This window comes from Amblyomma mixtum, chromosome 3 (genome assembly GCF_055824585.1).
Source record: "Amblyomma mixtum isolate Tamu chromosome 3, ASM5582458v1, whole genome shotgun sequence".
Classification (NCBI taxonomy): Eukaryota; Metazoa; Arthropoda; class Arachnida; order Ixodida; family Ixodidae; genus Amblyomma; species Amblyomma mixtum.
The window spans coordinates 88,610,879-88,682,967 of record NC_143014.1 but is presented as its reverse complement, the minus strand read 5'-3'; the positions used below and the strand labels follow the sequence as shown (position 1 = coordinate 88,682,967).

At 47.0% G+C, this 72,089-nt stretch overlaps 1 protein-coding gene and 1 pseudogene across 1 annotated transcript; one reads left to right on the top strand and one right to left on the bottom strand.

Moving 5' to 3' along the window:
• The first annotated feature begins 20,571 nt into the window (after nt 1–20,571).
• On the top strand, nt 20,572–21,108 carry LOC149350861 (uncharacterized; annotated as a pseudogene).
• A 569-nt stretch (nt 21,109–21,677) lies between these two features.
• On the bottom strand, nt 21,678–48,136 carry LOC149350860 (uncharacterized). Its single transcript, XM_089575572.1, has 3 exons — nt 47,981–48,136; nt 22,798–23,000; nt 21,678–22,167 (listed from the first exon to the last, which is right to left on the bottom strand). Exons 1-3 carry the CDS (start codon nt 48,134–48,136, stop codon nt 21,678–21,680), a joined length of 849 nt encoding a protein of 282 aa, XP_089431698.1.
• Nucleotides 48,137–72,089: the final 23,953 nt, after the last annotated feature.

Here is a 72,089-nt window from a genome sequence, read left to right as displayed (position 1 = left end):
AATGGTTGGTTTATGGGGTTTAACGTCCCAAAGCGACTAAGGCTATGAGAGACGCCGTAGTGGAGGGCTCCGGAAATTTCGACCACCTGGGGTTCTTTAACGTGCACTGACATCGCACAGTACACGGGCCTCGAATTTCTCCTCCAAAGAAATTCAGCCGCCGCGGCCGGGATCGAACCCGCGTCTTTCGGGACAGCAGCCGAGCACCATAGCTACTGAGCCACCGCGGCGGCTCCGTGCTTCTAATAGTAATGTCGCTTTGTAAACATGCCTTGCATTTAGGTCTACAGCATGAGCTTACTGTCGGCGGGAATTTCTTATCCAGCCTAGCGTGTATTAGGATATCTTTGAGGTTTGTGCTGCGTCTGTATGTTACCGTTAGTGTGTCGGGAAGTATTTGCTCGAGATGGTCGTTTCCAGTTAAAATATAGTGGTACTTCCGCATAATGTTGTTTATGTTCGAAAGGGCGTTCAAGTATTTCGTTATAAGTGCAGGAGGAAGCTCACTGTCAGCTTTCGTTCGTTTTTGGAGTACCTCGCCTCGTTTTAGATTGGTTGCTCGCTAGAAAGCATTAGTAAAGGGATATTGAGGCGGTTTTCGAATCAGCCAATTTTTTAGGGTTTTGAACTATTGCCATTGCTGATCACGCCTGTGAAATTATTTTTTTCGATGTTGGCTAAAACAGTGCCGCAATCACCAATTGAAAACATGATGTTTAAATCTCCTGCGTCATGCGCGTGCGCAGGAGAGAAGAACAGCGGAGAGGGAAACCTCGTCCATGTCGGCCAACGTGACGTCATGTTGAGGATCCGGGGATACTTCGGCGCACCCAAGCGAGCTTTCAGCGCGCGCTGTTTCTCGTGCTGCATACGTTGTTCTTCGTACTGCGTGCGTTGTGACGTACAAAGTGTGTCAGTCGACCTTTAAAATCATGTTCAACACGAGGTATTAAGGCGGAAGCCTTTAATGTCTCATCGTTGTAAGTAGCAGTTGTCGACAGAAAATGTCACGCTTCTCAATTGGTGGAAACGGTCGTGACGTCACAGTGCGCGAATTTCAAACGGGGCCAATTGCAATTTGGCTAGTAACCATACAACCAATTGAAGGGATCGTATAGTGATGCTCCAAGTAAGTGGTACTGAGCTTAGTTAATTGCTTAATTACCCACTTAGCCTAATTAGCTTTACTAGTCAGGCCATATAAATAAATAAAAGCGATTAAGAAATTGGTCGAGCTCAGGAATCGAACCCCGGTCTTCGGCGTGAGAGACGAGCACTCTATCCACTCCGCCATGCCAGCTCGATGGTTTGGAATGAACAAAGGCGCATCTAGTGAATACGGTGTCTTCACTCACTCTCATCCTCCTCCATTCCCCTCCGGCGAGGTTTAGGTGTCCACCGACAAATGAGAGACAGATACATTTCCTTTACTCAAAAACCAATTTACCGACGAGCGAGGCGTAGAACCGAATGGGCGATGGCGTTCTATGGACTCCTTGGCAGCGTTGCAAGACGCTGTCGCGTTCCACTCTTAGGGGCGAAGCTTAACATCTTAACCACACACATCAGTGACCACACTTTAGGTGAAAAAAGTGCCCCCCCCTGAATTTTGACGGGTGTCCACCGAGATATGTGAGACAGTTACTGCGTAATTTCCTTTCCTCAAATACAATTTTCATTTTCTTCATTACGGCTCCTCTTTATCTATATTCTTTCACTCCCACCTCCCTTCCTCTACGGTGCGGTTCAGGTGTCCACCGAGATGACAGAGAATTACTGCGCCATTTCCTTTCCTCAAAAAGCGTTGCGTTCAAAGGGCAAGGCATCGCGCCGAACGCGTGGTGGCGTTCCGTGGACTCCCTGGCAGCGCTACAACACGCTGTCGCGTTCCACTCCTAAAGGCGAAGCTTAAGCATCATTAATTAGCAGTTAATTAGTATTCAGGCATTAATCAGTAATTAACCATTCATTAGTGATTTGTCATCACTTAGTAATTAGTACTCAAATATATGTGACGCCACCAGTGCCACAGAAACAGCGAAGGTGGTGCGGAAAACGCTTCCGCCTCTACCCACTTTAGACAGTCAAAGTGCCCCCTGAATTTTTACTCTGCGTTCGTGTCCACGAACAACCACGGCCGCGACTGTGTTGTCTTCTACTGTTTTCCGCCATAAGCTCGCAACGCAAGCGCTCGCTGCTATGACGAAGAATTCAAGCCGACCAAAGCAAGCGTACTCTGCTCGAAGCACTTTCGTAAGTGCGGCTACATGCATGGCTTGTCCCTAATGTGATCTCTGGAAATTTCTGTCGAAAAGGCGCGGCTGAACCATGACACAGTCCCTTCGATTTTCTCGCGCATGAGAGGAGTGCCACCATTCCGAAGAAGCGCCTCTTCTATAAATACAAACATGTTCAGTTAGTCCCTGCAGAAACCTTATAGAGGCTGAAGCATATGTCGCTCTCCTGAGCTTAGGCAATGACCAGACCACCTGAGGCGTGCTCAGCAAGGTTTGGTTAGTGATTTTATACTCGGTTCGACGTGTCCAAGCAAGCAAGCAAAGCAAAGCACAATAAAGCAAAGCAAGCAAGCATCGATGCTCTTCATATACGGCCCTCTCGTTTAATCATAGCTAAGCGATTAAAATGAAAGCGTTCGACGTTCCGATTTCGGATACAAATTTCAAAGAGAAATGAATGCCAGTTAAGTTTTTGTAAAAAAAAAAAGCACAATGTTTTGCAACCTTATTCATCAAGTTGTGGCAGTGGGCGAGTTGCAGCTAGCTTGGCATTTAAACACACATATAGAGTGCCACCACTTCATTCCACCTAAAGTGCAAATCTAGGAAGGGCGAACGGTTCTGAGGAATAGAGAGAGAGAGAGAAAAAAAACGCTTTTTGAGGAAGCGATTAATATTTTCTGGCATCTGCTAAACGCGCCACGAGTGAAGCAGCAGCCTTGTGCGCGTATTTGGCTTGGTTTCGAGTCTATCTCGTGGTCACATGCCTCGCAGTGCTTGGCCACTGCGCTTCGCTCATTTTGACATCAACTTTGTGCTGCTTCATCGTTTCCTTGAAATACTTTCTTGCCCCAACCTACAACGCCGGGTACTGAGAACAGGATTTTTTCTACACAGCGCTTTGGGCCTTTTCTTTAGGAAGACGCTCTTTTGGGCGAGCCAGGAGGCGTCCGGTGGTGGCAATTGACTTGAGTATTGTTGGCACCCCTTCCTTTTCGAGAATACGAGCCGAAGTTGTACTGACTAGCACCTTTTACGCATGGTCTGCATACGCATCCTTCACGCTGGCGTATGCTTGTGCGAGGCGTAGAATTTTTTGCTTCTGTCTTTTTTGGTTTCAGGTGATACTTGGAATGAACAAACTGTAGTATACTTTTCTTTGCAGGTCAGTAAAAAATAGTCGCCATATTCGCTTTTACAACACCACGGAAAGCTGCGATCTGCACTCAACGCAGCGCCGGATCCGCATCGGCAGCTTCTCCAGTCCTCAAAGTGTCGTCACGACCTCTCGTGACCAATCACGGGCGGCGGCGCGCCGCACGGAGAGCCCCGCGGCACAGGCCGCACATTTCTGCTAAAAAAAGGCAATTCGCGCTTGTTTTTGCCTTATTTGGATGCGATATTCCAGTATACAGCATGAAAAACTGTAGGGCGCCGCTGCCAGCCTGATTTTCAAAAAAAGTGCTTCAGTCTCCCTTTAAGGAACTTCTGCGGATGGTTCCTAAGCTTCTAAGACCTGCATGCCAGGTGACAGGGGGAGCTGGGAGTATCTGTTGCCGTAGCAGCCGGCGTCATCGCTTCGGCGGACTTGGTTGCTTCGAAGAGTGCCAGTTTTTTTTTTTTTTTTCAATCTTTACCTTGCCATCTATTTCTATGCACTTCTTTCTGCTTCCACGTAGCAGTAATAGCGGCCCAGTTGGATCCAGGCCGTGCACTTTGCTCCTTTTTCTTTCCTCGATCTCAGCAGCAGCAGCAGTAGCCAGGTGACAGGAGCTACTACGCGATCGGCTTCGGCGTCGGCGCAAACGGCCTACGCGCGCTGTTTCCACTATCCATACGGGCACCTAAAAGACGTGGGTTCGAATTCCCCTCAAAGAGGGTGAAAATCGCCTTTAAATGAGAGGGTTACTGGTCCAAGCGCACCCAAAAATGACCGGGGAAGGATTGAGGAGGCGGAATGTAACAGTGTAAAAAGAAATATACCTAGCGAATGGAGAGGACACAAAACAAGTTCCGGAGCCACGCTTTCTTTCTCGAGCTTAGACGCTAGCCGGACGCGTATACGCCGAAAGCGCGGTACCCTAAGGATGCACTTCTGCGCTCTAATACCCGCCATCTCCACATTGCACGCCTCATGAAAATGTTATTGGGAGCTTATGGCGTCTGCAAACATTTCCGTGAAGAACATCATTAATTAATTGGAATTTAAGAAAGCCAACAGTCACTGAAACGAAGGAAAGTGTTGAGAATATTCGTATTCTTTTTTATATTTGTGGTGTTTATCGATGGGAAATTAATACTGTAATGATTTTATGGCTGAGAGATAATTGATTAGAAAATAGAAGAAAAGACAACCACATCCCACCGGTGGAGTGTGGTTGTTTTCTATTCTACTTTCGAACCTTTCAGCCATGAAATCGTTGCAGCATTAAATGCCCATGGATTAACACCACAAAAAAAAAAACAGGGGGGGGAGGAGAGGAACATTCCTCTATGATTTCCTTGGTTTCGATGAGTGCTGACTTTCTTAATTCTTATGTCATACCGAACTCTCATTTCCATACCGTTGTCGCTTCAGTGACCTAATTGGGTATCGTGAGGCTCAAAGCTGTAAGATTATACATAAAAGTACTTTGCAGGACAGGATCACGAATCGCCGGATGCATTAAAGATGGTTTATGGGGGTTAACGTCCCAAAGCGACTCAGGCTATGAGGGACGCCGTAGTGAAGGGCTCCGGAAATTTCGACCTTCTGGGGTTCTTTAGCATGCACTGACATCGCACAGTACACGGGACTCTAGAATTTCACCTCCATCGAACTCCAGCGGCGTCGCACGAAAACATTAAAGAAAGCAGCAGCGCAGCGAAGCATGACAGACAAAAACAGCCCGAAATTTCAGCGCTGCTGTTAGACGGTTTGTGCCCGTCAGTGTTTCTCCGGCTTGGTCTTTTTTGTTCACCGAAAAATAAAAAAGGTGACAAAACAGAGCCTTTCGTTCGAACGAAAGTTTCTTTCCATGGCGCAAAATATAAAATCTAGGTGGTCTAAAACTTCATGTGGCCGACATCAGCACCCATGTCGACAAGGACTGACATCACAAGGAATTTATTTTCACTGTTCGTCAGAATCGTTGTATTTGATTTTGCACAGTTCCTGTTTATAATGCGCACAGCTCCGTGCGGGCTTATCCAATACTATCAACAAATAAAAATTTAGTCTAAGGCTAATCTTAATTCGCGGCCTAGATTGGATTCTGTTACACTTAATCTTACCAATTCTACCAGTGTGCTCAACAGCGGCATTTTAAAGGGCAGCTGCAGCACTTTTCTGAGAATTTCGGGATATTCAAGGATTCAAATCTATATAGGCTGTAGGTAAAGCATGGCAAGTGTTTTTGCACTAGCGTTTAAAATAGTAACGTTATCGACGATTGAATTTTGCGCTTCTCCTCAGTGCACCAGAGGAGTGCAGGAAAATTCAGCGTGATGTCACGGAAGGTATGATTTCAAATTACCGCTGTCGTGCGCCACACCCTGCCCTGACGCTTTAGACGCTGCCAAACAACTCTCGGCAGGGTTCGCCTTCGGTGACGTTGGTTTTTTCCTTCAAAGCAGGCGTTTGTGCGTTGGAAATGTACCCCTACCTTCGATGACGTCATCATGCACCCCCCACTTGGCGCTGTGCGCTGCAGAGAAGCTTGAAGGGCGTCCGGATTTTAATCGGAGATTACTTGACTATTTCAAGTGCTAGCCCAAAAAGACTTTGTCTTTGTCTTTATTTCATTTCATTTTCTCACAACAGAGAAAAAAGGAGCAGGAGCTAAAGGCTCACAGCCTGACAGAGGCTCCTGCCCCAAGTAGCACAATTTGGCATTTCAGTGCACACTTAATAAAAAGAAAAGATAGACAGGGAAACAGCTCTCATTTACATAAACACATTTGAGCATATAAATACTTCAACATATAAAAGTGAACATATAAATATGGAATTAGACAACACTTAGTAGAATTTAAGGTAAAAAGAAACGCTAAATGCACATCTCGGCACTCTGCAAAACTCATGTAATTGCAAACACACACACACACATAGATTACAGACACATAGCACACCGTACTCTGATAATATATATACACCTTGATTACACCGAAAATTAATGAATACAAACAATGTCTTATTGAAGGAAAGAAATGGTTTTTTTTTAACAAATACGATTTGACATATTTCTTAAACTCCGGTTTTTGGAATTTGATTTCTTCTCCTATGAAATTCAGCAAATAAGGAACTTGGAAATGTAAGATCTGTCTGCCATAATTGGTCCTAGTGAGCGGTATTCTTCTTGTGTGTTTACGTAAGGTGTATTTTGATTCTTGGAGGTTTGCTTCAGAGAGGTACAATTTATTGTTTTTTATGTATTGTAATAACTTGAAATAATATATTTGCGCAGCTGGAAGCATTTCATGTTTAATAAATAGCTTGTCTGTTGGAAGATCACATAGTTTTCCTTGATAATTTTCAAATATTCGCAACACCTTTTTTTTGGAGGATCGTTAGTTTGTTATAGTTATGAGCTGTAGTAGTACCCCACACTAGACTACAATATAATAACTTGGAGAGGAAAAGAGAGGAATACAATGTTTTCTTCAACCACAAAGGAATGAGATTACCAATTTTATACATACAGCCCACGGTTTTTCCTAACTCTGCAGCTAATTTATTCACATGCGTGTTCCAGGACATATCATTTTGAAACCATACGCCTAAGAACTTTTGAACTGTCACCTCATGCAGTCGCGTGTTGCGAAATAATATTACAATATTTGCAAAAGACGGTTTATTTATAGGTTTAAATATCACATATTTGGTTTTACTTACATTTAACTGTAACTTATTTGTGTCCAACCAGTAAGAGAGGTTTTCTAAGTAATCATTTACTGTTTTTTCTAAGTGAGGCAGTGACGCATTTGAAAAGAATAGGTTTTTGTTATCTTCATACATGACTATTCGAGGTGAAGAAGGTATTAATGGAAGATCATTGATGTACAGATTAAATAACAAAGGCCCCAGTATCGACCCTTGAGGAATACCATTTAAAATTACTGATCGTGGCGAGGACAGTTTATTGAAAGACACATATTGATACCGTTTGGTCAAGTAGCTCTCTAAGAATTTGTGCGCATTCCCCCGTATTCCATACCTCTGCAGTTTACATAAAAGAATGTCATGATTAACGGAGTCAAATGCTTTACGAAGGTCTAGAAATAAGCCTATTGTGTATAAACGATTTTCGATGTTCTTTATTATTTCTTGCTTAACGTTGAGTAGTGCGAGTTCACATGATTTGTTCTTCTGGAAACCGTACTGAGCATCGCTCATTATACTGTATTTATCTATGAAGCTTATTAATCTTAAATTTATGATAGTTTCGAACACTTTTGAAAAAATTGGAAGGACAGATATGGGCCTGAAGTTATTTACTGAGTTATCATTCCCACCTTTATGAATAGGACATACTCTAGCTATCTTAAGGCTTTCGGGAAATATTCCCGTATCAAGCATACAGTTGATAATGTGAGTTAAAACTGGTGAAATAATGTCGGATACATGTTTGATGGGGACAGCTTTTATATCATCAAAACCAGAGGCAGAATCATTCTTTAGTTTATCAATAATTTTGCTGACTTCATGAGGAGAGGTAGGGGACAATATAAGCGAGTTTACCACGCTTTCACTTGGCGGGACAGTAGAAAGAGTATGCTGATGGAGACTGCAAACGTAATTTCCACAACTGATAAAATGTTCATTCAGCGCTACCAATGAATCTTTAACATTCAGACTATGATCATTTTGAGTAACACTCAATGTGTGTTCCTGCCCATTTTTACCAGTTAAGTTTCTCACTTCATGCCAAATTTTTCTGGGATCATTAAAAATACGCGTAAATAGTTCCTCATAGTATTTAAGTTTGGCCGTTTTTATTTCCGTATTAACGTTATTGCGAAATTTCTTGTACCGAACAAGTTCACTCGCATCGCGACTCTTTATAAATGAATGGAACATTTTATTCCTCTCTTGTATTTTCCTGTACAGTGTGACATTTATCCATGGTTTCCTTACTTTTTTATGCTGGCTAGCCGTTGTTTGCACAGGGAAAGCTCTTTCGTAGCACGTAATAAAATAACTAAAAAATTTATTGTAAGCATCATTTGGGTTTGACTCATTTATTACCGATACCCAATTGACATTTTCAATAAGGATGCGAAAATGTTCCAGTGAACTTGAATTTATGCGGCGGTAATAATAAACATCCCTTCTACTTATGCTATTATGGTGCGGTATGAAGAAAAAATTGGTAAATGGTCACTAATGTCTACAGACATAACACCGGCTGACGAGTTTGGGGGATCTACATTTGTGATACACAAGTCTATCAGAGTGGAACTATGCTGGGTGTTACGTGTGGGTATAGTGATAGCGTTTGAACATGCGTTAGAGTTTATTAAGAGGTTAAGCTGCCTTGAACACGTGTCGTCGATCAACATATCTATATTCATGTCACCTAGAATTGCAAACGATTTGCCGGAGTTATTCAGATACGTCAACAGGTCCTCAAGAAAAGAAAAGAACTGGATTTTGCTCCCGCATGGCGGTCTGTACAACACTGCGGCTAAGGCACCGTTTAAGCGAAGTAGGAGGCATTCTACATTCTGATTTATCAGGGAAAATTCAGGGATGACTTCGTGTTTTATAGTCTTTCTTACATATGCTGCCACGCCACCACCACGGTTTATGGCTCTGTTTCTTACGTGGCATTCATAATCTTTAACCTGCATGGGACTATCGCGTTCGGTTAGCCATGTCTCCGAAAAGAACAATATGTCAAAGCGAGATCTAGTGTGTACAATTAAATCATGTATGCAGTCTTGTTTGTTTCTCATACTACGAGCGTTTATGTGTATCATAGAAAGAAACCTATTAAAGTCTGAGTAAGTCTGATTAAATGTTCTGTAATCATAATAGCAACACTGAAAGTTGTTTACAGAGTCCATTTTCCTTAGTCATCCATGCCGCTTGTGTTCAAGTCATCTAACCTGTCATTTGATCTAGGTCTGCAGTACAGGCAATGTGGACAATAGTCGACGTGTCATCTTGTCGAGCTAGCACTTTTCCTCCAACTGTCCACACATACTTCCATCCTATGTCCTTCTTCTTTTTCTTAGCAGCCCCTAACAGTTGTTTTGCCTTCCTTATCAGATGTTCGTTGACATAGATATCTCCTGTTTCATCAAACCCAAGTGTTTTTGCGTCAATTTTTGTTTTCCGTGCTTTGGCGAGAAAGGCATTCCTCTTGGTGCGTTGCACAAAGCGGACAATGAGGTTTGTCTCGTTACGTCTAGAAGTAGGGACTTTGTGGCAGACATCAATATCCTTGTCATCGATTTCTTCTTTCAGAAGTTCACCAATTTTCTTTACTGTTTTCACTGGTTCCGCATAAAAAGGAATACCTTTGACTTCCAAATAATTGGACCGCTGATAGCGCTCAAGTTCCTCAATTTTTTCTGTCAGTTCAGCATTTTCAGCTTTAAGAGCCCTGTTCTCTTTTAAGACTTGCTGGATTTCTTGTCTTAGGTTCTTAATGTCTGCAATCTCTTGTTTCAATGTCTTGATTTCATCCAATGCTTCTTTTATCTCTTCAAGTTCCTCAAACAGCTCAGTGCGAAGATCTTCAATAGCCTTTTTAGCCATGGCTAATACACTTCACGCGACATGCACAGCGTTTACAAGCATGAAATTTCACTTTCTTTCGGCAGCAGTGCACAAAGAGATAAACAGAAATACGATATTGATTTCCCTTACCTGCAAAAGCAGATTCGTTTAGTTGCGTTCTCGAGGTGCACTGCTGCCGAAATGCGGGTAGCGCTCGCCGTCCAGCCGTTTATGTAGCCCACATAATCTCTGGAAACGCCCCCCACGTGGTCGCGTTGGTATCAGCTGTATCAGCAGGTCAACGAATTGCAGAAACCGAAATGACGACGTCGTCTTGCGGCCGCTGCCTCGCTCCTTTCCTTCAGCTGGTTTCTTTCGTCGCCGTGGCCTGGCCCAGGATTCTGGAGATGGCTGCAAAAGCAGATTAGTTTAGTTGCGTTCTCGAGGTGCACTGCTGCCGTGCATTTGCATGCTTTACCTGCAAATTTCACACATTCGACCCTCTTAAGCTCGTTGATTTCTAAAACCTATGCAGTTTCCCTTTAATGTCCATGGCCTTCCTTGGTATTATCGCGATGTTCCTGGAAACCCTCTAGACTTGCTGCCTCCTGAAAAAAAAACGCACAGAAACATAGCATACAGTTGGTAAAATTGACTCGTTTTTTAAAATTTTGGCAAAGGAAGAGGCTCCTGAACATTCAAAAACCTTATTCAGAGGATCTGTGTTTAGCGCGTCACTGATGTAAATAGTACATGTGATCTAATAACAAGCGCCTCCCCAATAAACTCACGCGAACTCACTACGATGAGTTCGCACAGCGGCTTTCGTATATCTCTGAAGAGGAAACTATATATAAAAGTTGTAACTGCGGGTGATCATCTCGGAGGAAACAACATGGAGGCCAACGAAAAAGCTGGAAATTAAAATAAGGAAAACAATGGCAAGCGAAATGCCGGTGTCAAGTTAAGACACAGATAGAAAGGAGAGTGGGTTAGGGGCAAGCACTAGTTAATACTCTAAGCTGAAATCTAAGCTGAGAGCCAGGACAGCCTTAGACTTCGATCAACCAAATGATCAGGCAGGTTTTCGGAAAGGATACTGGACGTTAGATCAAATGTTTAGGGGAATCCCCCAAGGTGGAGTAAATTTGTAATAAGGGAGTAATTACTCATTGGCATCCACCCAAGCGCAGCCATACGGCTACAAAGGAAAGGTATACAGCTTTCTCAGAAGCTTCGTAGTTAAAGAAAAATTCGTCGTATCATATTTACACTATCAATCAGATGCTAGAGAAACGCGCAGAATATAACCCACCCCTATATATAGTCTTCATTGATTAAGAGAAAGCATTTGACACAGTGGAAACCTCAGCACTCATGCAGGCATTGCGGAATCAGATTTCAGAAGTCTTATGTGTAAATACTGCAAGATATCTGCAGGTTGTTCAAAGTTAGACTTTACTGATTTAAAAAAAAAAATGCGAAAAGCCGTACGCTAATGCCGTTTTTGCTCCTTGCTGATGCGGGCAGGCGGACACAAATTGGGGTAATTACTGTCTGCATAAAATCAGTAATTAGCTAAAAATCATTAACTTTTTATTGCCTAAGTTAGCGTGCATATTTATATTGAGAACTTCGAGGCATTTGCTTTTCAAGGCTATTCCATTTCGTACAATTTTAGTAACACGCCTGTGCCCTGAGATACGCATGTCTAAAATTTCGTCCCAGTTCGTCTAATTACACATGCGAGACCGTGACTCTAGGCGTGTAGCACATCCTTCGTGTGACGCAACCGCTGCGTATGACACTCTGCCTTGCTAGAGTGTGCAGTGAGCGGCGACGCAGATGACTTTTTGCTTCCGGCAGCGTTTTCCTTCTTGGAGCGCGAAACCAATGAATAACGAAAAGTCATCCGCGTCGCCGGTCGCCCTTGCAAGGCAGAGTGCGATACGCAAAAGCTGCGTCACAAGAGGGAGGTGCTTCCCGCCGAGAGCCGCTGTCTCACATGCGTAATTAGACGAACTGGGACGAAATTTTAGATGTGCGTATCTCAGGGCACAGGCGTGTTACTAAAATTGTACAAAATGGAATAGCCCTGAAAATCAATTGCCTCCAAGTTATCAATACAAATATGCATGCTTAGATCAGGCAAAAAAGTTAATTAATGATTTTTAGCTAATTACTGAATTTATGCGGAAAATTATTACCCCAATTTGTGTCCGCCTGGCCACGTTAATAAGGAACAAAAGCGGCATTAGCGTACGGTGTTTCGCATTATTTTTTTAAATCAGTAAAGTCTGACTTTGAACACCCTGTATAATGACTGCACAGCTACCATAGTCCTTGACAAAGTCAGCAATAAAATCGCAATCAGAAAGTGTATCAGGCAGGGAGACACGATCTCGCCAATGCTATTCACAGCCTGTTATAAGAGGTGGTCCGAGGCCTAAATTGGGAACAGTTGGGGGAAAAGAGTTAATGGAGAATAGCTTAGAAGTAATCTGCGATTCCCTGATGATACTGCTTTGCTAAATCACTCATGGAATGAACTGCAACGCAGGATCAATGAGTTAGACAGGCAGAGCGGAACAGTAGGTCTTAAAATTAACATGCAGAAAACCAAACTAATGTTCAATAGTCTCGCCAGGGAACTGCAGTGAAGAAGAGAAGTGAAGAGAGCGGAAGCGGGCACAGTGGCTGAGAGAAAAAACGCGAATAAGAATAAGAATGCGGTGAAGCGCATATCGAAGGTTTTCTCAGATCATGAGTAGAAGTTTACCAATATCCCTCAAGAGAAAAGTATACAACCGCTGTATCTTACCGGTACTCACCTGTGGGGCAGAAACGTGGAGGCCAACGAAAAGGGTTCAGCTTAAGTTAAGGACAACGCAGCGAGCTATGGAAAGAAAAATGATAGGTGTAACGTTAAGAGAGCGGAAGCGGGCAGAGTGGCTGAGGGAAAAAACGCGTGTTGATGACATCCTAGTCGAAATCAAGAGGAAGAAATAGGCTTGCGCAGGACACGTAATGCGAAGGCAAGAAGGCAAGCTTAAGTGTCTCTTGCAGTTTTTATGTGGACCTTACTGATAGGTGTGATGGCCTAGGAATTGGACGGTGCGTATAAAAAACTGATATTTGTCCGGCCGTCACAGGTCCATAATTCCCAATCTCGAGAGCACGTGGTCCGGCCGTTAGTTGTGTTCCAGCGCGGTTTTTTCGGGTGAAGAATCTTCACGGCTTTGTGAGCTCAGGAGGTGACGTGGGACTCAATACGGATTGGCTGCAGGATGCGTGCCGCTAGACGATGGATGTTTTGGGAAATTTCTGGGGTGCGACTGACGCTTCGTAGTAGCCGTGTGTGATGTGAAGGGCGTCGGTACGAATGACAATGTGGACCCTAGGTAGCATGGGAAAAGCGGCCACAGAGCAAAGTGCCTTTTGAACCGCAAGCTTCTCCACATACGAGGAGGCAGGATGTTCTTGGAGGCGAAACCTGGACGTTTTGTTCAAGGCAGGCTTGCAACGGCCTCAGTGTCCCTTTCACCCCTCCTGGAAAGAAAAAAAGAACCTTTATTTTGGGGAACACATATGACTAGGTTTTGTTGCCGAAACGATTATGAGCTTACATATTTTGGTCATGACTAATGGAATCATCAAGACCTTTTGAAGAACAGGTCGGCTTGATATAGCTTGCATCAGTTTACAGAAAGGAAGGACATGCATGCTTCCAAACCAGAACATTGCGACATGAAGTTTTTCCCCCGCACTTTTCTGTCCCAAACGGTGCGGTTAAACGATGAGCAAAGCACGCCTTATGGACCTCAGCTCCGAGAGAGGTGGCTCAGCCAGGAAAATGTACTCCCCACTCTTCCCTCACGGCCAGGGAGCAACACCCATGGCGCCGTCTGTAAACGCGGACCACACCTACCCCGTCTCTGTTTTCTCACTATCGACCTATCTCACCTTCCTGCCCTCTGTCCAACGCAGAAAAGGCAAACCTGACTCATATCCTCCTGGCCTGTCCGGCTTCGCCACCACCCGGCGAGCCGGTGCCACTCCAAACATAGGAGGACCGGGCGGCCTCACGACGCTTCACGGATTCAGCAAGACAGAAGATCGTCGCCAGCCGCGCTGCCAACGTCATGGACCTTTTAGGCATGGACGTTGGAGCGTGGTGGGGTCGTGCGGGGACCCAGGGGTCCTCGGAGGCCCGAATTCCTCTGAAAAATAATGTTTTTCTCTCTCGCTCAGTCAGACGTTTGGCAATTTTTTTATCCAGATTGTTCGCATCTGGTGCATAACGAGCAGGAGCCACGTATGTAACAAGCGCGTAAAAGCGCATGTGCACGAAAGAGGGAAAGGGGCGCCGTAGTGGGGAGCTCCGACATAATTTCGGCCAACTGCGGGTCTTTAACGTGCACTGACCTCGTACATCGAAACGCACTCGCCTATAGAGCCGGAGTTCCCAGGTTCGAGCCCGGCCGAGGCGGCCGCATTTCGATGCAGGCCAAACGCAAAGGCGCCCGTGTGCTGTTCGACGCCAGAGCACTTTAAAGATCCCCAGGTGGTCTCAATTTTTCCGGAGGGTAGCTCTTTCTTTCTACTTTCATTCCCATCTACCTCCATTTCCCTTTCCTTACGGTGTGTTTCGAGTGTCCACCAAGGTGTGAGACAATTACTGCGCCATCTCCTTTCCTCAAAAACCAACCAAACAACACAGCGAAAGTACCCCAAAACCTCGCAATAAGCGCTAGAAATTTCATGTCGTATTTGAAGATATCGAAAAAAATTGGAGGACTTTTAAAGGGCCACTGACCAGGGGTCTAGACATTTTTAACAAACAAGCCCAGCGCATAGATGAGGCATCAAAGATAACCTCTACAAAACACTAGAGTCATGCGCGCCCGAAAAAGCTGTAATAATTCAAAACAAAGCCCATTCGCTCTTTCCTTCGAGAAGCAAACATCTTCATCTTCTACTCTGTCTCCCGAGCCCTCAAAATGAGTCTTGAAAACCTTCGCGAAAGGCACTCTATCGGTGCGTCATTCCGACTGACGGGCGAAAGTTGGGCGTAGATTGTACGTCGCGTTGACTGCTCGTTGCCCACACGCTTTCCGTAGCGTCTTCCGTTTTCGCACACGTATACACGCCCCCAAAAAACAAGGTTTTTCAAGGTGCCAGTTCATGTATGCTTCAGCGTGCTCTGTGCATGTGCCGTATGGTGTGTCGTAGAGCATTTTCCTCGCTCGCGCACTAGACTGCTCCGCGCACACATTGCTTCTTGCTCGTCCATCTTATCTACCCCGCCGTTGTCTTGGTTTTTCTCTGCTCCATTGAAAAACACAAACTTAAAAAAGTCACAAATTAACAGGACGTACAGAGAAGCGTGTCCAGAAATGCCGGACGATTCCCAGATTGATTGTAAAACATTTTATTCGCCGGAAAGAGCTTGGCAAGAGGTCGCGTTAAGGGGTAGAGAGTACGCAACCCTCGACGACTTTGTCAGCCCACTCCACCGCCAAAACTTGCGTTCTGGGGTTAGAGCTAGCCAGCATGGTCTCCCACCACTCGAGAGAAGGAGCAGTAACTAGATCACCCGGAGGAGGCTCATTTTGCAGTCCCACAGGATGTGATCATAGGTGGCTCGTTGGCCACAGTGTTTACAATTTGGGTTGTAAAGATCTGGATAAATGTGCGCGAGGAGTGATGGGGTGCGTATCGATCTCGTCTGTAGATGACGCCACGTAACCTCTTGTTCTTGAGTCAGGCTTTTGTCCGGAGTGGGGAAAATTCTCCTCTCTAGTTTAAAATGATTGGTGAGATCATGATATGTGATCATAGAGTCCTTCGTGAAATTCAGGGAGCCAGACTCATCCACTGCCCGGTCGACGAAACCTCGGGCTTTATTGTGGGCTGCCTCGTTCCCCGGATTCCCCGAATGGGCTGTGACCCATATCAATTCGGAATAATTTGGTGAGAATTTGGTTGCGTTAAGGATTCTTAGGGAGGTGTTTGTAATTCGCCCTTTTGCGAAATTATTGATACCCATTTTGGAATCGCTGAGGATGATGCTCGCTTGGGTATGCGCTAGGGCGAGGGCTATAGCCGCCTCTTCTGCCGTTTCAGAGGATTTCGTTTTGATTGTTGCTGAGACGATGTGGTCACCATTCTCGTTCACAGCCACAATAGACCCTTTACAAAAGTTAGCGCCATCTAGTGAGAGAAACATGAACAGCGCACGGCGGCCATGTTTGGTTCAGTCCGTCCGCGCCTCCCGGAGTACCCGGAGGACAGTTCACTGTACCCGGAGAGTACGCGCCAACGTACACCCTCGTGGAACTCGTACATGCACAGCGAGCTTCGTTGGAATTCCCGCAAGCGATTGCATCATTTTTTGACATCACAACGGTCGGTGCTAGCACCAAGCTCCATTCGGAATGCCAGCATGTTGCTGCGTGCCTTTCTGCAGCCAGCGCAGCGTCGTAGACGCGCACGGAAACAAGGTGTGTATACGACCGTTCGTTTGCATTCTTAATCGGCTTTACAAGTGTCACTTGCAGCATGTCTGGCATTACGGCATGTACCTCTGACTGGGAGATAGCTCATAGAACGCGATCGCGATCACCTAAAACAGCGAGGTTATGGAGCCTTGTGAACTTCACGAAAGCTTGTGCTGAGATGGAAAATGACACTGGAGAAGGAGCAATACATGTGTAACGAACGCTAAAGCTCGAATAAATACGTTGGAGCCATTTGTACGTGGATTGCATTCGCCATTCTCTATTTGACTTATTACAACGGCATGATTAGGTTTGGTTATGGGGTTTAACGTCCCAAAGCGACTAAGGCTATGAGAGACGCCGTAGTGGAGGGCTCCGGAAATTTCGACCACCTGGGGTTCTTTAACGTGCACTGACATCGCACAGTACACGGGCCTCTAGAATTTCTCCTCCAAAGAAATTCTTGCCGCCGCGGCTGGGATCGAACCCGCGTCTTTTGGGTCAGCAGCCGAGCACCATAACCGCTGAGCCACCGCGGCGGCATAACGGCATGATTATCGAAGCTAGTTTTCACCATTGTGTGAAATGGCAGTGCATTGTGCAGATAGCAAAATGGTTGCCTAGGGCGCCCAAGCTGCCTGTTTCACGCTACAAAAGCGCAAGCCAAAGCCGCGGCGTCCTGTAAAGCAGGAAAAGATGAGGTATCACACGTGTAGCGGCATGCTCACATCCAGCCCGTTTCGAAAGATGTTATCACCTTATGACGCGTGCGAAGTCCGGTACGCGTCCACAGCGCGCAGCTCAGTTTTGTAGTGTGTGGCCGCATTTGTTTTTCCAGTCCCGGACTACTTGCTGACAGGTCTCGGCTTCCGCTCTGACAAGAAACAATGGCCGCATTTGTTTTTCCAGTCCCGGACTACTTGCTGGCAGGTCTCGGCTTCCGCTCGGACAGGAAAAGCGTCATGGTCACATGACCTACTTGCCATAGGCTGCTTTCGAACACGGCGCCAGAGCCGGGCTCCCCCTCGGTTACCGTACAAGGACGCTGTCATCTGCTAGCGGACGATGCAAGCCACGGCCACTACGACGCCGAAGCAACGCCGAAGCAACGCCGTGCGCTCGATCATGATACTGAGTCGATTTAAAGACTGTACTGTCAGCTTAGCGTAGGTGCATTACAGAACTCAGCTTCGGAGGTATGCTCGCCGCTACTGCTTGCGGCGAAGTTCGCACAAAGTAGCTCAACTCGTTGCGGAAAGGCGGATAGACGAAACCCTCCGCAAAAATGTTGACAACAAGCTCTATAGCTGCTCCAGTATACGAGTGGTTCACCTGCGATGCTTTCAGGTAAGCGTACAGACAACATGTGGCAAAACAAGCGAACAAGAACCTCTTGACGACACGAGCAAACAATACGCGCTCGCAGCTCCGAACGCGCGTCCGTGTGCGGTGGATTTCAAGAAAATAAACGAAGATGCAAGAACAAAAAGTCTTGCGATGGCTCAGAGAGGAGCTACGGAGCTCATGTGAAGGTTTAACGCATGATATCGACCTCCAGGAACACGAAAAGCACTCAAAATGCACAATGAGTCTAACTTAATATGGCTGCCAGCGCGGCGCGCAGCTATCGTCTGCTGCCTTCTCAGCAGCCCCAAGCAGCCCGCGGACTGCCATAGGCTAAAAACGAACGCGTTGCTATGGCGATGCAAGCAGGTGGGCGGAGCTTTCGGGCTGCCCGAGAAAAACAAATACCGGACTCGAGTCCGCAAGTAGTCCCGGACAGTCCGGGACTGAAAAACAAATGCGCCCAATGTCATGGTCACATGACCTACTTGCCATAGGCTGCTTTCGAACTCGGCGCCAGAGCCGGGCTCCCCCTCGGTTACCGTACAAGGACGCTGTCATCTGCTAGCAGACGACGCAAGCCACGGCCACCACGACGCCGAAGCAACGCCGTGCGCTCGATCATGATACTGAGTCGATTTAAAGACTGTACTGTCAGCTTAGCGTAGGTGCATTACAGAACTCGGCTTCGGAGGTATGCTCGCCGCTACTGCTTGCGGCGAAGTTCGCACAAAATAGCCCAACTCATTGCGGATCGGCAGATAGACGAAAACCTTCGCAAAAATGTTGACAACAAGCTCTATAGCTGCTCCAGTATACGAGTGGTTCACCTGCGATGCTTTCAGGTAAGCGTACAGACAGCATGTCGCAAAACGAGCGAACGAGAACCTCTTGACGACACGAGCAAACAATACGCGCTCGCAGCTTCGAACGCGCGTCCCTGTGCGGTGGATTTCAAGAAAATAAACGAAGATGCAAGAACAAAAAGTACTGCGATGGCTCAGAGAGCAGCTACGGAGATCATGTGAAGGTTTAACGCATGATATCGACCTCCAGGAACACGAAAAATACTCAAAATGCACACGGAGTCTAACTCAATATGGCTGCCAGCGCGGCGCGCAGCTATCGTCTGCTGCCATGTCTGCTGCCTTCTCAGCAGCCCCAAGCAGCCCGCGGACTGCCATAGGCTAAAAACGAACGCGTTGCTATGGCGATGCAGGCAGGTAGGCGGAGCTTTCGGGCTGCCCGAGAAAAACAAATACCGGACTCGAGTCCGCAAGTAGTCCCGGACAGTCCGGGACTGAAAAACAATGCGCCCTGTGTCTATGAATACTTGGCAGCGCGATCCACAAAATAACGAAGCTTGCGTTTCACTCTAGTGGGTTTTCTCGAATCCCATGATGGTTTCTCAGTTGACAGCCACCTGAAAAGTCAGTTGGTTTTGTAAAGATGACGATTTCTTGTTTATTTCCTCTTTTAGTAGACATTTCAAGCTTTAACCTCATATGCAAGAGCTGAAATGGGCGGCCTCAGGAAAAAGGAACTGTGCTGAAATGATAAGGAATTTTAAAAATCAGCTATCACCGCGCAGTGCCTGCTTCGCGCAAGAGTTCGAGTGATCAGATTTTCCAATATTGCTATAAAGTATAGCATCCACAGCTATAATGTGGTGCTTGTTGACAAAACCTGTTTATTATTTGTGCAGGTCTCCTTCCATGGTTTCCCAAGCAACCCGGCTTTGAGAAAGAAGTGGATTATTGCAATACGCAGAGATGTGGGGAAAGACTTCACTATAACGCATCACACCAAAGTGTGTTCCAAGCACTTCAAGGAAAATGATTTCTACCCGAAGTATGCATCAGGTATGAAACGGCTAAAGGAGCATGCTGTGCCAAGTTTATTTAACGTTCCAGCAAAAGCTGCCAAGAAACAAAGGAAGGCACCAAAAGAGCGGCATACCATGGTCTCAACAACCCACTTAGAAGAGCAAGTGGAGCCGGATGTACCAGACTTGCAGTGTGATACAGCATCACAGAATGACCCTGAAAAAACTCTTGAACCTAGTGGCACTCAGAGGGCTGACACACTTAGTGCTGCTCATACAGAAGAGTGCACGCCGCAGCACAGATCGACTGCCTGCAGCCTTGACTGCGTTAACCAAAGAAAAGCTGAGGTGTATGAAAAGAAGATCAACGAGCTTGAGCTACAACTCTCTTCAGTACAGGAAGAGCCGAAGTCATCAAAAGAAAAAAATGCCAGTGTTGAAATGCAGCTACAGCAGGCCAAAGAACAAGAAAAAGAACTGAAGCTCGTCAAAGAAACATTGTTCCGAGTCAGTAGGGAGCTTGAGCTGGCCAGAGAAAAATCCCTGCAGCTAGAGAAAAAAATTGGGAAGCAGTTTTCTGTCCAACGGTTCACGAACAATGATGAGGACATGCGCTTCTATACAGGCTTGCCATCATACACAATTTTTAAAACAATTTTCGAATTTTTGAACCCCGGTGATAATGGAGAAAACATAAGGACATGGTCCGCGCAACAGTCAAGGCCTGTACAGCAATCAACACCATCCAGAATGGGCAGGCCTAAAAGCCTCACAGTAGAAAATGAATTTTTTTCATTCCTAGTCAGACTGCGCCTATGACTTTTTGAGAAGGATTTTGCTGACAGGTTCTGCATTTCCATCGCCACAGTGTCAGGAATCTGCATCATATGGACAAGTTACAGTTTCATACACCTGATTCGCATTCCTCTGTGGCTATCAAAAACAGAAGTCCAAGAGGAGATGCCTTCAGTTTTCAAAGCAAAGCACGGTTCCACAAGAATCATTCTGGATGCTACGGAAATCAGGTGCCAATCATCTAGTTCACTAGCCCTACAATCAGCAACATATTCCACATACAAGTCGACAAACACATTTAAAGGCCTGATAGGAATCTCACCAGACGGCACAGTGACCTTTGTGTCCAACCTTTTCCCAGGATCTATTTCTGACAAAGAATGTGTTCGACTTGAACCTTCCTTTTGACCGAGGTGATGTCGTCATGGCGGACAAAGGATTTCGGATCAGCGATTTGCTAGTCGACATTGGGGTAGGAATGAACACTCCGCCTTTTCTTACAAGAAACCAGTTCAGTGAAGAGGAGGCACATGAAACCCAGGAAATTGCCTCTCTGCGCATACATGTTGAAAGGCGCATTCAGCGCATAAAAACTTTCAGATATTTGACAGGCCAATCCCGCTCTCTCTGGGACCAGTCATAAATGAAATGTGGGTAGTGTGTACTTCTGACAAATTTCCAGTCTCCACTTGTGCACGATAATGACGATCCTGTAAACGAGCATCCAGTCATGTGCATTATAAGTGCACAGGCTCAGACTCAGGCACATACTTAATGAAAGTGGCCAACAGTGTTCATAGACTTTACTAAAGGAAAATATAATTTTTATGAAACCTTTGTTATTCAGTGTATTATTTGCCAACACGCAGAGCAAACAAAGTGTTTCATCTGACGAACATGGAAAGTAGTTGAGTTTTATAAGCAAATAAGGATAAGCAACGTTTCATATATATGGCACATCATTACTGGTAATGACACTTTGCATGGAACAAAAATTGTCAAATGCCAGAATTAACAGTGCTTCACTTAGTATTGCATATCACTGATAATAATGTTTGCGAGGAACAAAAATGTAACCCTTAGCTGCGTTTTTCCTAACAATTCATGTCACTCACTGCAGGAATGAAAATATGTTAACAGCTGCTAGCCTTACATGCTTCATCAAACACTGCATATCACTTATAGTATCACTTTGTCCAGAACAAAAAAATCTATAGACTTAGCGGCTAGTTTTGGCACCACAGCTTACAGGATATAAACAAGAAAGCAACTCAGAAACTGGGCTGTTTTGAAGCCAAATACGGCAACAGTACGGAAAAAAAGAAGGGGTTAATCTTAGGCATCGCATCAGCCCAGTCTTCTTCAAAAAACCTGACACGCTCCACAATCATAAACTTCTCTGAAAATACAACAAAATCAGTCCAGCGCAGTCCTGACACAGCCATTTGCCCAAGTACTTGGTAATAGTACTCATGGCTACGGTCCATTCTGAATACACCTTGCTCGTCCTTTTTCATGTAGTGTGAGTCTCCTATTTCTTCTAGTGCCTTGCTCTTTAAGCTGTACGGGCACTGCACTTCCAAAAGGCCATGCTTTGGTTCTTCACACGGATCAAAGATGAAGCGGTCAGGTGACGCTCCCAACCATGGACAGGATGGGTCCGCGAGTAGTCCACATCTAAAAGCCTCAATGTCGCGGCTTGTTGTCCTCATAGTGTAGATGTATCTATGCACTGCTGGCTGCTCATTGGCAACTCCGTACCTGTTAAAAAAATTAACTAATCTGGAAATTGGCACATAATTTTTATGCTTTGAACACACGGGTGGAAGTGGGAGAAGGGGTGCTAAATGTGTACTGGGAAAGTCAGAACAAACTACAACAAGCCCTGTGAAGGTGACCAGGACAGAACTCCTCCAAAACTAATAGCTGCGGTACGTAACAGATTTCACAATGTTTACAAACAGTGTAATGCACAATAGACATAAGGAAATATGAGCATAGACCTCACATGGAATCACACTTTTTTCTGGCTAGAAGGTTCGGCCAGTGCTGCTGCATCCAAATGTCTAACAAGCTGCTACATCTATGAAATTTCCACTGGTAATTAGGCTGAATGTCGGTGTCAGCGAGTACTATCATTAAGATAATGAATGCTAAAAAGGAGCATAGGAAGTGAAACAGTAACTCATGTTCAGAGATTAATAGCAGTGGCTAACTGTATTGAGTTATTTTCACTTCTATGGGACAAAAACTAGGCAAGAGAGATTTAAAATTTTTTCTGGATGATGAAGCTTGCAGCAAAGTATGCTCATGCATAACAATAAACTAAAATGCATCCGCGACACTTGTTACTGCCGTGAAGGTTAAAGCGAAATATTCAAGCATGCTTACTGTACTGCTCGCACTCGTGACAAGTCTTTTTGAGATGTGAAGTTGTGCGAGCCTTTCTCTGTCCAGGTTGTACGCTGTACGACAACTCCGAATGCTGAAGCTGTCACACGGTGACGGCGTGCTGCTTTGCAAGCATCGCTACTAGCCTGCTGTCTTGTGTTCTGCTCCAAAGCTACAGCTTCCTCGCAGGAAATCTCCAAAGCCTAAGGAACAAGAAAAAGTCATAGTGCTTCAGAAATAATGCAAAAACCACCATATTACTGTTTAATAAGAGCTATTAATCTGCAGCATTGCTTGATCTTCCAGAGCTGACACACAACGATGTTACTGCTATACACCGCCTTCCTGAAAAGAAAGACAAGACAGCAGGTATCCTTGTTCGCTTCTGCAGGCAGGCGGACAGAAATGCCTGGCTGCAAAACCGCAGGAAATTGCAGGATAGCAGCTCAAATGTGCTGATTCAAGAAATTCTTACAAAACAGGGACGTGCACTTCTACACGAGGCAAAGCAGTGGGCACGTGAAAACAATTTCAGCTATGCCTAGTTCAGCCACGGGAAGATACTTGTCAGGCGCAAAAATGGTGAATCTGCAACTGTAATTAAAAGTAGAAGTGATTTGGATGGTCTTCTCTAAGTTGGCTGAGGTCTAGTGCGCTAACTACATTGTCATAATGGCTCTCTCACCGGGTAGCCTAGCAAAAGAACTAGGGAAAAAATACATATCTGGTCTGACGTTTTTTCATTTAAATGTACGATCAGCTATGAACAAAGTTACAGGTTTAGAAGCTCTCTTTAATGAAATTGGATTCGAATTTGACATCATCATGTTAACGGAAACATGGTATACGAACAATGTTGACCTTTTTTCATTGCCAGGATACAATGTATTCTGCTTGAATCGTCCTGATCACCGTGGTGGCGGGGTATCCCTGTTAGTTAAGAAAATCTACAGTTGTACCTTACTGCAAGAATATACATGCTCAAACGTTGATTTTGAAATGCTGTCATTAGCGGTGAACAACTGTCATTTCCACTTTATATCGCCCACCAAATGGAAATTACTCAAAATTATTGATACATCTGGAAACTTTCTTTTACAACGTTTACACTGATAAACTTAAAATTGTATGCGGGGGTGATTTCAATCTTGACCTGCTGGTCGATAACAATGCTAGTCGCGAAATAACATGGTGTTGTTCGAGAGTTTTGGTCTATTTAATGCTATCAATCTGCCTACAAGAGTTACGGTTCACTCGTCAACTTCAAGATTTATTTGTTACCAATGTTAGTAGAGACGACATTAACGCTGGTACTTTAGCTAATGATCTCAGTGATCACCTCCCATATTTTTAGCCATTAAAAAACACAAAAAAAGGCAAATCCTTGCGTCTCAACCCGTCATATCTCCTCTGAGAATCTACTTAACATCCATCAGAAAATAATGAATACATCTTGGACAGAGGTCTTGTCCTCAAATAATGCAAGCTTTGCATTTGAGCGATTTCTTCGTATTTTTAAGCAAATCTATGATGAAAACTTCCCTATAAAGAACTTCTGCCCGCCAAAAAAAGTCAGGAAACCATGGATCAGTAAAGAACTATTTCGTAAGATTAAAGTGAAGAATTCTATGTATCAACGTTTTCTCTTTGAACGTGACCCTGAACTCTTGAAGGACTTCAAGAAGTTCCGCAACCGTCTAAATAAAGAACTTCAGCGTGCAAGAAACAACTACTTCGTCAACTTACTAGCGAAAACGTCAAATAACACTGCGGCTATGTGGAAACAATTCAACTCGCTTTTCGGGTCTTCAAATGCTAATACAGGAGTTACAGAAATTGTAATGAATAATGTCAAGCTGAAAGACAAAAATTTGGCAGATGCATTTAATGATCATTTCGTGAGTATCATTTCGCCGCCACCGTCAGGATGCCATGGCGCGTATATGAGCAGTGAATGCGAATATACAATTTTTTTAAACCCAGTTACCGATACGGAAGTTGCTTCGACAGTTATGCAGTTAAATAACTCTACATTCCGCGATTTTTACGACATAGAGGTACGTCCAATTAAATTTGTTGTGGATGTTATTAAAGTGCCGCTCACTTACCTTGTGAATCTCTGCCTTACAAATGGCTGTTTCCCTGAGGCATTGCAGATAGCAAAAGTGTGTGTTCTTTATAAGAAAGACGACAAAAATAACCTAAATAACTACCGACCAATATCTATCTTGCCAATATTTTCTAAAATACTTGAAAAAAGTTTTATTACACGCTTAGTACAGTTCACAGATAAATACAACTTGATAACAAATTCACAGTATGGCTTCCGGAAACAACGTTCTACTGAACTTGCCCTGCTTGATCAGAAAGAGTTTATCCTTAAGGGTGTTGAACAAAACTGTTATGTACTGGGTATTTTTGTTGACTTCAGCAAAGCTTTCGACTCTCTCAACCGCATTTCACTTTTACAAAAGCTGAAATTTTATGGTGTACGGGGCACTGCTTATGTAGTTATTCAGTCGTATCTTGGCCATCGCAAACAGTATGTAAATTTAAATTCTTTCTCATCCTCTATTAAGCCTAATCTCATGGGAGTACCTCAAGGAAGCATTTTAGGTACATACCTCTTTAACCTATCTTTAAATGATATTGTCAACATAGATACATCTCTAAAATTTATCATCTACGCAGATGATACCAGTCTTTTTCTAGTAGATGCTGACAGCGAGGTACTCTTCCGGCGAGCAAACGATGCGTTAAAGAAACTGGAAGACTGGGCTTCTAGTAACGCATTAATCATTAATGCTGAAAAAACGAAGGCTGTAATCTTATGAGCGAGAGGGAAGCAATTAGATCTTACTTATCCCTTAGTATTGAATAATAAACCCATAGAAATAGTCAATAGTTTCAAAACTCTAGGCGTCTTTTTTCAAGAACATATGCAGTGGGACATGCACGTCGACCATGTCGTAAGTAAATCAGCACGTGTAATAGGTATACTGTATCGCAACAGGCAGTTATTACCAATAAACACTAGACTTGTCATCTATCATTCACTATTTCTTTCCCATATACAGTACTGCCTTTTGGTATGGGGTACAACGACGGCAACAAATATGTCAAAGCTAATAAAACTGCAAAATAGGCTGATAAAATTATCTCTAATACTTCTTCCACTCACAACCTTGACGCTTTGTTGAAAAAGTTTCATTGAATAGCTTTATCAGACCTATACAAACATCGCCTTTGCAAAACATTCAGAAGCCAACAAAAACAGGTATTGAACTCTTTATCACACATTGCTTCTTTAAGACCTAACAGTCATTATTATTCAACGCGCCATCCTGAATTTTGGTTTGTGCCACGTTCACGGACCAATTACGGCGTTGAAATGTTGTGCACAGTCATTCCAAGTATGTTGAATTCTTTCAGGAAAAAGGAAATCATCATAAAGAATCTGTCATTAAAAGCACTAAATTGTTTGTTTCTGTCATGTATCTCTCCACATCCATAAAATTATGTAAATGCTCCAACATGACAAATGTGGTGTGCATTTGCTATTACCTGTGGTTTTTTTTTCATTTCAAACTTTTTTTTTAATTTATTTTTTTTTACAATTTGACTATGGGCATTTGCTAATACCTATTTTTTATTTTCTTTTTAAACTGTTTTCTTTCTTTTTTACTGGTTGCAGTTGAACCATGTATTTGTTTGCCTCATTGACATGTATATTAGTTGCTGATGCTCTGCTCTTGTATAGGGGATGGGAGCCTAGTCAAGCTGCATTATAGCGGCTTTTTCTCCCATCTCCTCATGTATGTGTATTACATGAAAATAAATCAATTCAATTCAATTAAAAAATATACTGCAAAAAAAAACAATGAGGATTCTTCAAATGAAAGCTCACTTCACTGAAATGTGAATACGATGGCTTATGTAGACTGAAGTGAAGTGTTCAATTTTACAGAGGCATTAACTAGATACGTCAAGTACTCTGTACATTCTAGCGAGCCAAGTTATTAATGGAATGCTTGGAGCACTATCCGTAGCCAGTGCCTATAGCCTAATGTGACTGTATGTTGCACTGCGCTAATGTAATAGCCAAATCAGAATTTTTCACTCATGTATGTATTGCTTTTTTTTCATGTAATTTGTTCCAGGAGAGTGCATAAAATAGGCATTAGGATGTGCTTCCTTGCAATGTTTCAAAATTTCTTTTATGCACATATGTAGGTTTGAACGCGCACATACATTTCCAGTCAATGCTGTGTAGAACTCAGTAGTCATGTCTCCTTCCACTGATTAAAGTAGAACCAGCAACACTAAAAGCACAGAAAATTCAGAATTTAGCATTTCCTGGAATCGCCTCAATTGGAACCAACGCATTTCTTTTGAATCACGTAGCAGCGTTGCTTTAGCACACCCTCTTTACGTCATCTGCCAGCACCTTAGGTGCTGTATTTGCGCTGTTCCCTCTTAAGTTATCTCACCATAACTGCATGGATATTATATTTACAACAGTTGTGGCTATCATCACAACTGCCTATCAAATAGTGCGCATTCTTCAGGTGAGTTCTCACAGTAAATAAACTTGTCTTTACTTGCAACCTATAAAGTGCGGACAATGAATTGATGCATACAGCTAGGCACTCACTTCCATGCAAACTCTGGTTACACCTCTTCTAGTGACATATTCTGCAAAATTAAACAAAGTTACTATTTTCAAGCAAAATAAAATGTTTAGCAGCTGAAGCTTACTATGTTTTAGTGTTAGTTGCTGCATGGATTGAGCGTTCAGGAGGACAGCTAACGGAGCTATGCACCCACGCATTTGAGTCCTTGAACAGCTCCGGCTTAGTTGGTTGTTCACTTTTGCCATGCCCGCACTGAATGTCAGGCGACAACATGACTTGAAAGCCATGGGGTACGAGGGGCTTTAAATATTGCAGGTGGCTCCCTAAAGGTGTGGGCCCAAGCATTGAATCGGCTGGAACGAGTGGGCCATTATGGAGGTGCCTACTTAACGCAAATGGAGCTACTGCTGACAGCTGGGAACCTAGTCTGCGTATTCTCGAAGCAACGTCTGTGAAGGAGGAGTCTTCTTTGGCTGCCTCATAAAAGTGACTCCTGAGGGGCTCACAAAGTCCTCCGTCCCGAACACGCGTCCAGTCGATAAACTCAAGTGGCAGCGGGGCAAGTGGGGTACTACGCGGACGTCGCCACTGTTGAGGAAGCTCGGTACAGGCAAGCTCAGGGGGTGGCTCCTGGTGCCCGTTGCTCTTGAGAAGGACCAGGAGTTTGAGAGCTGCCTTGATATGGCTGCAAACACCACTTGTACCAGCTGCACACTGGCATTTCGACGTCGCAATGGATCCACAGGCTTGTAATGTAAGCTCTACCTCATATGGCCGAAACGACTTTTTCTGGCTCCTGTAGCAGATGCATTTTACGTGAACGTTCCCAGGGCTGCAATGAGTCAAATTATAATATGTTGCACACACTGTTTTGGCGCTTCACAAGTATGAAAACATTTCAGGTAACACCTCCCGATCAGACACTTGGAAGAAGCTATGGCACTTCATTGCACACCACTTTATGTGCATAACTTCTGAACACTAAATGCACATTCCAGTGTCACATATAAACCACCGTATATATTAAAGAGATGGTTATGTACAAACAAAACATAAAAGAATGCAAAAAATGGCAAAGTTGGCTTATATGTTGCAAAAACTGCAAAGATATAAATAACCCCTTTAGTAGCTCTTCTGATATAAATAAAGCCATACCTATCATAAAGAAAACTAACCATGACTGAAAACTGACTGTTAGCCTGCTTTCCACTACGTGGCTATCCACCCGTTACAAGTGAGCTGTTGCAGCAAACGAGAAACTTGTACAACACATTTGTAAGTTCACTGCATCTCAGTCTTGCCATCTGTAAATTTTCGAGTGCTAAATATCGAACGACACGCAAACGGATGAGTGCTCATTAGCACTTAAGTTGCGCCACTTTTGGCGGCTAATTTTTTATGCGCCTCTGCTCTCTTTAGAGTGAAATATAGTGAAAATGCCCAAGCTTGGCTGTTAAAGATGCAAACGCAGCTATTCTGCCAATCTCCCAGTAGCAGTACTGAGGAGGAGCTGTGCAAACCAGCAGGTTTAGTATCGCAGCTAGCACGCAACAGACGATTTTTGCACCATTATTCGCTGATGCCCACAAAAGTCTACGGCACTGTAAATCCCACAGTTTGAGCAGCAGCTGTCTATGCGTCATTGAACACATCCATGGACCCCTGTTCTTGCATAACACTTGTTCTTTGGCTCAGTATCGCACTCCCGCTTACAAAAATGCATGATTTTACACATGAGCCTCGCGCCTAAGGGCCATTCCAACTTGTGTCAAATTACGCACAGTTCTTTCATCGCAGAGTTCATCATCGCTCATTTCAGTAAGTATCTACCAGCCTGGGATGAGCGACGGTGATGCGCAAATCAGGTAAACAAACTCGCGGTCGTCTCGCATAGGCGTCCAAGCAAACAGCACAAGCACACGGACAAAAAATACTCCACAATCATGAATACTGCACCTGTATAGAGATGACGCTATGCGAATCGATGAGGGTTCCGTGCAGGACTCGCAGAGCAGTTTGTAACTGCGCTCGGCAGCACGGCCGGAGGGCCCCGCAACGCCTCGGCTGTCAAAATATGCCTCTAGCCGTCGCTGGCAGAAACCGTCAGGGACAACAGAGAGGTCCCTAGACGAGGAAAGGACTTCGCTTGACATTGAAAATCTGTTCCAGGCCCAGTACACTTGGCGACAACGTTACAAGCACGGACACAACGGCGGGCACTGACGGACGGACACGGAGCGGACGGATGAAGCGATCCAAAGATGGCCGCCAGCGCGGGGTCAGGCGAGGTCAGCGCGCCTGTCACTGTTGCCAGACCTACTTTTGTAAACCCTCTATTGCAAAGGCATTTGTATGTTTGCATTCTGCCGCATCTACATAAAGTGTTCCAGCGCACTGTCCGTATTTATTATGTCTTCTACCCTCATGGTGTAAGGGGTGCATGTTTTTGGGGAGTGGTTTGATTAGTAGGGCCGTCCTATAGTCGCGGGGTAAGTCTACCTCAGCATCTTTATTCGTAGTTTGAAAGTTAATTCCGAGCCTGGTAAGAATACTCCTGCCAGTTCTGGAATTGGCTAATCGCGCTGTTTGAGCCATTAAATGGGCATCTTTCAGTTCATTGTAGGTGTTATGTATTCCTAACCTCATAAGCCTTTCGGTTGAGGCATTTAGTGGGAGCCCTAACGCAGCCTTATAGGCCTGCCGTATCATGCTATCCAATTTGTCCTTTTCTGCTTTCGAAAATTTGAGATAAGGGGTGGCATAGAGTATCCTGCTGAGCGCAAAGGCCTGCACTAGTCGGCATAAATATCTTTCCCTCACCCCTTGTCTGCGGTTAGCTATGCGGCGGATTAATCGCGACGTCGCTTCTACCGTGCGTTTTAGCTTAGTGAGTGTGTCAGTATTCTTTCCATTTGTTTGCAAATACAACCCCAGTATTCACATGGTTTGTACCTCTTTGACAGATCGTCCATTAACATAGACATTTATTTGCGGGGGGGGGGGGGGGGGAGTCGTGGTACGCCTACCTCTTTGTTTACGACGGATCACGAAGAGTTCAGATTTTTGCTCAGAACAAGTGAGGCCGGATTCCCATGCGCATGCCTCAATGATGTCCACTGCTGCTTTGAGTGTTTCTTCTATGTAGCCTTCGCATCCTTTGGTTACCCAAAGTGTGATGTCATCTGCATAGAACGTGTGATGTAGGTCTGGTATTCGCGCCAGTTTGGGGGGAATTTTGATGAGGGAGAGGTTAAAAAGGAAAGGGGAAAGGACGGAGCCCTGTGGCGTTCCTTTACTTCCTAGTGTGATTGGGGCAGACTCTATTGTTCCGACCGTTATCACTGCTGTTCTGTTAGTGAGGAAGGATCGGATGTAGTTGTATGTCCTTTCTCCGGGGTCGATTTCTGACAACTTTGTCAAAATGGCTTTGTGGGTGACGTTGTCGAAAACTTTAAAAGGTCTAAAACTAATGTTGCTTTCATTCCTGTTCCCTTGTCAGGTTCAGTTATGGCCTTGTTAAGCTGCAAGAGTATGTCCTGGGTAGATAGTTGGGCCCTGAATCCTAACATTGCTTCAGGTAGGAGGTTCATGTCCGCGCTTCGCTGTGCGTTTCGAACAAAAGGCGCTCCGGTCCCTCCGGTCGTAAAACGGTGGGGAGACCTCACGAAAAAAAAAAACATGCAGGCATCAAATGGATGCTCGCTAACGAGGGATGACGCTGCCGAAAAAAAGACATGTATGAAAGGATGCATTCGCTAATATGTTGAAGTGATCGAGCTGATCGCGTCTCTCGACCGTTCAGTGCAACCTAGGCAAAGCAGCCTCAGGAAACATCGAAGGTGTGAAGTGAAGAAAAACATCTCTGAGCACAGCGGAGCCAGGCCGCAAAGGCACACGCGCCAAGCAATGCGCAATGACGATGGAGAAGCGGGCGACGACCACAAGACAGGGGTCAAGCTGTTTTGCCGCACACCCACCCAGGAAGCTCAGGGTAGGGGATGGAGAAGTGAAAAAACTTCAAAGAAAATAACTGAGGCGAGGAAAAACAACAAAGAAAGCCCGACGAAACACCGCGAGGAGCACCCCCCCCCCCCCCCTCCCCCAATGAAACATCCCGGGTGGCAAAAAGCAAGAAAAGAATTATTTCCAAGGCGGGGACATGACGTAGGCATGTGACGTACTTCACGCCTCCTACTAACATCGGAGGAGGAGGGGAATTTCGCTTGCTGAGGCTAGTCGATGAGGCGGGAGAGAGAAAAATCTCGGAGGGAACGGAAGGAGAGGGTCATGGCGAAGTAGCTTGATTTCGATGGCTATAACTACTCTATTAATGAGTCTTTTCGAAAAAAATTCCGTGGCGGTGCTTTAAAAGGCAACTCCGGCGATTTTTCGATGTTCATCGATCGAAACGAAATTTTAAGTCTCTATTCTTTATGGTAGTCTGATATCTCATGTAAAATTTCGCACCTGAAAGCGGCGTAGTTTTTTCGCAAGCGAATTTTGAAGACAAGAGCTCCTCGACCCGAGCGGCACCCATTGATGAGCAACTTCTACAGGCCACCTTGTACTGTGACGTCACTAGCGTGTCGGCGTGTCAAGCTGGTTGGGCGCGCGCTGGCGTTGACAGTGCAGGGGATAACTGAAAATTGATTTTTAGGAAAGTAAATGACGCAGTAACGGACACCCGAACCGCGACGTAAGCGAGGAGTGAAAGAAGAAAGGAAGAAAGGTGCTGTAGTGCAGGTTTCCTGAATTATTCCCACCACCTGTGCAATTTCGCGCCATCTCAACGTGCCTGATGTGATGTGTACGCCAGAGTGCTGGGTCACGGGAACTTCTCATGTGCTGTGGGCTGCACAAATTCTTCATCTGTGACAACGGGCGTGATATACCATAGGTTTCCTAGCGATAAGAACCTTCGCGACAATTGGGTGAGAGCTGTCCGCCTGGTCAACTGGTCTCCGAGGAATCATTCCCGCTTGTGCTCGGAACATTTCGCGCCAGATTGCTATGGAGGCAGCGTGTACCTCAGAGTAAGCTTTGGACTCGCTAAGGCTTCGTTCGACCGGGGCTTGAAGGCAGATTCTGTGCCAACGTTATTCGAGTACAACCGCCCATCGCAGCGGCCAGCTGAACAAAGCGCGGCCGTCAAGAGGAAGCGGACCACAGTGAGCGTGCTCAAAGTATGTTGGGTTGTAGAACTGTAGCTGGCGTGAATTCACTTCCAAAAGCTCGCCGTCGAGACAAAGCTTCGCAAAGAGAGGACTGTTGGTGACGCATTCTCCTGTTGTGCACCGCGGCAACGTTCCGGCAGCAGATTCTTTCATCAGGCTGGGTCGGCCGCCGGCACTCGCCACACGAACAGCTATCAGCGGGAGCATCACATTAACTTTTATCCTGACGACTGTGTAACAAAGGCATGTACGAGGAATGACTCAAGTTCGCTACGGCGTCCCTCATAGCCTGAGTTGCTTTGGGACGTTGAACCTCAATAAACCAAACATACTTCTCCGAGTTCAGACCGTCTCCATGCTGCAGGCGACGCGGCCTGTGGTGTGACTCGGTTAGCTAGCGCGGCGGTGGATCATACCTGAAAGGCGACTCGTCCAGTCCGAAATCGTCGAATTAGTCGTCTTCTAAAGAATCGCTGGTCTCGGAAAAGCAGTTCTCCGCGCTTCAGTCACGTCGGCAGCGTGGCTCCGAACTTCGCACCGCGGCGAACACGCTAGTGACGTCACAGTCAATACCGCACGAAACGCCTCCCCAGTTTCGGTTTCGCGGTTTCGGTTTCGAGTTTTGTGTTTTTTGCTGTTTAAAAATTATCTTAGGGTTGCCTTTGAAAACCTTGTATCGTACACATTACAGGAGATTCTTAGGAACACAAAGCAGCCATTAACTTAAAATGGCTGAAAAATCGCCGGAGTAGCCTTTTAAGGGGACGATGCTTCACTACCACAGGGGTAGAAAATATTTTCGAACAGCGGGTGGTCCGTGGCCCTTTAAGGAACGCGACAACATACCGTATTGTGCGTTTTTATTGTAAAGACTTTCAAAATTTTTATTACCTCAACTGCTGGCTCGTTCGCGGTGAAACTGCACAGAACGCTTGCGTATTATGGTAACTTTTGTATCGTAGCAAGTTTTACAACGGTACTTACTTAGTTGAGCCGTGCATGATGCAAAAGCGCAATCGTGTGCGTCGAGATCGGCGTACCGAAGCCCAAAACACCGTTATTTTGCTGAAGGACGGCAGTAACGCCATCTGTCGTCTGCAGTGAAAAGCGTCACAAGGCGAGCGTTGCAAGGAGCGCGGGGGCCTTTTCGTCTGCTTCAACTGAAGCGCTTCGAACATTTTCGGCCAACTGAGGGGGAAAATTGCCAGAAACAACTATTTTGACGAGGCTTTGCCATTAAAGGAATATTGTTTGACGTCTTTTCTTCGTCCAATGATTTTATTCGATTCAGCTTATATCGTCTGCTTTCGTGAGCGTCGGAGGACGACGTCGCGAAGTCCTGAGCTGTGTTCTCCTTGTTTAATTTCGTTGTGGAAGACAGATGGCGCTACTGCCGCCCTTCAGCAAAAACTCGGTGTTTTGGGTTTCGGTACGCCGATCTCGACGCACACGAATGCGCTTTTGCATCATGCACGGCTCAACTAAGTAAGTACCGTTGTAAAACTTGCTACGATACAAAAGTTACCATAATACGCAAGCTCTGTGTGCAGTTTCACCGCAAAGGAGCCAGCGGTTGAGGTAAGAAAAATTTTGAAAGTCTTTACGATAAAAACGCACAATACGGTATTGCAGCACTGGCAGGGTACTAACACAACGCATTAAGTAGGTCCACTTTTATTCAGCACGAATCAATGGTTTTTCCGTTTTCCGTAGTGTGTTTGTCAAAACAATTGTGTTCTGCGCGTGCTCACGTCGCAGTCCGGAAGACCTCTATTCGATTCCAGGTACTTTCAGATGTTTTTTTTTTTATTATTTCCAGGTCATCTTGTTACAACGCCGCACCGGCTTTTCCGCGACACGAGTTCCTTAACGCTGTCGAGTCAAGAAATGCTGCATATACACGGCGTCCCGGCTAACTTTACCCAGGGTTTAAAAATATGCCGCAGCACTCTAAGACATTGCTACCGAATGTAATATTGCTGGCGATTGTATGGAGCAAGTCACACAATATATATATATGTATATATATATATGAGAGAAGCCAACAGCCACAGAAACCAATGGACAGAGGGGATTTTTTGAATTTATTTATTTAGTTCGTGCTGTCGTTGATTTAGAATATTACTGAATATGTTATCGCTTAAAGCTAATTGATTTGAAAAGCAGAAGAAAAAACAACCACATGCCACCGGTGGGATCCGAACCCACGACCCCCGAATCACGCGTGCGGTGCTCAACCGTTGAGCTACGGCGACGGCTGTCAAATCTTCTGCTTTCGGCGGTATTTATATTTACAAATAACCTAACCTTGAGAGTGTTCATCAGCGCCACCACACGTTCTTAGGCGGCAGGCATAGCACGTCCTGAGATACCGCTGATATGACGTAGAACGTCATCGAACGGCGAGGGTGGAAGCTGTGTGAGAACCCTCTTATGCTTCCTATGGCGTCAAGGCTGCCAGAACCGAGGCCCTCGTTAAGCAATTAAGCAAACAAGGGAAGGGGAATGAAGAGCTCGTTGTAAATATGAGAGATGCCAACAGCCACAGAAACCAATGGACAGAGGGGATTTTTTAAATTTATTTATTTAGTTTGTGCTGTCGTTGATTTAGAATATTACGAATATGTTATCGCTTAAAGCTAATTGATTTGAAAAGCAGAAGAAAAAATTGCTGAGGCTCAGCTTGGCTAAGCCTGGGAAATGCGAAGCATATTAGTGGCTAGGCTTGGTAATACATGGCTTTCCTTGGTTGAATACTTGGTCATTTTAATACAACCACTAGAAGCCTTCGTCGTGGGGGAAGACAACGGCATGGCTACAGCGGAACGCCGACTAACCCCGAGACGCGCTTTGGGTGAGCGCCTGGATTGCCACGGAAGCCTGCGTTCAAAGGGCAAGGCATCGCGCCGAACGGGTGGTGGCGTTCCTCCCTTCCTTTACGGTGCGATTCGGGTGTCCACCGAGATGGCAGAGAATTACTGCGCCATTTCCTTTCCTCAAAAAACCTTGGGTTCAAATGGCAAGGCATCGCGCTGAACGGGTGGTGGCGTTCCTCCCTTCCTGTACGGTGCGGTTCGGGTGGCCTCCGAGATGACATTAGGCCCGTAAACATTTCATGCTTACTGTACTCTCGGTTACGGGAGAGGCAGAGATTTTTGTCCTGATCGTTTGGAAGTCAATAAACTTCTCTTTATAGTATGAGACACAAGGACATTAAAGTGGTTGTATCAGAAACAACGCTCTTCCAGCCGGTGCTCTCGTTCTTCGGAGGATTCCATGGCGCGCCTTTGTCGTCTATAGGCATTCCGACGCTCCAAACGAGTCGACATACTACTACACTCACTACCGTCCACACTGATTGAAGCACACTTTAACTCTTGTACCAGAGTCGATACACCACTGTCCGCACTCGTTGAAACACAGTTCGACGGCGCGAGGTGGAGGCCGGCTCTCTCATCCGATGTCACGTGGTGTGACGTCACGGTGTCACGTGGTGTGACGGCTAGGGGTCCCGCGGCGACGGCGCGAGGTGGAGGCTGGCTCTCTCATCCGATGTCACGTGGTGTGACGTCACGGTGTCACGTGGTATGACGTCACGGTGTCACGTGGTGTGACGTCACGGTGTCACGTGGTGCGACGTCACGGTGTCACGTGGTGCGACGTCACGGTGTCACGTGGTGTGACGTCACGGTGTCACGGGGGGGTCCCACGGCGACGGCGTGAGTGGTAGCTCTAGCAATATGCTTCGCATAAAAACAACCACATGCCGCCGGTGGGATCCGAACCCACGACCTCCGAATTACGTGTCAGGTGCTCTACCGCTGAGCTGCGGCGACGGCTGTCAAATCTGCTTTCGGGGGTATTTATGTTTACAAATAACCTAACCTTGAGAGTGTTCACCAGCGCCACCCCACGTCGTGGGTTCGGATCCCACCGGCGGCATGTGGTTGTTTTTTCTTCTGCTTTTCAAATCGATTAGCTTTAAGCGATAACATATTCAGTAATATTCTAAATCAACGACAGCACGAACTAAATAAATAAATAAAAAAAATCCCCTCTGCCAATTGATTTCTGTGGCTGTTGGCTTCTCTCATATTTACAACGAGCCCCTCATTCCCCTTCCCTTGTTTGCTTAATTATATATATATATATATATATATATATATATATATATTGTAAGGAAAGACTTCACGTAAGACGTTTATTCTAGCCCTCTGCCAGAGACGTGTTCCAAGCGAACAGCCCCAAGCGATGACGATGGGAATTTGCAGGAGAAAGAGAATGAAGTCGCAGCCAGAGAGGCGACGACGACGGAGGCGAATAAATTGTCATGTATCTCACGTTATCATCCTGGCTGACTGTCAGCTTTAGTCTCCCTTGAAACTTCACAAAAAGATTTTTTTGTGCGGTTTCCTGCGATTTTTTGTCCCGTCCACTTTAAAGGAGGTCCGTTTTGTATGGGTTCCTGGTCATGCAGGCATTCATTCAAACGAGGTGGCTGATTATTTAGCAAGGTCAGCTCTTGACGGGTCAGTAACGCAATCCGTGGCGAATTTCAGTCTGCTGGCGGTCACCATGTTTGAGCGGTTCCAACACATATCACCCAGGTTACGTGATCCCTTACTAAATACTACTGATTATCAGCACTTAGCCTATAAATGGAACGTCCGGTCGTGTAAAACCAGGCAGTGTGAGGTGTCAATTACGCGACTGCGGTGCAGGATTCCCAATTTAAATTTATACCTATGCAAATGTGGGTGGTCACCGACAAACCTATGTGACTCATGCGGGGACGTTGAATCTACAGGTTAGGGCTCCCGTTATCTCTTCCAGTGTTGTTATCGTTCGGTGCGAGCGCCAAAGGATTTCCATTGGTTTCAATTTGTGGGAATCTCCATGATTACATAATTGTAACTGGTAGGTTGATTTGCTCCTTTAAAAGTCTTGGAGTTTTCTTTTTTTTTACACCAAAATGCTCTTTGTTATTTCACTTCAAATATTCTTCTGTCGTTTTTAATGAATACATTTTTCAAAATTCACGTTTGGCTCCGATATTTTGTCGTAATCCTATGGAAATTTCCTTATTTATACCACTATACCTTGGCCAATCCCCCCACGTGGGTATGTGCCATTATAAAGAGGATGAAGAAGAAGTGCGCACACTGACTACCCGCGCGGGCCGAAGCGGCCAGCCTGGCCGCGATTAAGAATGAGCTCCATGTACGCGAAAAAGTAAGCGACGCGACGAGGCGGCGCGGCGCGGCGACGACGGCTGGCTGTCGCTCCGTCGCCCACCGTCCAAGCTCCATGCTACACTGTATCGATGCGTTGCGACAACGTGAACGCGAAATGGGGACGACGATCAGTGTTACTGGCAAATACACCGCAAAGCTGTTTGCGCCTATAACAAAAGTCACATTATTTGCAAGGATTAAAATTCTGGGCAGAAAAATGCCCAATAATATGTCTTTACAGCTTTGTCATTGCATATCATTGCATGTCATTGTCACGGGCGCCGCCTTGTTGCCTGACCGTGGGGCGCATTTTCCTCCATGGTGGGGCGCACACTTGTTTGAACCTCGCGCGCTCTGTGGCGTCAAACGACGCATACTCGCTAAGCCTAGCAGCACTGTAAACACAGAAGCAATCTGAAAATCTGGGGTGTTTTATCGCTAAAATTTTCTGGTTGAGGCAAGTTCAGTCAAAGCGAAAGCTTCCTGCGCATTTAGTTTGCCGTGAACGTGGGTTACAGAGTAGCGACAACGCCGAATCGGTGGTGAAGCAAGAGGCCCGGCAAGAGGCCCGGTAGTGGCGTACGCTGCCGGATTAGCTGCTATTGGCTAATCGCGTTAGCAACTTCCGGGCGACAAGCGAAATTTTCTGTGAGTGCAGATCCGAACGACACGACAAGCGACACGGGCATTTCGCTTCGCGCGACGGCGTCGCTCGTCGCTTGCCGCTGTCGCGTTCGCGTTCGCGTGAGTTTTCGCGTACATGGAGTTCAGCCTTTAGTGTTATGCAGAGCACCGAATGAAAGGCTTCAGGCGGGAAACGTGTACAATTTCAGTCCCGCGGTAACAGCGGTCAGGAGGAGGATCAACAGGAGTGACGCGGTAGTTAACTGGGGAAGTTTGGTTGGGCACCAAGTAGGGACCAATGAAACGGGGCTGAAACTTGTCGCAAAGACCAGGCGTCCGCAGAGGGGTAGAAAGTTGGAGCTCATCTCCAGGGTTGAACGAGACAATGCTGTGCGTCATGTCGTAGTGACTCTTCCGGTCTTCCTGGCAGGCTTCCGTATTCAGGCGAGCAAGGTGGCGGCACCGGCCCAAGCGGGAGAGGAACTGGTCGGGGACAGACGGTGAGGAGTTCGCAGGCGTCGAGAAGAAAGAGGCATCGAAAAGGGTAGTGGGAGAACGACTGTAAACGAGGAAAAAGGGGGTAACCAGTGGTTTGTTGCAACGCGGAATTGTAGGCAAAAGTGATAAAGGCAAGGACTGCGTCCCAATTCCGGTGGTCAGATTCGATGTACATAACAATCATATCTGACTGACAGGGTGCGATGGAACCGCTTAGTAAGACCATTGGTCAGGGGGTGGTAGCTGGACGTCATCTTGTGAAGTATAGAAGAAGCTTGCAGAACTTCGGCAACAACGTTCGAAAGCAACATCCGGCCGGGGTCACTGAGAAGCACCTGAGGGGCGCCGTGGCGCAGTACGATGGATTGGAGAAAGAAGGTGGCAACTTCGGGCGCTGATCCATCAGGCAAGGCTGCGGTCCCCACGTAGCGTGCCAGATGGTCGATGGCAGAGACTATCCAACGATTACCTCGTGTAGTGGGAGGAAGCGGGCCATACAAGTCAATACCGACGACGTCGAACGCGTGGCGGGGCATGGTAGAGGCTGCATATGTCCAGCAGGAGGTGAAGTCGGCCGTTTTCGTAGCTGGCACAGCGGGCAAGATGCGACGTATTTAGCGACGCTGGAGGAAATGCCAGGCCAGAAGAAACGGCTCTTGAAGCGGTCATAGGTTTTGTGAAAACCTAAATGACTGACCATCGCGTCATCGCGGAGGGCCTCCAAAATACGGGAGCGAAATGTACGGGGTACCACTCGAACCCAGCGGGTGCCATCAGGGCAGTAAACGTAGGGGCAGAGCACATCGTTTTTGAGTTTGAACTGCTGAAGCTGCCGACGCAGCCGAGCGGTAGGAGGGTAGGAAGCTCCCGTGAGACGGTCGATTAGAGAGCGGCAATACGCATCGTTGCGTTGATCCGACACAAGGGTGTTTAAGTCGTCAGATGCGACGCAGGGGAGGGCTTGCGACGATGAGGAGGCGCTGTGACAGCTGGAAGGTGGATCAGAAGAACGACACGAAGACTCCAGAAGCGGACAACGAGAAGGGGCGTCGGCGACTCGGTGCATTCGACCGGCCTTGTAGGTGACGTCAAAACTGTATTCCTGGAGACGAAGAACCGAGCGCCCAAGGCGGACAGTCAAATTTTTGAGGCTAGACAACCAGCATAATGCAGGATGGTCCAGGACGACCGTGAAGTGGCGGTCGTAAAGGTAGGGGCGGAATTTATAAACTGCCCAAACGACGGCAAGACATTCCTGCTCAGTGATAGTGTAGTTACGTTCCGCAGGTGTCAGAGTGCGGCTGGCGAACACAATAACTCTTTCGCGAGAAGTACTACCACGCTGCAGAAGAACAGCACCAAGGCCGTGGCCGCTAGCGTCAGTGTGTAGTATGGTGGGAGCAGCATCGCCGAAGTGGCCAAGGACAGGGTCGGAGGTGAGTGCTTGCTTCAAGGCCTGAAAAGCACTTTCGCATTGCTCAGTCAAAACGAAAGCACTGTGAGCAGTGAGGAACTGATGCAGTGGCGCGGCAATGGTAGCGAAATTTCGTATAAAACGCCGAAAATAAGAGGACCGTCCGAGGAGGACATCCCAAGGAAGACCAGGGACTGGCGGAAGGGCCAATAACGTCTCGGCGGAGCATATCACTGACATTGCCTTCGATGACACTGCGTTCAGATAAAGAAACGCGGTACGGGCGGCGGCGAACAACCGAGGTACCTTCGGTAACGATGCGGTACTCGGCAACAGAATTCTTGGCCAGTGCTGCTGATAGCAGAAGCGATAAGCCACCAACTATGAACCCGTGCCGACACCGATCTTTCATTCTTTCTTTCCCTCTTTCCCTCGCCCCTCTGGCTATATAATACCCCATGATCCGAGAATAAAGCGTCATTCTCCGGCCTGGCTACGCTGTCTGATGCATCGACCGGGAGCGGCTTGTCCACCGACAACGCCGTTACAACAGTGGCGACGAGGCTGAAGCAGGACAACGGGCCCAGGACAGCGGCACACATGGGTCACAGGCTACCGGACTTCGATTATGAAAAAGATAAGTGGCAAGCTTACCTAGTGAAAGTTGAAGCGCTCTCGGAGGCCAATGAAATCACAGTTGACGCAAAAGAAAAGGGCCTTGCTCGTAGCCGCCCTTGGGACAAAACAGTTCAAGCTCTATGCAGTAAAGTAGCGCCAGCAAAAACAAGTTGGCTGAGCTACGATGAGGTGGTCAACACTTTGAACAGGTACTATGATCCTAAACCGAACGAAATAGCAGAAAGTTTCAAGTTCTTCAACCGCTATCAGACAGAAGAGGAATTCGTGCAAGAATTTATGGTTGCAGTACGACAAATAGCACAGAACTGCAATTTTTCGTCTATGCTAGACAGAATGATCAGAGACTGCATCGTGTGGCGTCAGATCGAAAAGTTTGCAAAAGCAGCTTCTGGTGAAAAAGGACCTGTCGCTAAAGGAAGCAGAGGCTCTCGCTATAGCTGCAGAAAGCGCCGAACTTGATTCACGGGGCATAACCGGACGAGCTCAGGATGCTAACGTGCTCAATGTAACTTGTCGGCGCAAACCAGAGAGAGAAAAGCCGAAGTTCAGGCCACAAAAGCAATGCCAGTGCTGCGGGAACCATGGCCACAAGACGGCAGCGTGTCGCTTTAACAGACGGCAATGTTTCAAATGCAGACAGTACGGTCATCTAGCGAGGATGTGCTCTTCATCGGACATCGTTAACAGAACCGGTACCATGGAAGCGCAAACGCAGCAGGAATCGGAGGACAGTGATAGCAGTACATCGCAGATTTGGTCTCACCGCACGAAGCAGACACTGCTACCGCCCATTAAAAAAATATTCACATGGAACGGCGTTGACCGAAAAATGGACATTGATACCGGATCCCCAGTCTGCGTCATTTCAAAAGCTATCTATGACAAGTATCGCAAGGAATCGCCTCCGCTATCTATCCCCTATAAAGTTGTCGTGCTATCTCAAGCAGCTACCCGTGCTTGGGGTAATGAGCATGGACATGTCTTATCAAGCAGCGGCAGTTTAATGCAACCTGGTGGTGTTAAACTGCAAAGGCCCCAGTCTTTGTGGCCGGGATCTATTGCAGAAACTGGATGACGCGGGAATGGCTCTCCTTCACGTCAAGGCGCAACCCAACAGGGCCAGCACAATCCCGCCAGCTGCCCCTCTACCGGCTTTGGCACTACTGAACAGTTACGCCGATGTTTTCACCGAGACCACCGAACTCCTGAAAGGCCCGCCAGCCCGGATTCATCTCAAGAGTGGATCGACTCCGAAGTTTTTCAAGGCAAGGAAGGTTCCCTTTGCGTACAAAGAGAAAGTGTCGCAGGAGTTGGATAGGCTCGCGAAAGCGGGGATAATCTCTAGTGCCGTATTCGGAATGGGCCACGCCCATTGTTCCCGTCTTGAAAAAGAACGGCTCGGTGCGCATTTGCGGAGACTTTAAAGCTACACTAAATACAGTGTGGGAGTTTGAGCAATACCCGCTGCCGGTCATTGACTATATGTTTGCCAATTTAGCGGGTGGAGAACGGTTCAGTGTGCTAGATCTGCGGGATGCCTATAACCAGGTCGCGCTAGACGAGGATTCGCGGAAACTGACCGTCATTCACACTCTCAAAGGACTCTACTGCTACAATCGGCTACCATTCGGTAACTCGTCGGCGCCAGCGATCTTCCAGCGGAAAATTGAATCTGTACTCCAAGGGTTAACCGGCGTGCAGGCCTACCTTGACGATGTGCTGATAGCTGATAAAAGCCAAGATGACGCCAACTTGAAAGCAGTGCTGCAGCGCTTCAGGGAACATGGTATTCAGCTGCGCTCTGATAAATGTCGCTTGACGAGCAAGCAGTAACATATATTGGTCATCGCATTGACAAAAACAGGTTGCATCCAGTTGAGAAGACCATCGATGCTATCAGACTAGCTCCTTCTCCGCGTAATGTTACAGAGTTGCGTGCTTTTCTTGGATTCATCACGTTCTGCATTAAGTTTCTCCCTAATCTATCCACATTACTTGCTCCTTTGTACAAGCTGCTGACGAAGGGAGCCAGGTCGATGTGGAGCGAAAAAGAGCAAGCTGCATTCGAGCTGGCAAAAAGGCGCTTTGCGCTGCTCCTGTGTTAACGTATTTCAATCCGAAGCTCGAGATACTCTTGGAAACCGACGCCTCGCCTCACGGGCTAGGACCGGCACTGTTCCATCGCTTAAATGGAGAAAACAGGCCCAGTGGATTTCGGTCCCGGACCTTGACTACGGCTGAAACGAAGTATTCAGATTGAACGTGAAGCGTTAGCTCTTGTCTGCGGTGTTTCACGTTTGCGTGACTACCTACTTGGCAGGGAGTTCACCCTGGTCACGGATCACTGTCCTCTCCTTGGCCTCCTGCGAATGGATCGCCAGACCCCAGTCACGGCCGCCGCCAGAATACAAAGATGGGCGCTCTTACTGGGAGCGTACAAATACAAGCTGCTTTGCAAGTCCGGTAAAATGATGGTCAACGCGGACGTCCTAAGCCGTTTACCTCAAACCTTGCAGGAAACCGAGAGTGCACCGGAAGGCGACGCAGAGTTTGTTCTCGCCGTCGACCAGTGGGACCAGTCGGCCATCACTACAAATGAATTGCGGTCACTTACAGCAACGGACGAGGTGCTATCCCTTGTATGCAGGTACGTACGTCCATGAGCGTTGGCCCAACGCATGTTCAACCGGTAACTCTGAGATGATGGCTTTCTATAAAAAGCGGCAGGAGTTATCTGTTCAGGATGGTCTCCTATTGTGGGGACATCGTGTAGTAATCCCCAAACAGGCACGCGCTAGACTGCTGATGATGCTGCACGAAGCCCATCAGGGCGTCTACACCATGAAGAAGGTAGCGCGGTCTAAATTTTGGTGGCCGGAAATTGACCTGGATATTTCCCGAATTGCCGCTCAGTGCAGAAACTGTGTCCAGGCTTTACCAATGCCACCAGCTCGTGAACCAGTGAACTGGCCAGCAACCGAAGAAAAGTGGTCCCGTCTGCACCTTGATTTTGCTGGACCTATCAGAGATAAAACGCTGCTAATTGTTGTAGATTCCCACAGTGGATCGAAGCAATTCCACTAGCGCGTGCAACGTCAAGCAGCGCGGTAAACGCGCTGCGTACGCTCTTCAGCCAGTTCGGACTACCGCGCACTGTAGTCACAGATAATGGCACACCCTTTACGGGGTCGGATTTCGCCACATGGAAAGAAATGGCATTGCCCACATTCGGACACCGCCCTACCATCCTCAAAGCAATGGGCTCGCAGAACGTGCAGTCAGAACGGTGAAGGATGGATTAAAGAAAATGCCGGACGTGGATCTCTCAACCGCACTTGCGCGAGTTTTGTGTCGTTACAAGAATGCCCCGCGGCAGTCCGGCCTTTCACCTTCAGAAACACTGTTAGGTTATCGAATACGCACTCGACTTGACATGTGTTTTCCTCCCAGGAACAAAGCTGTGCAATTCAGAGAAGCTAAGAGAACTTCGGACGACGCCAGCTGGAGTTTCGCTCCGGGGGACCCAGTACTAGTCCGTAGCTATGGAGAGGGTGACAAGTCGACTTCACCTTTCCGGGTGTCCACAACAGGCGCTCGACTAGTTACTGTCAAAACATGATGATGAGGTGGTGGTTCGCCGTCATGCTGATCAAGTCCGTAAACGCTACGACGAGGGCTCCACACACACGGCGACAGTCAAGCAGCAGCACCATCGGACCATCCGCTGGCAGAACACAAAGCACCCACGTCAGCACCCGTTGACCCTGCACCCCAGGAGACTCAGCTGCGCAGGTCAGCCCGGGTGCAGAAACCTGTGGATCACTATGGCTATTAGGAGGAAGGGGTGCTGCTGATAGCAGAAGCGATACCCCTTGATCCGAGAATAAAGCGTCATTCTCCGGCCTGGCTACGCTGTCTGATGCATCGACCGGGAGCGGCTTGTCCACCGACAACGCCGTTACAACACCCAGGGTAGCGGAACTCACATCAAAAGAGCCTTGGTGCTTGCGAAGCAAGTCCGGTAACTCATGCCGTTGCGAAGCCGGGAGATCTGGATTGATGGTGGAAGAGAGGATGGAGAGAGAAACATCCGCTGAAGGGGGCGCCTGGGAGGAGGGCGCTGTAAGCACGACGAGGGAAACCGGGTGCATGTCCAACATGCAGGAAAAAGAAGTGCCTTTGGGTAACACGAGAGGTTAACGGGAAGTTTTCAGGCAACGACTATGGCAGATTCATTTTCAAACCGAACCAGGCTAAGCGGCCAGGCAAGTCCCCTGATGAAGTGTCGATCATAAGGCGCGATGAGCACATCCCCATGAACGATGGTACCAAAAGAAAGCGTGAGAAGATTTTGACTCCCAGCGGGTAAATCCGAATCTGCAGCGACCATGAGGCGATGACAGGGCTGGGGGACTTCAGATGGTGGGTCGCTCTCGGTCATATGGACGATGCGGTCACGGCAAGAAATAAAAGCACTGACGGAAGACAAGAAATCCCAGCCTAAAATCATAAGGTAAACACAAGGAGACATCACGGAAAAATTCAGGGGGCACTTTGACTGTCTAAAGTGGGTAGAGGCGGAAGCGTTTTCCGCACCCTTCGCTGTTTCTGTGGCACCGGTGGCGTCACATATAATTGAGTACTAATTACTAAGTGATGACACTAATCAAAGGTTAATTACTGATTAATGCCTGAATACTAATTAACTGCTAATTAATGAGGCTTAAGCTTCGCCTTTAGGAGTGTAACGCGACAGCACGTTGTAGCGCTGCCAGGGAGTCCACGGAACACCACCCGTTGAGCGCGATGCCTTGCCCTTTGAACGCAACGCTTTTTGAGGAAAGGAAATGGCGCAGTAATTCTGTCATCTCGGTGGACACCTGAACCGCACCGTAGAGGAAGGGAGGAAGTGGGAGTGAAAGATAGATAAAGAGGAGCCGTAATGAAGAAAATGAAAATTTTATTTCAGGAAAGGAAATTCCGCAGTAACTGTGTCACAACATTCAGGGGGCACTTTTTTGACCTAAAGTGTGGTCACTGATGTGTGGTTAAGATGTTAGGCTTCGCCCCTAAGAGTGGAACGCGACAGCGTCTTTCAACGCTGCCAAGGAGTCCATAGAACGCCATCGCCCATTCGGTTCTACGCCTCGCTCGTCGGTAAATTGGTTTTTGAGGAAAGGAAATGTATCTGTCTCTCATTTGTCGGTGGACACCTAAACCTCGCCGGAAGGGAATGGAGGAGGATGAGAGTGAGTGAAGACACCGTATTCACTAGACGCGCCTTTGTTCATTCCAAACCATCGAGCTGGCATGGCGGAGTGGATAGCATGCTCGTCTCTCACGCCGAAGACCGGGGTTCGATTCCTGAGCTCGACCAATTTCTTAATCGGTTTTATTTATATATATGGCGTGACTAGTAAGGCTAATTAGGCTAATTGGATAATTAAGCAATTAACTAAGCTCAGTCCTACTTACTTGGAGCATCACTATACGATTCCTTCAATTGGTTGCATGGTTACTAGCCAAAGTACCATTGGCCCCGTTTGAAATTCGCGCACTGTGACGTCACGACCGTTTCCACCAATTGAAAAGCGTGACATTTTCTGTCGACAACTGCTGCTTACAACGATGAGACATTAAAGGCTTCCGCCTTAAAATTGTACATGGTGACGGACACCGTCAATTCAAACCCGGAGAGTGCACTGAGGGGATGGGCGAATGATGACGTCGCTAGCTCCACGCAAAGGAGGCCCATCGTACGACGTTTTCACTTTCCGCAAGCGAGAACTTAAGTCAGTATGAATAATAGAAACAGCAAGTACCGTGTAAATCAAAGCCTCTAGTCTTAAATCTTCAACCCACACTAAGCGCTCCGGAGGTATTTGTCCCTGTCCAGAACATGAAGCTTTCCCTCCAAAAACTGCACCAGCTAGTTTTCCGAGCGAAGGTCAGGCGCGGGAGAAGCCGGTCGGAGCGGAGAGGAAGAGCGGCGGTACGGCGAAAGGGGATCGAGCTCTGGTGGGTCGATAATCACGAGGCGGAACAGAACTGGAGGGAGGTGCAGAAGAACGTCCGGAAGAGTCAGTGGCGGAACGGCGCTGATGAGAGGGACCACTAGGTGTGTAGGCGCTTTCGAAGGCTCCATACCCGCGACGTTCGTCTTGAAGGCGCCGATAGAAGCGGGAAATATGGCCCCGGAAGCCGCAATAATAACAAATCGGGCGGTTGGGGCGCCAGGGCGAGTAGCACGGGGGCGTTGAGGTTGGAGGTGCCAAAGCTGTGGCATGGTGACGTGACGGCCCTGGCGTTGGAGGCGGGCATAGACAGGTGGCATGGCAGCGACATGAGCGTACATTGGTATTGGGCGAGGAGCAGGGGTGTCGGGTGCCAGAGAGCAGGTGATCGACGCCAACTCTTCTTTAATCATGCTGCCAAGGCCACTAGCAAAGGATGGAACAGGAGGCGCAGATTCAGTCAGGCACGAAGAACCGTGTGTGAGAAGCTCTTCAGGAATGAGCGCACGAATCAGGGCACGCAGGTCGGTGTCGGTGGGAAAAAGGGAGGCAACCGGGTCAGGTTGCAAAGGGATGGACTGCAGCTGATCGAGGCGCTGGCAGGTCGCTATGATGGCAAGGGCATTGAACGCCATAGCGCCGATACCCTTCAGGACGTGGCGAACACGGTCAGCTCGGTCATTGTGGCATTGACACGCCGGCAGAGAGCAAGTACATCCTCAATTTAAGAAGTGTATGATTTGGTAGGGCGCTGGATGCGGTCAGCGAGCTTCTTGGCTACTTCAAAGCGAACAGCCGGAGAGCCAAAAATCTGTCGCAACTGCTCCTTTAAACTTGTCCAGTTTGGGATATCCGTCTCATGTTTCAAGAACCATGTGCGTGCGACGTCAGTCAAATAGAAGGACACATTGAGGAGTTTAAGGGACTCGTCCCAGCGGTTGAAAGAACTCACGCGGTCGTAGTTGTCAAGCCAGTCGTCGACGTCGCCGCCGCGGAGGCCAGCAAACATCCGAGGGTCGCGTTGACGGCTGCTCACGATCCAAGTTGCGGGGGCAGCAGAGGGCGAGCGGGAGGGACCTGGGCCGTCGGCGTTCTCCTCTTGAGACATGACGGTGAGAGTACATAAGCGGCGACCGGAACGCAGCTCCAGGGGAAGCGTGGAAAGAGGATACGGGGAATCCAAGGTGCACCTCTCCATCACGTGTAAGGGAAGACTTCACGTAGAAGTGTTCCAAGCGAACAGCCCCAAGCGATGATGATAGGAATTTTTTTACGGGTGAAAGAGAATGAAGTCGCAGCCAGAGGCGACGATGACGAATGCGAATAAAGTTCCCACAATGTGTGTGTATATGTATATATATATATATAGGTTGTGAGAGCATGAAGTACTTGACTGCTTAAAGGAGTATATAGCGAAGTATACGCTTCGTTAAAGGAAACATATTTATTTTACTCGACGTTTCGATCGGAAGACCGATCTTGTGTGTGTGTGTGTGTGTGTGTGTGTGTGTGTGCGCGCGCGTGTGCGCGTGTGTGCGCGTGTGCGCGTGTGTGCGCGTGTGTGCGTGTGCGCGCGTGTGTGTGTGCGTGTGTGTGCGTGCGTGTGTGTGCGTGCGTGTGTGTGTGTGCGTGTGTGCGCGCGTGTGTGTGGGTGCGCGTGCGCGTGCGCGTGCGTGTGCGTGTGTGTACACGCACGCACACACGCACGCACGCACGCACGCACACACGCACACACGCACACACGCACACGCGCACACGCGCGCACACACACACACACTCTCGCGTACGGACGGACACGCTGGCGTGTCATGAGCTTAATAACATTTTCGCCTTAACACCGCGCGACATGCACGATTGCGCGCCGCGATTGCAGAGCTCTCAAACGTTCCGCGTAGGAACGAACAAATCATTTAGCCTGGTGTACTGTCGCTTAAAAGGCGACAAGGCAGCAACGCAGCAGCTGGCTGTTTACGCCGGCGGTATTCTTCGCTCGCTGTGGTTTCATTATAACGATAAGCACACGCAGCCCCCGTCACTTGCTCCGGCGTAAATCGCTGGCTGTGTCGCAGGCCTGTTCACCTCTTCAGCGAAAGCACACCTGGCCAAGTGAGCTGTTCTTATGCAGGTGGAACGTTTGAGAGCTCTGCAATCGCGGCTCGCCACCGGGCATGTCACGTGGTATTTTTTTTTTTTGTATTTCGCTGCATTCTGCGGTGAGGAAAAAAAATCTTTTAGGTAATAGAAAGTTACAAATTGTTAAAATCGGATGTTTTGCGGATCGTTCTACTACTTCCTCATTAAAATTTTTCGCCTTTCTTCGTTGCTTGCCAAGTCGTTTAATGAATATTAACTGATTACGTAATTAGGCACAGTAAAAAAACAATGACTTGCTCAAAATAATAGCCAGCAGCATGCATTTGGTCGTGTCGTTTTAGAGTGCCGTGGCATATATTTTCAACCCTGGCTATGGTTAGCTGGGACACTCTGTATGTCAGCAAAGAGCGAAATTTCAACTTTTAAATGTGTTGTTCGTGAGCAGTACATCGGAAATTAAATCAGTTCTTGTATTAGACTAACACGCATGTAATTTGATGGAAGCGCAACTAACTTTTACTTTCTAAGCACGGACTAGCTTTTTGGTTGAGCTATGAGGCCCCAAGGTATATAAACCGCGATCCGAAAGCATCATTTTAGTGCGCTGAGTAACATGCACACATCAGGGATGAGAATGGTGCCAGGTCACCGACACCGCAGCTTACGTCACTCCAGTTCCTATCGCCATGCTACTACCGGTGATGATTTGAAATACAGAAAGTTGTGGTAATAATAATTGCTTGCCTTTGTTACACATTCCCACTTGTTCTTATACAGGGTGTCCAGGCTAACTTTAGGCAAGGCTTAAAAAATAAGATATTTGAGGTAGGCCGGGGAAGCCACTTGCATACACCTACCAGCCGGCTTGCGCATCTAGGCAATTTTTGTATTGCTATTAATTAAGGAGTAATTAAGAAAAATTTTCTAAGTGCGTAAATACAGACTTTAGACGGCAGATATGAACAGCAAAGTTGGAAAGCACCTAGAGAAACCTCCATTCTATTTATTTGCGACAAAGAAAGCCTCACGAGTATCTTTTTTCCGAGCTGCAAAGAAAGACCGCGAAATACAAAAAAAAAATCACGTGACTAACGCATTTGCGCGCCACGATTGGGCTGCTCTCAATCCAGGCTTTAGTGAACGACACCAGCTGCTGGCAAGGCGCTACGGTCCCACTGCTCCGGCAGGCCGATATGTTGACGGTGATTGCGACGCCCGCGAGAGCCAGTCTGCAAGCGTGACGGCGCGCCGCAACCACCAACAACATGTCGGCCTGCCGGAGCAATGAGGTCGTCGCGTCCTTGCCAGCAGCTGATTTCGTTCACTAAAGCCTGGATTGAGAGCAGCCCAATCGTGGCGCGCAAATGCGCTAGTCACGTGATTTTTTGTATTTCGCGGACTTTCTTTGAAGCTCGGAAGAACGATACACGTGAGGCTTTCTTTGTCGCAAATAAATAGAATAGGGGGGTGTCTGAAGGTGCTCTACAACTTTGCTATTCGCATTTGCTGTCTAAAATCACTATTTACGCGCTTAGAAAAATATATTAATTGCAAATTAATTAATTGCAAAACAAAAAATTGCCTCTGACGCGCAAGCCGGTTGGTAGGTGAATGTACGCGGTTTGCCTGGCCTATCTAAAACATTTTATCTTTTTACCCTCGGCTAAAGTTAGCCTGGACACCCTGTATATGCTTGCGCAGGGAGTCACTGATATCGTCCACGCAGAACTCAGAAAATAGAATTGCCGGCCACTTTTGATATCTCCTTCCGATCTGGTCGTCACCGCGAAAGCAGAGAAAGAAGCGCAAACTAGCATGTGCTGTTCTGCGGTTGGAGCATCGACGACGACGAAGCCATCAGACATTTTTGTGGCGTATTTGCTTACCATTTTATCTGAGACCTACAAAACGACCGACACCGACCCCGACCTCGACACCGACCCCGACCTCGACACCGACCCCGACCACGACCCCGACACCGACCGACCTCGACCTCGACCCCGACACCGACCGACCTCGACCCCGACCGACCACGACCACGACCCCGACATCGACCGACCTCGACCCCGACACCGACCGACCACGACCACGACCCCGACATCGACCGACCCCGACCTCGACTTCGACCCTGACCGACCCCGACCACGACCAACCGTCTTCACTCTTTGTAAACATCGACAAGCTATGGACACGAACAAGCGGCCAGCGAGGAGCAGCCTATGCCCCAGGAGCTCGGTGAAATATTCAAGAGGGCGATTGACAGTCCTGCGGTGGATCAACGAGACCCTCGGATGCAACCTCCAAGAGGTGGAAGAGTTGCGCTCTGGGACAGCTTATTGCGAGCTTGTCAACGAAATCTTCCCAGGGGCGATCAGGAAAGCCGTCATAAGGTACGGAAGCCTCCATAAGCATCAAATGGAGGAAAACTTCCGAACGCTTCGTCGAGCCCTATATAAGAATGGATTAGATGTGGAGCTACCCGTCGAGAAACTCGTGAATGGGTCGTATGAGGAGAACCTTAACTTGGCAAGGTGGCTGCTGGAGAAGAGTGAAAGCAGGGGAGAAAAAAAAGAAAATAACAGTGATGTGCCGGTGGCCGCAGCCGCATCACCTGAGAGGCTTGACGAGGACATTCAACAAGAGATGCGTTCTGACGAAAAAGAGAACAAGAATCCAGAATTTGTGGAGAAGATCGAAAAGAAGGAAACATACTTTCGGCGAGAAGGCATAAAGACCCTGAAATTTGTCACCAAACAAAGGGATTCTTATTTTAATTACCTAATGGACATTGATAAGATTTGCCAAAGGGCGAAGGCAGCAGGGGAAAGGTCTGAGCCATTAGACCAAGTTGAGAGCGTGATTGAAGCTTTCAAGATGGAGCCGCTGTTTCCAGAAAGCGCGCCTAGTGGAGAAACGCCTGCAGACTAACATCAGCGCTGCGCACCCACGTTTGTGGAGTCAAGCTCCCCCTTTGAACTTGCCAACTGCAAACTGTTCTTACTTGCGTACGTCTTGTGTGTATTGTGGGGTGTTTCGTGTGTAGTGTACTTTATGCATACTTTGTGTACATATTTTGCTTTTGTGACCTTGATATTATGTTTTTTTCTTTATTAAAGTTCACTTCTGTGTGTTTCCTCGTTATTCTGCGGGTATTTTATTTTCTTCTTTTAGCCACAATGCCACATGACTTCATTTGCGACCTCCATATAACTTTTCAGAGAGCCGACTCAACTTCAGGGGGCGCTGCGAAGTCTGGCGACGTGGCACGAGTGGAGGTTCACGCATAGCTCGCCGCTTATGAACGTGGGTGTTATTTGCTTGTGTCGAATTTCGCGCTGTTCTGTAGAGGCTAAACGCGTCGTTGACGCTGATCACTTAGTTTGGACATTCTCCAAGGCCACCAGAATATCAGACCGAATTTGCAGCGAAGGCGTGGCTGTCGATCCTCGCGAAATCGTGCTAACCGAAGTATACCTCTTTACGGAATATATCGGGGAGAAACCGAAGTGCTCCTGTGTCGCCGATGTCTGCAACAAACGGAAATGTGTTGGCACCGTGCTTATTCATTGCTACAGGTAAGGACCTTGGCGAGGACCCTTTTCTCTCGAGAAAGCAGCGACGCGCTCGCCGTAGGTAACTCCACTCGTCGCGCTTTTTGTGTGTCGCGTGTGTTGCCGCTAACTTCTTGGTAGCAATCAGCAGCGAGCGCGTCGAGTCCACGGCTTGTTGTATTTGAGAACATGCATATATCTGTATCATGAAGGGGCTGCAAACAAGAGCGCCCGCAGAATTTTTTGCAGGGGGGGGGGGCTTGGTTGTTCGCGCCGGAGGGGGGGGGGGGGGGTATGTTCGTAGCAAAGGGCACTATTTGCGGAGTAAATTTATTTATTTATTTATAAATAAAAATAAGTAAAATACACAAAAGAAAGAAAAATTACAAACAGCAAATTAAAGCTTGGCTAGGAGAGATACATTGCAGTTCATCAACGAACAAACAATTAAAATTAATAAAAATGCAGAGATACTATCATTTCGTGGAGAAGAGTGCTCAGTCTTGCTGCATGCGGGTTCTCGACTCACCCAAATTGATGACCAGCACACAGCACATTATGTTCACAAACACGCAACTACAGTCACTCAGTCAGTCTTCCTTGAACAGCAACTGCAGACGCCTCGGATATTTCTGGGCGAATTGCGTGATGACACGGGTGATAAATTCATTTCTGTGCTTCATTACACGCTCTCGGTGCACACTCATCATACAAAGGCCGTCCAGCCTGTCGTTTGTCATCGTTGAGCGCAGCCAGATTTTAACTCTGCTCATTGCACTGAAGAAGCGTTCGACCGTACAAGTAGTAACTGGCAAAGCCAGAGCCACCTCAATGGTTTTTGCAACACCAGGGAAGAATGTCTTGGCCTGATGTAGAAGCTCGCAGTAAGTAATTTCTGATGGGTCCCCAGTTTTGTTGCACCACATCTCGTACCAAGGGATGGCCTCTTCCTTGTAGCTGTCGATGCCGTAAAAGCACTGGAGTTTTTCGGCGAGGGCAGCGAACTCAGCACGACTCAAGTGCTCCATTTTTGATGGACGCAGCTGGAGAAGTTTGAAGCTCCTCTCATTGCTTTCAGAAAAGCGACGAGCTAACGAAGCAGTGAGGGAGTCCAAGTACCACATTTAAGTGATTGGCTGCCTCCCTTGCTGCATTCATGATGTTAGAGAACTCCTCTACAGCGTTTGTCCGGTGGCCGCGAAACATACCTTGCAGCTCAGTGATGTGGTCATGCGCAGAATGGAAGTCCATGGATACACCTTGCAGAACGTTCGTAACTGGTTCGAGCTGAGCGCTGTACTTCGATACAATGTGCAAGCAGACGATGAAAGATGAGCTTGTTGTTGCGCAGTAGAGGATGTGAGCTCGTTGTCTAGTTGCAGCGTTCGAGCATGATTCCGTTGACGTGAGCTCCTCGAGTGCTTCGACTATGGCCACGTAATGCTGAGAGAAGATCCTAATAGACTTGTATTTTGTAGACAATCTTGTCTCACACAGCATCGGAATGTTGGGCACCGATTTTCTCCGGAGAACGTTCTCGCGGAAGAAGTTTATGGTTTGTTTGATTATCCCAATTGTGTTTCAAATTTCAGAGACGTCGTTCAAATCGTTGATGACGAGATTTAGTTTGTGACCTGCACAGTGGAAAAATAGCGCCTTCGGGAATTGTTTCTATATTATTTTGTTCACTCCAGCTTCTTTTCCAGTCATTGTAGAGCATCCATCGTACCCCTGTCGAAAGAGGTTCGAACGAATCAGCCCGGCATTCCTCAAAAGCTTCAAGATTGCAGCGGCGATGCAAGCGGTGTTTAATTGCTCCAGCTCTACAAATCCTAAAAACTGCTCTGGAACGCACACTTCGGCTCCCGCCTTGTCAATAAAGCAAACGCCTATAGACACCTGCTCTTTTCCTGAAATATCTGCAGTTTCGTCAGCAAGAACAGAAAAGGCAAACGCTGTTTTAGCTTCGGTAACTATCTGCTCTCTCAGGATGTCGCCACAGATTGTAATGATCTCGTTCTGGACGTGGACAGAAGTGTACTTGGCATTGCCAGCAGAAGAAGCGAAGTGCTCCTGAAGTCGAGTATCTCCAACTTCGACACAAAAGTCAAGGAGATCATTGAAGACTCCACTATCGGACTGCTTGCCGCGAATTGGCAAGTCATGCGTCGCGCAAAAGACAATGGTGGAAGCTATTGGAACTCACGATTCCTTTCAACTTGCTCGTGCAGTGCTCTGTTCAGCTGCTGTACAACGGGTAGCTGCCTGCCTTTCGTCACATCCATGAAGTTCTGTGAGGCCGTCATTGCCTCCTGGTGTCATTGGGATTTTACGTGATCCTGGCATGTCTCGTGCATTTTTCTGCAGTTACTGAAAGCGCACACGATAAAACTACCGTGAGTACCCCAGTGAACACGCAGAGGAAAAATGACGCAAGAGCGACAAAGGGCGCCTTTCGCTGTCGCTGAGTACGCAAGCCAGGGGGCGTAATCTCCCAGCCATTGGCGTCGAAAAGGCCTCTTTCCAGGTGTTACATCCTTCTTAAAGACGTATGTAACATTTATCGACCATGGCTTAGTAAGAAGACGTAACTTCAAAAAGTCAGGTATGCCAGTGAGTTTAGCTTTGCCTAGAAACTCTCCTAAGTCATATTCTTGAGGCAAGTTAGTTGTTTTCTTGCTGTTGTCTCCGGACTTCAATCCCAAGCAAGGAGAAAGGGAATCGTCTCGGCTTACTGCGTGACTGGAGCTCGCTCTTGATGGAGTTCCTTCCATAGAGTCGACGACATCGGCTACTGTCCGGTGATGAAAGCTTGCATCGCTCTGGTCAAATTCAGACTTCAATCCCAAGAAAAGAGAAAGGGAATCATCTCGGCCTGCTGCGTCACTGGAGCTCACTGTTTACAGTGTCCCTTCCATGGAGTCGACGACATCAGCTACTGCCCGGTGATGAAAGCTTGCATCACTTTGTTCAAATGCTACACTGTTTTCGCATGTCACACCAGAATCTTCATTGGTGCAGTTGGATAACGCTTCGTCAGATAACCGCTGACGCTTGAAGAAGCGTCGAATGTCCATCATTCGGGACCGCGCGAGACAAAGCTCGCTATGAAGTTCCTCGTGGTTGAAAGTTTTAAAAAGTACATACACAGTGATTGGAAAAACGGTTGAACGCGTACGTTGAAAACAAAAAAATTGCTGAGGCTCAGCTTGGCTAAGCCTGGGGAATGCGAAGCATATTAGTGACTAGGCTTGGTAATACATGGCTTTCCTTGGTTGAATACTTGGTCATTTTAATACAACCACTAGAAGCCTTCGTCGTGGGGGAAGACAACGGCATGGCTACAGCGGAACGCCGACTAACCCCGAGACGCGCGTTGGGTGAGCGCCTGGATTGCCACGGAAGCCGCGTCTGCCTGCCGGTGGAGCGAGCGTTTCACCTACACCGAGTGTGAACGCGCGTTCGAAATGCGCGGGAATGCGCGGGTGTGACGGCTAGGGGTCCCGCGGCGACGGCGCGAGGTGGAGCCGGCTCTCTCATCCGATGTCACGTGGTGTGACGTCACGGTGTCACGTGGCGTGACGGCTAGGGGTCCCACGGCGACGGCGCGAGGTGGAGGCCGGCTCTCTCATCCGATGTCACGTGGTGTGACGTCACGGTGTCACGTGGTGGTCCCACGGCGACGGCGTGAGTGGTAGCTCTAGCAATATGCTTCGCATAAAAATGTATATATATATATATATATATATATATATATATATATATATATATATATATATATATATACAACGAAAACTAATTTACAGGATAAATGCTCGCTCGCAGCTTCATACACCTCGCTCGATCTTGCTCGCGCATCCGCACAGTCAAGCAACCGCACACACACTGCTCGCCGCTCGTCTTTCTCTCGTCCGCTGTCTTGGTTATTCTCAGCTCCGTTGACAATCGGACACTAAAAACACCGAAGCACAAACAAACACAGAGGCGTGCACAAGTGAAGGACTCACTTGCCGCAATGTACCCGAGTGTGCACTTTGGGAGTGGAAGGAACGCTGCGCGACTTTCGAGGGGAAGAGACACTTGCCACTCCGGTCGGAAAATTTGTTTTGTGTGTTTTTATGTGGTTTAGAGCCCCAAAACGACTCAGGCTATGAGGCTATGAGGGACGGACGATGCGCACGCGATTAGTCCGAGACAGGACGCTATGTGCGCGCGGCTATGTACATACAGTTTACTTCTTTTGTAAGTGATTGTGCGCAATGGCCGCTCGCGCGCACTTATTTTCGAAGAATGCTTGGACATTAGTGCGCGAGAGGCGCGAACTCTATTACTTTTGTATTTTGTAAATAGTGTACAAAGCTCTCCCCTGTCCTTTCTTGCTGTCGGTCCACTCTATACTTCTCCTCACTATCCTCTCCCTTTCCCTTTCATTTCCGCCGGCTGCAGCCTGGGTGCTTAAGATATTAGATAGCAATTGCCGCGGCCGGCAACACTCTTCTGCTTCACTTTTTTATTTTTAAATAAACCACTACCACCACCTATGAGGGACGGAGCAGAAGAGAGCTCCGGATAATGTCGACCACCTGGGTCTCTTTACCATGCACTGACATCGCACAGTACATGGGCGCTGCTGTGATCGGAGGCCCAGCCAGAGGTGACAGGCGAGCCAGTCAGGCGCCATCGGGCTCCGTTGACCAAAGGCGCTGGTTTTCGGAGAAGACGCAAGGAACGCTGGCGTGGGGGCGCCTCTGGAGTCGGCGTCGCCGTGAACAAAAGCAGATAATCCCCTTTGCCGAAGATGCTGAAAGCGGCGCTTCTACCGAACTCCTCTCTCCCGTGGATCGGAGGAGACAGCGAGCGGCGGTGGCGCCAACTCAGCGCCCGTTTGCCCCTGAGCAGCCCGACAAAGCGGGGCAGGACACGGCTGATTTGTCCTTCCCTCCTGAAGAGTTCATCGGTGGCCGGCGTACGAACGTACCCTGATTATAGCGAGCGATGAAGGCAAAACAAGACGCCCTGTGCACCGTCTGCTTTCGTGTCGCTATCTCTCTAGAGAACAAAGAAGCAGACATCCATCTTAAGACGGCTCGAAACACATGCTTGCCGGTGCCGCTGTATGTCTGCAACAGGTCGCCCTTCAGCAGAGCTAACGATGTCGTGGTTTGAAAACGGCGGAACGACGCGTGCCCGGGCGCAGCACTTCGCAGATGTGGCCCAAAGCGTGGAAGCGGGGCTGCTTTTACCCTTTTGGCTGAGCGCACCGCCACCCCTGGCGTGCGGCCATCACTCATGCTTCGGGTGAGTGAGTTTCCAGGGAGGTGCAGTCGACCACTCTTGCCCCCCCCCCCCCCCCCCCCATCCGAACGCCCATGGCTGCAAAATAAGTCGGGATGTGAATGTGTGCAAAGCGATCACACAAAGATAAATAGGCCTTCGAAGAGATTCGGCCTCTTGCTTGGATAGAGCGTTCACTGTGCATTTTCACCTAAGTAGTCCGACAAAATTGTTGCAGGATCGATTGTGTCGGTAGCCTCTCTTGGGGTCGTGAGTTTGCCTGTTTTAACGCTAAAGCCGAAATGGCAACCCTTCAGAGAAAGTTGTCAAAGCGGAGTTGACGGAGTTCAAACAGTCTGGATTGCGTACGTGGGCGCGTACCGTGACAACGCGAAAGTGATCGGTGGTACTCGCCAAAAGTCTGCGTGCTGTGTAGCCTTTTGCGTATTCAGTTCAGCTATCGGACACCATAAACTATTCCCCAAGCGAGGGCCTCAGGAGCTCTTGTTTACGCAGAGATTGCGCTAAGGAGCCCACAAGTAAGCAGGTATTCACATGCAAACACATGCTGACTGAAGCTTAGAGAGAAGTCAGTTACCTTTATCGAGGGCCTACGGGGGCATCGTCTGCTGTTTTACTTTTCTTAAACTTCTCGTGTTCTTGCTGATGAAATTAAACATTTTTTTCACCGATTTCGCTTGTAAACCCCTTCGTGCAGCTATTGGATTCATATGGACTTTGTTTTTATTGACCATGAAAGCAGACAAGTTACACACTTTGATTCTTTGCCGAGGTTTTGTTCATGCATACTTTCATTTTTATGCAATTTCTGCAAATCTTAGTGTTCCTTTATTTGCATCTAACAATTTTCACTGTTCCGATGGTGATTTTTTTTTTCAACAGTGCAAGGCTTGTCATCCACGCCCAACCACTTTGCTGGAGGTGCCTAGCCACAAAGCAAAAGAGCTCATGCAGAAGACTGGAAGTCAACCTGAGGCATGCGTGTGAAATATATAGTGCAAAGAGTGGCAAGAGACAAATCGAGTTTGCGACATGCAACATTCTCTAGAGTGGCTCAGATATCAAAAGGGTCCCTTCACTGCTAGTATTGCTTATATATCTGTGCAAATGCTCTTACTAAAATCCTGAGATGAAAACCAATCTGCACCCTAGCCATGGTTGCTTGAACCACAAAAGATAACAGTTTATCTGTTTTATACAAAAATGGCAAGAAATAGAGCCATGGACTTCAGGCGTGCAAGACAGCTATCACTTCACGCAGTTCCCTTTCATAGGGTACTGTCGTAATGGCATTGTCCGTTTCTGATGTAAGTGATATAGGGGGCGAGAGATGGTTTAGAGATAATGTGTCGAATGAAGCCGCAAAATTTCTTTAAAAGTTATGAAGCACGACTCTAACGGTAGGCAGGTGACGCATCTCGCCCTAACACTATATATATGAGGCCACTTCGCCGTTTGCAGTTATGATTATTTTTACTGTATTAGTGAGCATTATGAAGCCACTGCATTCCATGCGTTTAAAGACTTGATTGATGAAATGCACATGGCACAAGTCATGTCACAGTTCCTTCAGAAAGTAAGGTGTAGGGCATTCCTTGCTGACACTAGCTTTCGCACAGGTAGTTCATAAACTACGAAATTGTCACTCACCATCCTGCAGCTTAGTATAGCGTGCATCCGCATGGGTAAATGTTACATAATATATCCTAATGTACAAAAATTGAATAAATTAAGGCCACACTCCACGTAAGAGTTAAATCTGCATAGCATACAATGACATGCCACCCCGGATCTGGTAGGTTTTGGTTTGGTTGTGTAACTTAAGAACGACTTATGCTGTCAAGAAGGCATCAGGCTGCTTTATGCAAGCCCATATCACTTTATTGCCACCCACATTTCATACCTCATTTAGATATTTAGCTCGCTGCTTTCAAACTGTACTCTGTAGCTCTGCAAGGATTCGCATGAACAGTGTTTTTGTGTAGGTGCTCTGTGATTCATTCACTTGAGGTTTCACTGTACGTGGATGTTCAGCAATGTTGTGTGGATACTGCTGGTGGAGGTTGTTATGCATTTTCTACACGGGCTTTAACAAGGGTGATAATGTTTTGCAAGTTAATGTGTGTGATTGCTGTGAAGTAGTGACCGGAATGGTAGAGATAGGTGAGTGTTCCAAGGCGGCAGTGCCATTTTTCAATGATATCTCCCACTTCGCATTTACCGTGAACACTGGTGTAATTTATTTATTTATCAACCCTGTTTTTTGATATGGATGAAATCACTGACACTAAATGGTATTGTTCCCTACCTGCTGAAAACTAGGGGAAGGCGGTGATGTGTTGGCACAGCTGTTTGAAGGGAGAACTTGTGTGTCCTATTTGTGTGGTTTATAATAAAAATATTGCATGCATAGTGTCTATGTGAGTAAACTTACTCATGGAAAAACAACAAAATTCCTTAGTGCAAGCTCATCTTAACGATGCTGTGCTTGAGGCAGGAGAACACACCTGTAAAAATTCAAAATTCAAAAATAATACTGATGTGCACATCAACTCGAAGTGAAGGCATAAGGCATAAAGCGCCTCTCCAGTGGCGGTGCAAAGACTGCCAATAGTTATGTTATTAACCTTGTGTGTGTGCATGGTTAAGTTTTACATTTGATGTAAGCTCCACTGTAGAGCAAACCATAAAACACGCTTGTGAGTTATGCAACACGGCTCCTATTTCTTGTTTTCCCCTGATCATACCATTTTGTTATTCTGTACAACTGAACAATGCCACACTTGCTGCTGTTGCCTACTAAGCATTAGGAAAGAGTAAACTAAAAAAGTGAGACTAGTGCAAGTGCAAGAAGGGCATTCAATGCTTCGTTCTTGAGTTGCATCCAGATTCAGCTCATTGCATTTGCTAGCAACATTTCATTGCTTGCTTTTTCCATACAATACCATTGTTTTATTACAGTGAAACACTGACGTTGCTAATGGTGTTAAAAAAATCTCTGCCTCTCCCATAACCGAGAGCAGAGTAAGCATGAAATGTTTACGGGCATAACACGAAGCGTTCGCGGACACGACGAGATACAGGCCTGACAACAATGTGTATGCAGCGCGTTCAAAACTGTCTAAAGTGCGTAGAGGCAAAAGTGTTTTCCGCACCACTTTGGCTATGTGACACTGGGGACGTCACCACTGGATTACGTCACACATAATTGGTGACGAAGCAATGACAAATTACTAATTAGTGACTAATTACTGATTAATGTCTAAATACTAATTAACTTCTAATTAATGTCGCTTAAGCTTCGCCTTTAGGAGTGGAACGCGACAACGTGTTGTAGCGCTGCCAGGCAGTCCGCGGTACGTCACCACCCGTTCGGCGCGATGCCTTGCCCTTTGAACGCGACGCTTTTTGAGGAAAGGAAATTACGCAGTAATTCTCTGTCATCTCGGTGGACACCCGAACCGCACCGTACAGGAAGGGAGGAACGCCACCACCCGTTCGGCTCGAAGCTACCGGCGCTTGTATGCCGGTCCTGTAGGGGGGCTTAGAGAGTCTCGTTAAATCTCGTACGGTGCCCGGATGTTCTCGTTTCAGTGCCAGGATGAGTCGAATTCAGTGCCCGGATGTTGGCTCTCGGTCTCGGCGTGACGTCACCACACTGCCGACAACGGGAGCTAAAAGCATTTCATACTTAAAACGACAACGAAAATATAAATCCATTCAAAATAGCTGCGTTTGCGGCGTTCTTCCCATTACTTCGCCGAATCCGAACTGCGACACAATGAGATCCAAGTTTCTTGTGTATAAACAGTTTCAATACCGTGTATCTACTGTGATTGGTGTGTTTACTTCGTCTAATGTCTATAACTTTGTTAGACGGTTCAGAACGATTTGTACAACTTGAAAGCAAACAAGTGCGAAAAGCTGACTATGCACGATCGCTTGTCAGACTTTCATTTGTCATTGTACGCGCATGAATCCATACTGACACGTACACAAGGGAGCATTTCAGAAATCCTTTGTGTGTTCAGTTTGCCAAAGAGCGGCATCTGCCAGACACTTCTGGCCGAGACTATTTTCTCGCTGGGCATTGGCAGCAAAAGGATACTCTATACTCGATAAGGATACAAGGATTCGAAAAGGATACTCGACAATAGACTATATTCACGCTATCAATCAGGTGATAGAGAAATGCGCAGAATATAACCAGCCACTATACATAGCGTTCATTGATTACGAGAAAGCATTCGACTCAGTAGAAACCTCAGCAGTCATGAAGGCATTGCGGAATCAGGGTGTAAAAGAGTGTTATGTGAAAATATTGGAAGATATTTATAACGATTGCACGGCTACCATAGTTCTCCATAAAGTCAGCAATAAAATTCTAGCAAGGAAAGGTATCCGGAAGGGAGACACGATCTCGTTTATGCTATTCACTCCCTGTTTACAGGAGGTATTCCGGGGCCTGAAATGGGAACAGTTGGGGAGTAAGAGTTAATGGAGAATACTTAAGTAATCTGCGATTCGATGATGACATTGCCTTGCTAAGTCACCCAGGACATGAACAGCAAAGCCTGATCAATGAGTTAGACAGGCAGAGCAGAACAGTGTGGCTAAAAATTAATACGCAGAAAACCAAAGTAATATTCAACAGTTTAGCAAGAGAACAGCAGCTCGCAAATGATGATGCGGTGCTGGAAGTAGTAAGAGAATATGTCTATTTAGGGCAGGTAGTGACAGCTGATCCAGATCATGAGAGGGAAATAACTAAAAGAATAAGAATGGGGTGGAGCGCATATGACAGGTACTCTCAGATCATGAATGGCAGTTTACCAATATCCCTCAAGAAAAAAGTATACAACGGCTGTATCTTACTGGTACTCACCTATGGGGCAGAAACGTGGAGACTAACAAAGAGGGTTCGCTTAAAGGGTACCTGCCCAGGGTCCGGACATTTTTGAAAAACAAGCCCACTGCATAGATCAGGCATCGACGAATGCCATGATTTTTAGGGGCCGTGAACCCCGTCAAGCCCAGCTAGAGGCTTTTTGTTCACGGTCCTCAGCATCTGTAATGTTGATGTTGGAATAAAATAATGATGATGATGAAGACAACCTCTGCAAAATACTAGAGCCATGCTCGCCCCGAAAAGCTGCAAAAATTCGAATCAAAGCCCGCTCGTTATTTCCTTCCACAAAAATGTCCCCGCCCACTACTGTGAACCACTTTGATGTCATGGGGTTTACTTTCGTTAAAGGCATTCCATTGGTGCATCGTTCTGACTGACTGGAGTAGGTTGGGCGTAGCCTTGGCTCGCGTCGTCTGCGCAACGCTTTCCGCAGCACCTTCCGATTGAGCACGTGCCTAAAAACCCGCATGACAAAAACAAAACTGCGGAGGAAGCGTACGGCGACAGCCTTGAACCCTAGTCATAAAAAGTAAAAAATAGTAAAACTGAGTGAGTCGGTGAGAAAAGACACAAGCACACAGAACACAAACACACATGGAGAAAAGCAAATGGGCGGCTGCCGAATCCGCGCTTCGCCGTGTGTTTAGAACAAAACCGACTTCCGCCCCTCCGGTCGTAAAACGATAGGGAGGCCTAAAAAAAATCAAAAGGTGGCTCGCTAACTGGGGTTGACAAACAGATGTATGAAAGGATGCGCTCGCTAACAAGTTTAGGTGGTCGAGCCGATCGCGCCTCTCGATCGTTCAGTGCGCGGAGAAAATGCAACGACGCTGTTTCGTCGTTGGATGCGTACGCAGCGACTGGAGCCGAACCACGGTCCGGCACAGATTTCCAAGAGATTATGAGAAGAGTCGTGTCTGGCTTCAACGCATCGGCCTTTCTGATACAACGGTAAAGAATGTGGTGGTTTGCGGAATACACTCCGTTCCGGACGACTATGTCGACGACCCAATCAACTGGGGAGAGGAAGGACAGAAAAAAAAATACGCTACGAAACACCGCGAGGAGACCCAAAGAGCAAAATAGAGGGGGCTTTGGGAGACCCGCCCCCTCTGCCCCTTCCGCAACTAGACCGGGTAGCAAGCAAAAACCAAGAAAAGAATTCTATTCAAGGCGAGGCCATGACGTAGACATGTGACGCACTCCACCAGACACCACGCCTCCGGCTAACAACGGAGGAGGAAGGGTGATTTTGCCTTGCGGAGCCTACTCGACGAGGCGCGGGAGAGTCGAGGAGGGAACGGAAGGAGAGGAGGAGCATGGCGAAGATGCTGATTGCGATGGCTATAACTGCGCTTTCGACCAGAGGGTAGTCAGCTGCCCTTTAAGTTAATGACAATGCAGCGAGCTATGGAAAGAAAAGTGATAGGTGTAATGTTAAGAGATCAGAAGTGGGCGGAGTGGGTGAGAGAACAAGCAGAGATTAATGACATCCTAGTTGAAATCAAGAGGAAGAAGTGGGCTTGGGCAGGGCATGTAATGCGAAGGCAATATAACCGCTAGACCTTAAGGGTAACGGGGTGGATTCCAAGAGAAGGCAAGCGTAGCAGAGGGCAGCAGAAAGTTAGGTGGGCGGATGAGATTAAGAAATTTACGGGAATATGGCGGTCGCAACTGGCGAAGGACAGGGTTAATTGGCGAGACATGGGAGAGGCCTTTGCCTTGCAGTGGGCGCAGTCAGGCTGATGATGATGATGATGTTTACTTAGGATATTGTAAAGGGTAACTAGCTGGACCTTTGGCCCAGGAATCTATTGGCTTCCACTGCGCACAAGCCGTAGTTGGATCACAGGGTCGGAGCTGGACAGCGCCACCTCCCAGTCCACCATCATTCGCTTTGTTATCATGTCTAGTTGTTAGTTTTCCTAGAACTCTCATACCATGTAGAAATGGGAGGTCATCCCCTTACAAAATTTTTACTAATATCCGTTATCACATTCTTTAGAAAGTCTTTAGACAAATGTTAGCTCAACCTACTAAAAATGAATATAAAGTCTTTTGCCTTCATACTTTGTACAAACAACGAAATGATCTTTTGATAATCAGCCATCTATATTCAAAAAACTTAAGTATGTAGAAAGTCTTCAAACAACTTCCTACCATTGACTTATCGACAGTTGCTATATAATTCCTACCAATGATTTTATGGCAGTGTCTGTCAACAACCCATCATTGGTATTGCGACAATTGTCCACCAATATTCAAAAGTCTCATGTTCATATAAAGTCTTTATAATTCCTACCAATAACTTATTGAGATGCGCAGAGAGAGCAAAGACACTGCATAACATATGTATCAGCATTCTTCTATTGCTTAAAGAGCATTTTGTGAACACTGCATAGTAGACTGTTTAAAAAATGATAGAAGCAAAATGCAAATCAGTACATTTATTGCACAGAAGCCCTCGATACACAAGGGCTGCAAAACAGTCACATTCTTTCACTCCTACCTTCCTCCCTTCTCTTAAGGCATGGTTCAGTTGTCCACCGAGATATGTTAGACAGATACTGCGCCATTTCCTTTCTTCAAAAACCAATTTACCAAAATATTTGACAGTGTACAATAGAGGAAAAGAATATTGCCTTCAGAACAAAAGCCTTAGCTCCCTCGGTTCTCTCATGTTAATAATGATGACGACAAGGAGTTTTCAGTGTGCAAGGAATTAACTTCAAAACGTTTGACTATGTACCACAGAGGAAAAGAGCATTTGGTTACGAAGAGAAAACTTCTAGCAATTTTATGTGCTTTATGCAAAGCCTTCATGCACCTTTTAGAGGAAGTGTTGTCAGTAGGCATTATATATGTCACTGCTTTTTTTTTTCCAAATAAATAAAAAATCTCCCCGTATATATACCAGGTGTTTCAGGGAAGACTAAGTAATTCTCAAAAATAGGTTTTTTTAGGTAAAATAATGGATTTTTCAGCATAGCATTACCAGTGTTGGCAGACACCATAAAATTGGTGAATCGTCTAAAGTAGTAAGCTGGTTAACAAATTTTTAATAAATAACTTTTAGGAACCCAGTTGTAAGTAGAGGTTTGTAGCCTGTCATAAGAAATATATCAGTTTATAATTTCAAAATGTGATTACCCTTGGCACTCTGGCCCGACAAAATTTGGCTTTTTTCACTACTTACGTACACTGAAGTGGTTGCTTCGTCTGCATGCTATCGAAAGTGCATGTATTTTGGCACGATGCAGCCATATTTTGTCGAGCCACAGCAGCGAGGGTAATCACGATTTCGAAATTCTAAAAACTGGAATGGCTATACCTAACAGCTGGTTACGAATCCCCTAATCGGAATCATGTGTCTATCAGTAATAGTAAAAGGTATTAGAATTTAGGTAATCTGTTTACTAGTTTAACCTGATTTAAAATGACTCTTGGTGTGTACAAACGCTGGCTATGCCACAAAAGCCATATTTTTATCTATAAAAGTCAATTTTTATCTATAAAAGCCAAAACTACTTAGTCTTCCCCGAAACACTTGGTATACTGCTCACCTTCCTGTAAAACACAGGTCTGAAATAATTTGCTTTCCAACATTCCATGAGCCACATACCAAACCTTTGAAAAAAAATTTTTGCATGCACTCACACTGATGCACACTGCATGGCACTGTCGCTTAAAAAGTAAAAATCAAGCCTGATTCCCTTTCAGCTTCTTGTCATGACAGTCATTCTAGAACAGTCCAGATGCCCAAATAACCCCGTGATGAAATGAATATGTAAAGCAATGAAAGCTTGAAGTGTAGCAGCTTAGAAGCGGGATGTGATATGCTCAATGTGTCTGGATGTGGGCTGTTACCTTTGACAAATATCATAGCTGCACGCTTTCTTTAACAGTTGACAGCTCTATAATATGCACATTTACACTCAAGGGGGGGTGGGGGCATAACGTAAAAACAAAAAAAAAACAGTACAGAGGGGAGCAAGCTGGTCAGGGTGCTGGAGTTGCCCTCTCTAAAGGAAATGAATCAAACTATTTAAGCTCACACGACGTAAAATACACTGCTTGTACTGAAGTCACAAAGACCTATAAGCGATAACAGCCTCAGCAACATCCCCTAAGAAGCAGCTGTGCTGATATGATTGTACCGTAGCACATCACTACAGTGGTGAAACCTGATGATGTCTGTATAAGTTAAAAATAGAATAGAAACAAGTGAAAAAATGTTTCAAACACAAAAATGAGTACCTAGTCAGGTTATTCTTTCAGCATATCTGTCACTAACTGCAACAACAAATGCCTTGTGGAAGTGAATGAAGTGATTTACAAAGCTTATTGAAAACCTCAATTGCCCAGGGGAGAGGGGCAACTATGCCAAATGAGTCTGTTCAAGTAAAGCAAGATGTCTGGTTAAGGTCATGGTAATATTTGTTGACGTAGGCTCAGCTAGTGTAATGCAACCAGCAAATGAATGTCATTATGAACAAACAAGGTAATTCAGAAATATTTCAAATGCCAGCAACTGTAGAGTACAGTAAATTGAGACCAAGAGAGTGTGGAAGTAAAATAACCTAGCAACGCTCATGACAGATCAAAGAAATGGCTTTCATCTGCACAGCTTCAGTCTAAGTTTTATAGGATTTCATGTAAGGCAAACGTAATCTGGTATGGTACAAATGATTAATGATAGCCACACCTGTACTTCTAAGGCTGAGTGCTCCATTGAATGCTAATTCGTAATTATGTGTTGCCCATTCGACCATGTCTGCCATACAGTTACCACAACACTGGTTCACTTCAAAAATGGTACTGTTGAAATAAACTGTGAAATTCAATTTCTGCTTTGAACACACTGCAGGAAGGCCATGAAGGATATTATATTTTTTAACTGCTGTATAATGTGGCCAAGATTCCCAAGCAGGAGAAGCACGAGCATTACACGCTATAACATATTGATCTTGATTAAAACAATGCTTCTAAGATGCCTGCTATATCCTTTTTCTTTCTGTTAGTCCTTTAAAAAATGAGAAAGAAGCAAATGCAAGAGAGAGGGAGCAGAGTTTTCCGGGATTAATGTAAAGACAAAAAGGAAAAAACAACCCCTGGGATACTCACTCGAGCACCAATTCTTTTACAAGCAGCATGCTTTACACCAGGCATCCATGGCTGATAAGCTGTTCAAGAAGGTCAATGATGCCATTCGCCTCATGTTCAGGCAGTGTTGGCTAAATGACGAGTGAAGCTAGTGCAAATGCAGCATGATGATACTGGTGGGGCAGCTGGACTGTGCTTGACTGCAGACGCAATAGAAGAAAGGCCGCATAAAAACCAGGCTCTTGTAAAGATCATCACCGAAACATCCTAATACAACCTCCAGCTGTTCAGCCCAATGTTTTCAAGTGTGGAGGCTAATGAGTAATTACCAATTTTTCCAGCAGTTTGCATACAAAGTGGTTTTTGTTGCCTGTTGTACTATTCTTAGACCTATTATTCGCGAATAACATACTTTATCACTTAAGACAGAAAGTGGGCAAATGGCATTCAAGGTACTGAATGTAACTCAATTAAAATGACAACAAACGCTCCAGTGCGCCGTTACCTCAACCGCACTGCAATAGATTGGTTCTGCTAATCTTAAGACTCGGTCTCTACGTACGACGTCGTCAGCTTCAGCCGGCAGAGGTATGCGGACGACTCGACTTTAGCGTTCTCAGCGGCGGCGCGCGCTCGACGAAGACGGCCCGGCTACCGGCCGTCGCGCCCATGTGCCCGTGTTGACAGTCGCTAGCAAGGCGTAGTGTGCTTGCTACATTCTTCGCTCGCCACCCTGACCCGCGAACGACCGGCTAAATTACTACTCGGATTTTAAAAAGCTTGGCCTTAGGATATCAGGTGCGTTGCCGCCAAAACGTTTTCGTTGTCGTCAAAGAACTCCCGTGGGATGGTCCCACTAGGACCATCCCACGGAGAAGCTGCAAAACAAAAATTGGCTGTGATTTAGCTCTGGTTAACCCTATTTGAATTGCGAAAGCAACTGAGCGCGTTGTCTCTTCATCGCTTCGTTCTTTCGTTGTTGCCTCTCTTTCGCGCTCTCCATAACAACTAGAATCCACTGAGGCGAAGCGTGTCTATAGATATACATGTATATATAGCCGCGGAACAGCGACGTTAAGGCCCTCCAGATGCTCGATGAGCGGACGCAACTCTGAGTCAGCCCGTTGACGCCGGGTCATATCGGACGACGTGACGAGAGCAAAAAACGGGAAGTCGTTCTCCATGTCGGCCGGAGCAACGTCGGCAGGTGCAGGTGACAAACAATCGGCATCATTGTGCTTACGGCCGGACTTGTAGACTACCGTGATGTCGTATTCCTGAAGCCGAAGGCTGCACCTCGCAAGCCGTCCCGAAGGGTCTTTGAGGTTGGCTAGCCAGCATAACGAATGATGGTGACTTACAGCTCGAAACGGGCGACCATAGAGATATGGTTGGAGCTTGCTAATCGCTCACACTACCGCAAGGCATTCCTTCTCTGTGGTAGAGTAGTTCGCCTCTGCTTTCGAGAGGGAGCGGCTGGCGTACACTATGACTTTCTCGTTGCCGTCCTGCCACTGAACGAGAATAACGCCGAGGCCAACATTGGTGGCGTCAGTATGAATTTCAGTGGCAGCTCGTTCATCAAAATGGGCGAGTATTGGGAAAGTCTGCAGGCGGCAGCGAAGCTCGTTGAAGGCAGCTTCCTGATCCTCGTGCCACACAAAAGATTCATTCTCTCTAGAAAGCATTGTAAGGGGCTCGGCAATTGTGGAAAAGTTTTCAACTAAACGTCTGTAGTAGGCGCAGAGACACAGAAACCTACGAATGGACTTTTTGTCGGTTGGGCGCGGGAACTGTGCCACAGCGGCAGTCTTCTCCGGGTCAGGACGGACTCCATCAGCGCTTATCACGTGACCAAGAAATCAGAGCTCTTCGAAACCGAAGTGGCACTTTTGTGGCTTTATCGTCAACTGTGCCGAACAGAGTGCCTGTAGCACCATTCGCAGCCGGTTGAGGTGTTCCTCGAAGCTAGGAGCAAAAATGACAATATCAAGGTACACTAGGCATGTCTGCCATTTCAGCCCAGAAAGAACGGTGTCCATGATGCGATGGAAGGTTGCTGGCGCAGAACAGAGTCCAAAGGGTAGCACTTTGAATTCATAAAGACTGTCAGGTATCATGAACGCTGTCTTCTCTCTGCCCCTTTCGTCCACTTCGATCTGCCAGTAACCATTCTTAAGCTGGAGTGAAGAAAAATATTTAGCATCAGGCAGTCGATCCAAGGCGTCATCGATACGTGGAAGGGGGTAGACGTAACGTTTCGTGACACAATTTAACTTTCGATAATCGACGCAGAATAGCAAGGTGTTATCTTTTTTCTTCACCAATACAACAGGCGAAGCCCAGGGGCTCGTGGACGGCTGAACTACGTCGTCTGCAAGCATTTCTTGCTCTTGGGATCGTATAGCCTCCCGTTCCATCGGCGACACTCTGTACGGTGTTGGGATATGGGGCTTGCCTCCTCGTTGACAATGATGCGGTGTTTGGCTACCGGGGTGCGCTCTACCTTTGATGTCGGGGCGAAGCACTCTGCGAAATCGTGAAGGAGCTTTAACAAGCGCTGCTTCTGACCCATCGACAAGACAGGATTAATGTCCACGGTAGACAGAACGGCTGCTGCATCGCGTCCTTCCGGCGACGGTAACTCCAGAGCACATATTTCAGCGGGCTCAGCGAAGTCGGTAACGTATGCGACGGCCCTTCCTTCCGCAATGGGCTGGAACTCAGTTCCGAAGTTGGCGAGTAAGAGTGTCACAGAGCGATCCCGTAAGCGAACAAGCGCTCTTGCAGCGCAGATTCCTTTCTCGAGTAGAAGGCTGACATTTCTCTCTGCCATAACGTCTCGATCACCGGGCGAGTCACTTTGCACGGGGACCATCATGCTGCACCGCGGAGGCACCGTCATGGCATCAGCAGCAATACGCAGGGTGGGCACCCTGGAGTCGTCTGGGTCGGCTCTTTCAATTGCTTGCGTCGGCAAAAACGTAACGCGCGGCTCTTTTAAATTAATAACGGCGTCGTTAGCGTGTAAAAAAATCAAGGCCGAGAATGACATCGCGCGAACAGTAAGGTAGGACAAAAAGTCACAAACGTAAACAAATCCGTCGATTGAAACTCGCCCCGTACACCGGCCAACAGGGGTGATTAGGTGCCCACCAGATGTGCGAATCTGGGGGCCAGTTCATGCGGTTAAAACTTTCCTGAGTTCCTTTGCTAGCTCGTTGCTCATAACCGGATAGTCCGCTCCCGTATCAACCAATGCCGTAACTGCTAAATCGTCCGGTAAGTCCGAAGCTGCACATCCTTTGTGATCGCCTCGTGTCCTCGTTTGATAGCCGTCGTCTGGTCGTGAACGCGATGGAGGATGTTCGGCTGTTCGCTCGTCAGTGGCCGTACCTCCGCAGGCCGCTGCGTCTAGTTTCCCCGGCGAGGACTTTGTGGACGGGGCCTCGGCGAACGATAGCGGGTAGAGGTCGGTTGGCGGTAGTCAGGGCGAGGGAAATCAGTGTGATCCCGGCGCGTTGACAGGTGCTCCTCAATTTCGCGGGGGCGTTCGCCATTGAGCGGACAGGGGACTCTCGGATGAAATCCACGAATTCCAGCTCGGCGATAAGGGCACCACCGCAAGATATGGCCAGCCTCTTCGCAGAGGTAACAAAGGGGCCGCTGGTCAGGTGCCCGCCACATGTCCGTCTTCCGCAGCCTCGCTTCGGCCAACACAGGGACAGGCGGGGGTCGCGGATGGAAAGCAGATGGGCTTGCGCTCCAAAGGGTGAGGTCGCAGTTCTGGCGGAGTACCGACGCGTACGTCTGGCGCGGGGGGCGTCAGTGTAAGGGCAGCAGGGGCAACAGGTTCAGGGACAGCCTGCTGCACTTCATCTCGGATAATTTGTGCTAACGATGGACACTGCGGCTGCGACTGGGCAGACAGGTGCATTTTGTGCAGCTCTTCTTTGACGATAGACCGAACCAGCTCCCGCAGGGTGTCAGCGGAGTCGTTGGAGGCTGGCGCAAAGTCGGCAGTAGATACAGTGCTCACGTCGCGATTGTAATAGCGGGCGCGTTGTTGCAGTGTCTTTTCGACAATAGTGGCCTCCGATAGAAATTCG

What these genes read in the sequence shown, in the direction of transcription:
- LOC149350860 (XM_089575572.1), bottom strand. Translation starts at nt 48,136, where the DNA reads ATGTCTCAAGAGGAGAACGCCGACGGCCCAGGTCCCTCCCGCTCGCCC. An exon ending in GGCTTGACAACTACGACCGC is followed by an intron (nt 23,001 to 47,980) that starts GTGAGTTCTTTC and finishes CTTGTTCCTTAG; the next exon opens with GCTTTGGAGATTTCCTGCGA. An exon ending in TCACGAGTGCGAGCAGTACA is followed by an intron (nt 22,168 to 22,797) that starts GTAAGCATGCTT and finishes TTTTTTTAACAG; the next exon opens with GTACGGAGTTGCCAATGAGC.